Genomic DNA, 72,089 nt, shown 5'->3' with positions numbered 1-72,089 from the left:
CACCCCGAGTACTGAGCACCGAGCACCCCGAGCACTGAGCACCCAGCACCCTGAGTACTGAGCACCCAGCACCCTGAGTACTGAGCACTGAGCACCCCGAGTACTGAGCACCCAGAACCCCGAGAACTGAGCACCCAGCACCCTGAGTACTGAGAACCGAGCACCCTGAGTACTGAGCACCCAGCACCCTGAGTACTGAGCCCCTAGCACCCTGAGAATGAGCACCCAGCACCATGAGTACTGAGCACCCAGCACCCTGAGTACTGAGCACTAAGCACCCAGAGCACTGAGCACCCAGCACCCTGAGCACGGAGCACCCAGGACCCCGAGCACTGAGAACTGAGCACCCAGCACCCTGAGTAATGAGCACCGAGCTCCCTGAGCACTGAGCACCCTGAGTACTAAGCACCCAGCACCCCAATCACTGAGCAACCAGCACCCTGAGCAGTGTGACACCAGCACCCTGAGCACTGAGCACCCAGCACCCTGAGTATTGAGCACCCAGCACGCTGAGTACTGAGCACCCAGCACCCCGAGCACTGAGCACCCAGCACACTGAGTACTGAGCACTGAGCACCCAGCACCCCGAGCACTGAGCACCCAGCACCCTGTGTACTGATCACTGAGCACCCTGAGTACTAAGCACCCAGCACCATGAGTACTGAGCACCCAGGACCCTGAGCACTGAGCACCGAGCACCCCGAGCACTGAGCACCCAGCACCCTGAGCACTCAGCACCCAGCACCCCGAGCACTGAGCACCCAGCACCCTGAGTACTGAGCACCCAACACCCAGAGTACTGAGCACCCAGCATCCTGAGCACTGAGCACCCAGCACCCTGAGTACTGAGCACCCAGCACACTGAGTACTGAGCACCCAGCACCCTGAGCACTGAGCACCCGGGGGACTGAGCACCCAGCACCCTGAGCACTGAGCACCCAGCACCCTGAGTACTGAGCACCCAGCACACTGAGTACTGAGCACCCAGCACCCTGAGCACTGAGCACCCGGGGGACTGAGCACCCAACACCCAGAGTACTGAGCACCCAGCACCCAGAGTACTGAGCACCCAGCATCCTGAGTACTGAGCACCCAGCACCCCGAGCACTGAGCACTCAGCACCCTGAGTACTGAGCACCCTGAGTACTGAGCACTGAGCACCGAGCACCCTGGGTACTGAGCACCCTGAGGACTGAGCACCCAGCACCCTGAGCACTGAGCACCCAGCACCCTGAGTACTGAGCACTGATCACCCTGAGCACTGAGCACCCAGCACCCCAAGCACTGAGCACCCAGCACCCTGAGTACTGAGCACCCAGCACCCTGAGCACTGAGCACCGAGCACCCTGAGTACTGAACACCCAGCACCCTGAGCACTGAGCACTGAGCACAGAGCACCCTGAGCACTGAGCAATGAGCACCCAGCACCCCGAGCACTGAGCACCCAGCACCCTGAGCACCCAGCACCCTGAGCACTGAGCACCCTGAGCACTGAGCACTCTGAGCACTGAGCACTGAGCAACCAGCACCCTGAGTACTGAGCACCCAACACTCTGAGCACTGAGAACCCAGCACGCTGAGTACTGAGCACTGTGCACACAGCACCCTGTGTACTGAGCACCTAGCACCCCGAGCACTGAGCACCCAGCACCCCGAGCACTGCGCACTGAGCACACTGAGCACTGAGCACCCAGCACCCCGAGTACTGAGCACTGAGCACCCTGAGTACTGAGCAACCAGCACCCCTAGTACTGAGCACTGAGCACCCTGAGTACTGAGCACCCAGCACCCTGAGCACTGAGAACCCTGAGTACTGAGCACCGAGCACCCTGAGTACTGAGCACCCAGCACCCTGAGCACTGAGCACGGAGCACCCCGAGGACTGAGCACCCAGCACCCTGAGCACTGAGCACCCAGCACCTTGAGTACTGAGCACCGAGCACCCCGAGCACTGAGCACCCAGCACCCTGAATACTGAGCACCCAGCACCCTGAGCACTGAGCACCCAGCACCCCGAGCACTGAGCACACAGCACCCCGAGCACTGAGCACCCAGCACCCTGAGTACTGAGCACCCAACACCGAGAGTACTGAGCACACAGCACCCTGAGCACTGAGCACCCAGCACCCTGAGTACTGAGCAACCAGCACCCTGAGTACTGACCACCCAGCACCCTGAACACTGAGCACTGAGCACCCAACACCCTGAGCACTGAGCACTGAGCACCCAGCACCCCGAGCACTGAGCACCGAGCACCCCGAGCACTGAGCACCCAGCACCCTGAGCACTGAGCACCCTGAGGACTGAGCACCCAGCACCCTGAGCAGTGAGCACCCAGCACGCTGAGTACTGAGCACCGATCACCCTGAGCACTGAGCACCCAGGACCCCGAGAACTGAGCACCCAGCACCCTGAGTACAGAGCACACAGCACCCCGAGTACTGAGCACCCAGCACCCTGAGCACTGAGCACCCAGCACCCTGAGTACTGAGCACCCTGAGTACTGAGCACCCATCACCCTGAGCACTGAGCACCCAGCACCCTGAGTACTGAGCACCCAGCACCCTGAGCACTGAGGACCCAGCACCCTGAGCACTGAGCACCCAGCACCCTGAGTACTGAGCACCCAGCACCCTGAATACTGAGTACCCAGCACCCTGAGCTCTGAGCACCCAGCACCCTGAGTACTGAGCACCGAGCACCCTGAGTACTGAGCACCCAGCACCCTTAGTACTGAGCACCCAGCACCCTGAGCACTGAGCACCCAGCACCCTGAGTACTGAGCACCCAGCACCACCCTCAGCACTGAGCACCCAGCACCCCGAGCACTGAGCACCCAGCACCCCGAGTACTGAGCACCGAGCACCCCGAGCACTGAGCACCCACCAACCAGAGTACTGAGCACCCAGCACCCTGAGTACTGAGCACTGAGCACCCCGAGTACTGAGCACCCAGAACCCCGAGCACTGAGCACCCAGCAACCTGAGTACTGAGAACAGATCACCCTGAGTACTGAGCACCCAGAACCCTGAGTACTGAGCCCCCATCACCCTGAGTACTGAGCACCCAGCACCCCGATCACTGAGCACCCAGCACCCCGAGAATGAGCACCCAGCACCCTGAGTACTGAGAACCGAGCACCCTGAATACTGAGCACCCAGCACCCTGAGTACTGAGCCCCCAGCACCCTGAGTACTGAGCACCCAGCAATTCGAGCACTGAGCACCCAGCACCCTGAGAATGAGCACCCAGCACCATGAGTACTGAGCACCCAGCACCCTGAGTACTGAGCACTAAGCACCCAGAGCACTGAGCACCCTGCACCCAGAGCACTGAGCACCCAGCGCCCCTAGCACTGAGCACCCAGCACCCCGAGCACTGAGAACTGAGCACCCCGAGCACTGAGCACCCAGCACCCCGAGTACTGAGCACTGAGCACCCTGAGTACTGAGCAACAAGCACCCCGAGTACTGAGCACTGAGCACCCTGAGTACTGAGCACCCAGCACCCTGAGAACTGAGCACCCAGCACCCTGAGTACTGAGCACTGAGAACCCTGAGTTCTGAGCACCGAGCACCCTGAGTACTGAGCACCCAGCACCCTGATCACTGAGCACGGAGCACCCCGAGGACTGAGCACCCAGCACCCTGAGCACTGAGCACCCAGCACCTTGAGTACTGAGCACCGAGCACCCCGAGCACTGAGCACCCAGCACCCTGAGTACTGAGCACCCAGCACCCCAAGCACTGAGCACCCAGCACCCTGAGTACTGAGCACAGAGCACCCTGAGCACTGAGCACCCAGCACACTGAGCACTGAGCACCCAGCACCCTGAGCACTGAGCACTGAGCACCCAGCACCACAGCCCTGAGCACCCAGCACCCTGAGCACTGAGCACCCAGCACCCTGAGCACTGAGCAACCAGCACCCTGAGCACCCAGCACCCTGAGTACTGAGCACCCAGCACCCTGAGTACTGAGCACCCAGCACCCTGAGTACTGAGCACTCAGCACCCTGAGTACTGAGCTCCGAGCACCCCGAGCACTGAGCACCCAGCACCCTGAGCACTGAGCACCCGGAGGACTGAGCACCCAGCACCCTGATAACTGAGCACCGATCACCCTGAGCACTGAGCACCCAGCACACCGAGCACTGAGCACCCAGCACCCTGAGTACTGAGCACCCAGCACCCTGAGTACTGAGCACCCAGCACCCTGAGTACTGAGCACTCAGCACCCTGAGTACTGAGCACCGAGCGCCCCGAGCACTGAGCACCCAGCACCCTGAGCACTGAGCACCCGGAGGACTGAGCACCCAGCACCCTGATAACTGAGCACTGATCACCCTGAGCACTGAGCACCCAGCACACCGAGCACTGATCACGCAGCACCCTGAGTACTGAGCACCCAGCACCCCGAGCACTGAGCAACCAGCACCCTGAGTACTGAGCACCCTGAGTACTGAGCACTGAGCACCGAGCACCCTGAGTACTGAGCACCCTGAGGACTGAGCACCCAGCACCCTGAGCACTGAGCACCCAGCACCCTGAGTACTGAGCACTGATCACCCTGAGCACTGAGCACCCAGCACCCCGAGCAGTGAGCACCCAGCACCCTGAGTACTGAGAACCTAGCACCCTGAGCACTGAGCACCGAGCACCCTGAGTACTGAACACCCAGCACCCTGAGCACTGAGCACTGAGCACCCAGCACCCTGAGTACTGAGCACTGAGCACCCAGCACCCCGAGCGCTGAGCACCCAGCACCCTGAGCACCCAGCACCCTGAGCACTGAGCACCCTGAGCACTGAGCACCCTGAGCACTGAGCACTGAGAAACCAGCACCCTGAGTACTGAGCACCCAACACTCTGAGCACTGAGCACCCAGCACGCTGAGTACTGAGCACTGAGCACACAGCACCCTGAGTACTGAGCACCCAGCTCACCGAGCACTGAGCACCCAGTGCCCCGAGCACTGAGCACCCAGCACCCTGAGCACTGAGCACTGAGCACACTGAGCACTGAGCACCCAGCACCCCGAGTACTGAGCACTGAGCACCCTGAGTACTGAGCACCCAACACCCAGAGTACTGAGCACCCAGCACCCTGAGAACTGAGCACCCAGCACCCTGAGTACTGAGCACCCAGCACCCTGAGTACTGAGCACTGAGCACCCCGAGTACTGAGCACCCAGCACCCCGAGCACTGAGCACCCAGCAACCTGAGTACTGAGAACAGATCACCCTGAGTACTGAGCACCCAGAACCCTGAGTACTGAGCCCCCAGCACCCTGAGTACTGAGCACCCAGCACCCCGAGCACTGAGCACCCAGCACCCCGAGAATGAGCACCCAGCACCCTGAGTACTGAGAACCGAGCACCCTGAGTACTGAGCACCCAGAACCCTGAGTACTGAGCCCCCAGCACCCTGAGTACTGAGCACCCAGCACCCTGAGTACTGAGCCCCCAGCACCCTGAGTACTGAGCACCCAGCAACCCGAGCACTGAGCACCCAGCACCCTGAGAATGAGCACCCAGCACCATGAGTACTGAGCACCCAGCACCCTGAGTACTGAGCACTAAGCACCCAGAGCACTGAGCACCCAGCACCCCGAGCACTGAGCACCCAGCGCCCCGAGCACTGAGCACCCAGCACCCTGAGCACTGAGAACTGAGCACCCTGAGTACTGAGCAACAAGCACCCCGAGTACTGAGCACTGAGAACCCTGAGTACTGAGCACCGAGCACCCTGAGTACTGAGCACCCAGCACCCTGATCACTGAGCACGGAGCACCCCGAGGACTGAGCACCCAGCACCCTGAGCACTGAGCACCCAGCACCTTGAGTACTGAGCACCGAGCACCCCGAGCACTGAGCACCCAGCACCCTGAGTACTGAGCACCCAGCACCCTGAGCACTGAGCACCCAGCACCCTGAGCACTGAGCACGCAGCACCCCGAGCACTGAGCACCCAGCACCCTGAGTACTGAGCACAGAGCACCCTGAGCACTGAGCACCCAGCACACTGAGTACTGAGCACCCAGCACCCTGAGTACTGAGCAACCAGCACCCTGAGCACTGAGCACTGAGCACCCAGCACCCTCAGCACTGAGCACTGAGCACCCAGCACCACAGCCCTGAGCACCCAGCACCCCGAGCACTGAGCACCCAGCACCCTGAGCACTGAGCACCCAGCACCCTGAGCACCCAGCACCCTGAGTACTGAGCACCCAGCACCCCGAGTACTGAGCACCCAGCACCCTGAGTACTGAGCACTAAGCACCCTGAGTACTGAGCACCCAGCACCCCGAGCACTGAGCACCCAGCACCCCGAGAATGAGCACCCAGCACCCTGAGTACAGAGCACACAGCACCCCGAGTACTGAGCACCCAGCACCCTGAGCACTGAGCACCCAGCACCCTGAGTACTGAGCACCCTGAGTACTGAGCACCCATCACCCTGAGCACTGAGCACCCAGCACCCTGAGTACTGAGCACCCAGCACCCTGAGCACTGAGGACCCAGCACCCTGAGCACTGAGCACCCAGCACCCTGAGTACTGAGCACCCAGCACCCTGAATACTGAGTACCCAGCACCCTGAGCTCTGAGCACCCAGCACCCTGAGTACTGAGCACCGAGCACCCTGAGTACTGAGCACCCAGCACCCTTAGTACTGAGCACCCAGCACCCTGAGCACTGAGCACCCAGCACCCTGAGTACTGAGCACCCAGCACCACCCTCAGCACTGAGCACCCAGCACCCCGAGCACTGAGCACCCAGCACCCCGAGTACTGAGCACCGAGCACCCCGAGCACTGAGCACCCACCAACCAGAGTACTGAGCACCCAGCACCCTGAGTACTGAGCACTGAGCACCCCGAGTACTGAGCACCCAGAACCCCGAGCACTGAGCACCCAGCAACCTGAGTACTGAGAACAGATCACCCTGAGTACTGAGCACCCAGAACCCTGAGTACTGAGCCCCCATCACCCTGAGTACTGAGCACCCAGCACCCCGATCACTGAGCACCCAGCACCCCGAGAATGAGCACCCAGCACCCTGAGTACTGAGAACCGAGCACCCTGAATACTGAGCACCCAGCACCCTGAGTACTGAGCCCCCAGCACCCTGAGTACTGAGCACCCAGCAATTCGAGCACTGAGCACCCAGCACCCTGAGAATGAGCACCCAGCACCATGAGTACTGAGCACCCAGCACCCTGAGTACTGAGCACTAAGCACCCAGAGCACTGAGCACCCTGCACCCAGAGCACTGAGCACCCAGCGCCCCTAGCACTGAGCACCCAGCACCCCGAGCACTGAGAACTGAGCACCCCGAGCACTGAGCACCCAGCACCCCGAGTACTGAGCACTGAGCACCCTGAGTACTGAGCAACAAGCACCCCGAGTACTGAGCACTGAGCACCCTGAGTACTGAGCACCCAGCACCCTGAGAACTGAGCACCCAGCACCCTGAGTACTGAGCACTGAGAACCCTGAGTTCTGAGCACCGAGCACCCTGAGTACTGAGCACCCAGCACCCTGATCACTGAGCACGGAGCACCCCGAGGACTGAGCACCCAGCACCCTGAGCACTGAGCACCCAGCACCTTGAGTACTGAGCACCGAGCACCCCGAGCACTGAGCACCCAGCACCCTGAGTACTGAGCACCCAGCACCCCAAGCACTGAGCACCCAGCACCCTGAGTACTGAGCACAGAGCACCCTGAGCACTGAGCACCCAGCACACTGAGCACTGAGCACCCAGCACCCTGAGCACTGAGCACTGAGCACCCAGCACCACAGCCCTGAGCACCCAGCACCCTGAGCACTGAGCACCCAGCACCCTGAGCACTGAGCAACCAGCACCCTGAGCACCCAGCACCCTGAGTACTGAGCACCCAGCACCCTGAGTACTGAGCACCCAGCACCCTGAGTACTGAGCACTCAGCACCCTGAGTACTGAGCTCCGAGCACCCCGAGCACTGAGCACCCAGCACCCTGAGCACTGAGCACCCGGAGGACTGAGCACCCAGCACCCTGATAACTGAGCACCGATCACCCTGAGCACTGAGCACCCAGCACACCGAGCACTGAGCACCCAGCACCCTGAGTACTGAGCACCCAGCACCCTGAGTACTGAGCACCCAGCACCCTGAGTACTGAGCACTCAGCACCCTGAGTACTGAGCACCGAGCGCCCCGAGCACTGAGCACCCAGCACCCTGAGCACTGAGCACCCGGAGGACTGAGCACCCAGCACCCTGATAACTGAGCACTGATCACCCTGAGCACTGAGCACCCAGCACACCGAGCACTGATCACGCAGCACCCTGAGTACTGAGCACCCAGCACCCCGAGCACTGAGCAACCAGCACCCTGAGTACTGAGCACCCTGAGTACTGAGCACTGAGCACCGAGCACCCTGAGTACTGAGCACCCTGAGGACTGAGCACCCAGCACCCTGAGCACTGAGCACCCAGCACCCTGAGTACTGAGCACTGATCACCCTGAGCACTGAGCACCCAGCACCCCGAGCAGTGAGCACCCAGCACCCTGAGTACTGAGAACCTAGCACCCTGAGCACTGAGCACCGAGCACCCTGAGTACTGAACACCCAGCACCCTGAGCACTGAGCACTGAGCACCCAGCACCCTGAGTACTGAGCACTGAGCACCCAGCACCCCGAGCGCTGAGCACCCAGCACCCTGAGCACCCAGCACCCTGAGCACTGAGCACCCTGAGCACTGAGCACCCTGAGCACTGAGCACTGAGAAACCAGCACCCTGAGTACTGAGCACCCAACACTCTGAGCACTGAGCACCCAGCACGCTGAGTACTGAGCACTGAGCACACAGCACCCTGAGTACTGAGCACCCAGCTCACCGAGCACTGAGCACCCAGTGCCCCGAGCACTGAGCACCCAGCACCCTGAGCACTGAGCACTGAGCACACTGAGCACTGAGCACCCAGCACCCCGAGTACTGAGCACTGAGCACCCTGAGTACTGAGCACCCAACACCCAGAGTACTGAGCACCCAGCACCCTGAGAACTGAGCACCCAGCACCCTGAGTACTGAGCACCCAGCACCCTGAGTACTGAGCACTGAGCACCCCGAGTACTGAGCACCCAGCACCCCGAGCACTGAGCACCCAGCAACCTGAGTACTGAGAACAGATCACCCTGAGTACTGAGCACCCAGAACCCTGAGTACTGAGCCCCCAGCACCCTGAGTACTGAGCACCCAGCACCCCGAGCACTGAGCACCCAGCACCCCGAGAATGAGCACCCAGCACCCTGAGTACTGAGAACCGAGCACCCTGAGTACTGAGCACCCAGAACCCTGAGTACTGAGCCCCCAGCACCCTGAGTACTGAGCACCCAGCACCCTGAGTACTGAGCCCCCAGCACCCTGAGTACTGAGCACCCAGCAACCCGAGCACTGAGCACCCAGCACCCTGAGAATGAGCACCCAGCACCATGAGTACTGAGCACCCAGCACCCTGAGTACTGAGCACTAAGCACCCAGAGCACTGAGCACCCAGCACCCCGAGCACTGAGCACCCAGCGCCCCGAGCACTGAGCACCCAGCACCCTGAGCACTGAGAACTGAGCACCCTGAGTACTGAGCAACAAGCACCCCGAGTACTGAGCACTGAGAACCCTGAGTACTGAGCACCGAGCACCCTGAGTACTGAGCACCCAGCACCCTGATCACTGAGCACGGAGCACCCCGAGGACTGAGCACCCAGCACCCTGAGCACTGAGCACCCAGCACCTTGAGTACTGAGCACCGAGCACCCCGAGCACTGAGCACCCAGCACCCTGAGTACTGAGCACCCAGCACCCTGAGCACTGAGCACCCAGCACCCTGAGCACTGAGCACGCAGCACCCCGAGCACTGAGCACCCAGCACCCTGAGTACTGAGCACAGAGCACCCTGAGCACTGAGCACCCAGCACACTGAGTACTGAGCACCCAGCACCCTGAGTACTGAGCAACCAGCACCCTGAGCACTGAGCACTGAGCACCCAGCACCCTCAGCACTGAGCACTGAGCACCCAGCACCACAGCCCTGAGCACCCAGCACCCCGAGCACTGAGCACCCAGCACCCTGAGCACTGAGCACCCAGCACCCTGAGCACCCAGCACCCTGAGTACTGAGCACCCAGCACCCCGAGTACTGAGCACCCAGCACCCTGAGTACTGAGCACTAAGCACCCTGAGTACTGAGCACCGAGCACCCCGAGCACTGAGCACCCAGCACCCTGAGCACTGAGCACCCGGGGGACTGAGCACCCAGCACCCTGAGCACTGAGCACCGATCACCCTGAGCACTGAGCACCCACCACACCGAGCACTGAGCACCCAGCACCCTGAGTACTGAGCACCCAGCACCCCGAGTACTGAGCACCCAGCACCCTGCGTACTGAGCACCCAGCACCCCGAGCACTGAGCAACCAGCACCCTGAGTACTGAGCACCCTGAGGACTGAGCACCCAGCACCCTGAGCACTGAGCACCCAGCACCCTGAGTACTGAGCACTGATCACCCTGAGCACTGAGCACCCAGCACCCCGAGCACTGAACACCCAGCACCCTGAGTACTGAGCACCTAGCACACTGAGCACTGAGCACCGAGCACCCTGAGTACTGAACACCCAGCACCCTGAGCCCTGAGCACTGAGCACCCAGCACCCTGAGCACTGAGCACTGAGCACCCAGCACCCCGAGCACTGAGCACCCAGCACCCTGAGCACCCAGCACCCTGAGCACTGAGCACCCTGAGCACTGAGCACCCTGAGCACTGAACACTGAGCACCCAGCACCCTGAGTACTGAGCACCCAACACTCTCAGCACTGAGCACCCAGCACGCTGAGTACTGAGCACTGAGCACTGAGCACCCTGAGTACTGAGCACCCAGCACCCCGAGCACTGAGCACCCAGCACCCTGAGAACTGAGCACCCAGCACCCTGAGTACTGAGCACCCAGCACCCTGAGTACTGAGCACCCAGCACCCTGAGTACTGAGCACCCAGCACCCCGAGCACTGAGCACTGAGCACACCGAGCACTGAGCACCCAGCACCCCGAGTACTGAGCACTGAGCACCCTGAGTACTGAGCACCCAACACCCAGAGTACTGAGCACCCAGCACCCTGAGAACTGAGCACCCAGCACCCTGAGTACTGAGCACCCAGCACCCTGAGTACTGAGCACCCAGCACCCTGAGCACTGAGCACTGAGCACCCAGCACCTTGAGCACTGAGCACTGACCACCCAGCACCCCGAGCACTGAGCACCCAGCACCCCGAGCACTGAGCACCCAGCGCCCTGAGCACTGAGCACCCAGCCCCCTGAGTACTGAGCACCCAGCACCATGAGTACTGAGCACCCAGCACCCTAAGTACTGAGCACTCAGCACCCTGAGTACAGAACACCGAGCAACCCGAGCACAGAGCACCCAGCACCCTGAGCACTGAGCACCCTGAGGACTGAGCACCCAGGACCCTGAGCACTGAGCACCCAGCACCCTGAGTACTGAGCACCGATCACCCTGAGCACTGAGCACCCAGCACCCCGAGCACTGAGCACCCAGCACCCTGAGTACTGAGCACCCAGCACCCTGAGCACTGAGCACACAGCACCCTGAGTACTGAGCACCCTGAGAACTGAGCACCGATCACCCTGAGCACTGAGCACCCAGCACCCTGAGTACTGAGCACCCAGCACCGTGAGCACTGAGCACCCAGCACCCTGAGCACTAAGCACCCAGCACCCTGAGTACTGAGCACCCAGCACACTAATTACTGAGTACCCAGCACCCTGAGCACTGAGCACCCAGCACCCTGAGTACTGAGCACCGAGCACCCTGAGTACTGAGCACCCCGCACCCTGAGTACTGAGCACCCAGCACCCTGAGCACTGAGCACCCAGCACCCTGAGTACTGAGCACCCAGCACCCTGAGTACTGAGCACCCAGCACCCAGAGCACTGAGCACCCAGCACCCCGAGCACGGAGCACCCAGGACCAAGAGCACTGAGTACTGAGCACCCAGCAACCTGAGTACTGAGCACCGAGCTCCCTGAGCACTGAGCACCCTGAGTACTGAGCACCCAGCACCCCGATCACTGAGCACCCAGCACCCTGAGCACTGAGCACCCAGCACCCTGAGCACTGAGCACCCAGCACCCTGAGTACTGAGCACCCAGCACGCTGAGTACTGAGCACCCAGCACCCCGAGCACTGAGCACCCAGCACCCTGTGTACTGAGCACTGAGCACCCTGAGTACTAAGCACCCAGCACCCTGAGTACTGAACACCCAGCACCCTGAGCCCTGAGCACTGAGCACCCAGCACCCTGAGCACTGAGCACTGAGCACCCAGCACCCCGAGCACTGAGCACCCAGCACCCTGAGCACCCAGCACCCTGAGCACTGAGCACCCTGAGCACTGAGCACCCTGAGCACTGAACACTGAGCACCCAGCACCCTGAGTACTGAGCACCCAACACTCTGAGCACTGAGCACCCAGCACGCTGAGTACTGAGCACTGAGCACTGAGCACCCTGAGTACTGAGCACCCAGCACCCCGAGCACTGAGCACCCAGCACCCTGAGAACTGAGCACACAGCACCCTGAGTACTGAGCACCCAGCACCCTGAGTACTGAGCACCCAGCACCCTGAGTACTGAGCACCCAGCACCCCGAGCACTGAGCACTGAGCACACCGAGCACTGAGCACCCAGCACCCCGAGTACTGAGCACTGAGCACCCTGAGTACTGAGCACCCAACACCCAGAGTACTGAGCACCCAGCACCCTGAGAACTGAGCACCCAGCACCATGAGTACTGAGCACCCAGCACCCTGAGTACTGAGCACCCAGCACCCTGAGCACTGAGCACTGAGCACCCAGCACCTTGAGCACTGAGCACTGACCACCCAGCACCCCGAGCACTGAGCACCCAGCACCCCGAGCACTGAGCACCCAGCGCCCTGAGCACTGAGCACCCAGCCCCCTGAGTACTGAGCACCCAGCACCATGAGTACTGAGCACCCAGCACCCTAAGTACTGAGCACTCAGCACCCTGAGTACAGAACACCGAGCAACCCGAGCACAGAGCACCCAGCACCCTGAGCACTGAGCACCCTGAGGACTGAGCACCCAGGACCCTGAGCACTGAGCACCCAGCACCCTGAGTACTGAGCACCGATCACCCTGAGCACTGAGCACCCAGCACCCCGAGCACTGAGCACCCAGCACCCTGAGTACTGAGCACCCAGCACCCTGAGCACTGAGCACACAGCACCCTGAGTACTGAGCACCCTGAGAACTGAGCACCGATCACCCTGAGCACTGAGCACCCAGCACCCTGAGTACTGAGCACCCAGCACCGTGAGCACTGAGCACCCAGCACCCTGAGCACTAAGCACCCAGCACCCTGAGTACTGAGCACCCAGCACACTAATTACTGAGTACCCAGCACCCTGAGCACTGAGCACCCAGCACCCTGAGTACTGAGCACCGAGCACCCTGAGTACTGAGCACCCCGCACCCTGAGTACTGAGCACCCAGCACCCTGAGCACTGAGCACCCAGCACCCTGAGTACTGAGCACCCAGCACCCTGAGTACTGAGCACCCAGCACCCAGAGCACTGAGCACCCAGCACCCCGAGCACGGAGCACCCAGGACCAAGAGCACTGAGTACTGAGCACCCAGCAACCTGAGTACTGAGCACCGAGCTCCCTGAGCACTGAGCACCCTGAGTACTGAGCACCCAGCACCCCGATCACTGAGCACCCAGCACCCTGAGCACTGAGCACCCAGCACCCTGAGCACTGAGCACCCAGCACCCTGAGTACTGAGCACCCAGCACGCTGAGTACTGAGCACCCAGCACCCCGAGCACTGAGCACCCAGCACCCTGTGTACTGAGCACTGAGCACCCTGAGTACTAAGCACCCAGCACCCTGAGTACTGAGCACCCAGGACACTGAGCACTGAGCACCGAGCACCCCGAGCACTGAGCACCCAGCACCCTGAGCACTCAGCACCCAGCACCCCGAGCACTGAGCACCCAGCACCCGGAGCACTGAGCACCCAGCACCATGAGCACGGAGCACCCCGAGGACTGAGCACCCAGCACCCTGAGCACTGAGCACCCAGCACCTTGAGTACTGAGCACCGAGCACCTCGAGCACTAACCACCCAGCACCCTGAGTACTGAGCACCCAGCAACCTGAGCACTGAGCACCCAGAACCCTGAGCACTGAGCACCCAGCACCCTGAGCACGGAGCACCCAGCTCCCTGAGTACTGAACACCAAACACCCAGAGTACTGAGCACCCAGCACCCTGAGCACTTAGCACCCAGCACCCTGAGTACTGAGCACCCAGCACCCTGAGTACTGAACACCCAGCACCCTGAGCACTGAGCACTGAGCACCCTGAGCACTGAGTACTGAGCACTGAGCACCCTGAGCACTGAGCACCCAGCACCCCGAGTACTGAGCACCCTGCACCCCGAGCACTGAGCACCCCGTGCCCCGAGCACTGAGCACCCAGCACCCTGAGAACTGAGCACCCAGCACCCTGAGTACTGAGCACCCAGCACCCTGAGTACTGAGCACCCAGCACCCTGAGCACTGAGCACTGAGCACCCAGCACCTTGAGCACTGAGCACTGACCACCAAGCACCCTGAGCACTGAGCACCCAGCACCCCGAGCACTGAGCACCCAGCGCCCTGATTACTGAGCACCCAGCACACTGAGCACTGAGCAGCCAGCCCCCTGAGTACTGAGCAGCCAGCACCATGAGTACTGAGCACCCAGCACCCTGAGTACTGAGCACTCAGCACCCTGAGTACTGAGCACCGAGCACGACGAGCACAGAGCACCCAGCACCCTGAGCACTGGGCACCCTGAGGACTGAGCACCCAGCACCCTGAGCACTGAGCACTGAGCACCCTGAGTACTGAGCACCGATCACCCTGAACACTGAGCACCCAGCACCCCGAGCACTGAGCACCCAGCACCCTGAGTACTGAGCACCCAGCACCCTGAGCACTGAGCACCCAGCACCCTGAGTACTGAGCACCCTGAGTACTGAGCACCGATCACCCTGAGCACTGAGCACCCAGCACCCTGAGTACTGAGCACCCAGCACCCTGAGCACTGAGCACCCAGCACCCTGAGCACTGAGCACCCAGCACCCTGAGTACTGAGCACCCAGCACCCTGAGTACTGAGTACCCAACACCCTGATCACTGAGCACCCAGCACCCTGAGTACTGAGCACCGAGCACCCTGAGTACTGAGCACAATGCACCCTGAGTACTGAGCACCCAGCACCCTGAGCACTGAGCACCCAGCACCCTGAGTACTGAGCACCCAGCACCCTGAGTACTGAGCACCCAGCACCCAGAGCACTGAGCACCCAGCACCCCGAGCACGGAGCACCCAGGACCCCGAGCACTGAGTACTGAGCACCCAGCACCCTGAGTACTGATCACCGAGCTCCCCGAGCACTGAGCACCCTGAGTACTGAGCACCCAGCACCCCGATCACTGAGCACCCAGCACCTTGAGCACTGAGCACCCAGCACCCTGAGCACTGAGCACCCAGCACACTGAGTACTGAGCACCCAGCACGCTGAGTACTGAGCACCCAGCACCCGAGCACTGAGCACCCAGCACCCTGAGCACTGAGCACTGAGCACCCAGCACCCCGCGCGCTGAGCACCCAGCACCCTGAGCACCCAGCACCCTGAGCACTGAGCACCATGAGCACTGAGCACCCTGAGCACTGAGCACTGAGCACCCAGCACCCTGAGTACTGAGCACCCAGCACCCCGAGCACTGAGCACCCAGTGCCCCGAGCACTGAGCACCCAGCACCCTGAGCACTGAGCACTGAGCACACTGAGCACTGAGCACCCAGCACCCCGAGTACTGAGCACTGAGCACCCTGAGTACTGAGCACCCAACACCCAGAGTACTGACCACCCAGCACCCTGAGAACTGAGCACCCAGCACCCTGAGTACTGAGCACCCAGCACCCTGAGTACTGAGCACTGAGCACCCCGAGTACTGAGCACCCAGCACCCCGAGCACTGAGCACCCAGCACCCTGAGCACTGAGCACCCAGCACCCAGAGCACCCAGCACCCTGAGTACTGAGCACCCAGCACCCTGAGTACTGAGCACCCAGCACCCTGAGTACTGAGCACTCAGCACCCTGAGTACTGAGCACCGAGCACCCCGAGCACTGAGCACCCAGCACCCTGAGTACTGAGCTCCCAGCTACCCGAGCACTGAGCACCCAGCACCCTGAGAATGAGCACCCAGCACCATGAGTACTGAGCACCCAGCACCCTGAGTACTGAGCACTAAGCACCCAGAGCACTGAGCACCCAGCACCCCGAGCACTGAGCACCCAGCGCCCCGAGCACTGAGCACCCAGCACCCCGAGCACTGAGAACTGAGCACCCTGAGCACTGAGCACCCAGCAACCCGAGTACTGAGCACTGAGCACCCTGAGTACTGAGCACCCAGCACACTGAGAACTGAGCACCCAGCACCCTGAGTACTGAGCACTGAGAACCCTGAGTACTGAGCACCGAGCACCCTGAGTACTGAGCACCCAGCACCCTGATCACTGAGCACGAAGCACCCCGAGGACTGAGCACCCAGCACCCTGAGCACTGAGCACCCAGCACCTTGAGTACTGAGCACCGAGCACCCCGAGCACTGAGCACCCAGCACCCTGAGTACTGAGCACCCAGCACCCTGAGTACTGAGCAACCAGCACCCTGAGCACTGAGCACTGAGCACCCAGCACCCTCAGCACTGAGCACTGAGCAGCCAGCACCACAGCCCTGAGCACCCAGCACCCCGAGCACTGAGCACCCAGCACCCTGAGCACTGAGCACCCAGCACCCAGAGCACCCAGCACCCTGAGTACTGAGCACCCAGCACCCTGAGTACTGAGCACCCAGCACCCTGAGTACTGAGCACTCAGCACCCTGAGTACTGAGCACCGAGCACCCCGAGCACTGAGCACCCAGCACCCTGAGCACTGAGCACCCGGGAGACTGAGCACCCAGCACCCTGAGCACTGAGCACCGATCACCCTGAGCACTGAGCACCCACCACACCGAGCACTGAGCACCCAGCACCCTGAGTACTGAGCACCCAGCACCCCGAGCACTGAGCAACCAGCACCCTGAGTACTGAGCACCCTGAGTATTGAGCACTGAGTACCGAGCACCCTGAGTACTGAGCACCCTGAGGACTGAGCACCCAGCACCCTGAGCACTGAGCACCCAGCACGCTGAGTACCGAGCACTGATCACCCTGAGCACTGAGCACCCAGCACCCCGAGCACTGAGCACCCAGCACCCTGAGTACTGAGCACCTAGCACCCTGAGCACTGAGCACCGAGCACCCTGACTACTGAACACCCAGCACCCTGAGCCCTGAGCACTGAGCACCCAGCACCCTGAGCACTGAGCACTGAGCACCCAGCACCCCGAGCACTGAGCACCCAGCACCCTGAGCACCCAGCACCCTGAGCACTGAGCACCCTGAGCACTGAGCACCCTGAGCACTGAACACTGAGCACCCAGCACCCTGAGTACTGAGCACCCAACACTCTGAGCACTGAGCACCCAGCACGCTGAGTACTGAGCACTGAGCACACAGCACCCTGAGTACTGAGCACCCAGCACCCTGAGCACTGAGCACCCAGCGCCCCGAGCACTGAGCACCCAGCACCCAGCGCCCCGAGCACTGAGCACCCAGCACCCTGAGCACTGACCACCCAGCACCCCGAGCACTGAGCACCCAGCACCCCGAGCACTGAGCACCCAGCGCCCTGAGCACTGAGCACCCAGCACACTGAGCACTGAGCACCCAGCCCCCTGAGTACTGAGCACCCAGCACCATGAGTACTGAGCACCCAGCACCCTAAGTACTGAGCACTCAGCACCCTGAGTACAGAGCACGGAGCACCCCGAGCACAGAGCACCCAGCACCCTGAGCACTGAGCACCCAGCACCCTGAGTACTGAGCACCCAGCACCCTGAGCACTGAGCACACAGCACCCTGAGTACTGAGCACCCTGAGTACTGAGCACCGATCACCAAGAGCACTGAGCACCCAGCACCCTGAGTACTGAGCACCCAGCACCGTGAGCACTGAGCACCCAGCACCCTGAGCACTGAGCACCCAGCACCCTGAGTACTGAGCACCCAGCACCCTGAGTACTGAGTACCCAGCACCCTGAGCACTGAGCACCCAGCACCCTGAGTACTGAGCACCGAGCACCCTGAGTACTGAGCACCCAGCACCCTGAGTACTGAGCACCCAGCACCCTGAGCACTGAGCACCCAGCACCATGAGTACTGAGCACCCAGCACCCTGAGTACTGAGCACCCAGCACCCAGAGCACTGAGCACCCAGCACCCCGAGCACGGAGCACCCAGGACCCCGAGCACTGAGTACTGAGCACCCAGCACCCTGAGTACTGAGCACCGAGCTCCCCGAGCACTGAGCACCCTGAGTACTGAGCACCCAGCACCCCGATCACTGAGCACCCAGCACCCTGAGCTCTGAGCACCCAGCACCCGGAGCACTGAGCACCCAGCACTATGAGCACGGAGAACCCCGAGGACTGAGCACCCAGCACCCTGAGCACTGAGCACCCAGCACCTTGAGTACTGAGCACCGAGCACCTCGAGCACTAACCACCCAGCACCCTGAGTACTGAGCACCCAGCAACCTGAGCACTGAGCATCCAGAACCCTGAGCACTGAGCACCCAGCACCCTGAGCACGGAGCACCCAGCACCCTGAGTACTGAGCACCAAACACCCAGAGTACTGAGCACCCAGCACCCTGAGCACTGAGCACCCATCACCCTGAGTACTGAGCACCCAGCACCCTGAGTACTGAACACCCAGCACCCTGAGCACTGAGCACTGAGCACCCTGAGCACTGAGTACTGAGCACTGAGCACCCTGAGCACTGAGCACCCAGCACCCCGAGCACTGAGCACCCAGTGCCCTGAGCACTGAGCACCCAGCACCCTGAGAACTGAGCACCCAGCACCCTGAGTACTGAGCACCCAGCACCCTGAGTACTGAGCACCCAGCACCCTGAGCACTGAGCACTGAGCACCCAGCACCTTGAGCACTGAGCACTGACCACCAAGCACCCCGAGCACTGAGCACCCAGCACCCCGAGCACTGAGCACCCAGTGCCCTGAGCACTGAGCACCCAGAACACAGAGCACTGAGCACCCAGCCCCCTGAGTACTGAGCACCCAGCACCATGAGTACTGAGCACCCAGCACCCTGAGTACTGAGCACCCAGCACCCAGAGCACTGAGCACCCAGCACCCCGAGCACGGAGCACCCAGGACCAAGAGCACTGAGTACTGAGCACCCAGCAACCTGAGTACTGAGCACCGAGCTCCCTGAGCACTGAGCACCCTGAGTACTGAGCACCCAGCACCCCGATCACTGAGCACCCAGCACCCTGAGCACTGAGCACAAAGCACCCTGAGCACTGAGCACCCAGCACCCTGAGTACTGAGCACCCAGCACGCTGAGTACTGAGCACCCAGCACCCCGAGCACTGAGCACCCAGCACCCTGTGTACTGAGCACTGAGCACCCTGAGTACTAAGCACCCAGCACCCTGAGTACTGAGCACCCAGGACACTGAGCACTGAGCACCGAGCACCCCGAGCACTGAGCACCCAGCACCCTGAGCACTCAGCACCCAGCACCCCGAGCACTGAGCACCCAGCACCCGGAGCACTGAGCACCCAGCACCATGAGCACGGAGCACCCCGAGGACTGAGCACCCAGCACCCTGAGCACTGAGCACCCAGCACCTTGAGTACTGAGCACCGAGCACCTCGAGCACTAACCACCCAGCACCCTGAGTACTGAGCACCCAGCAACCTGAGCACTGAGCACCCAGAACCCTGAGCACTGAGCACCCAGCACCCTGAGCACGGAGCACCCAGCTCCCTGAGTACTGAACACCAAACACCCAGAGTACTGAGCACCCAGCACCCTGAGCACTTAGCACCCAGCACCCTGAGTACTGAGCACCCAGCACCCTGAGTACTGAACACCCAGCACCCTGAGCACTGAGCACTGAGCACCCTGAGCACTGAGTACTGAGCACTGAGCACCCTGAGCACTGAGCACCCAGCACCCCGAGTACTGAGCACCCTGCACCCCGAGCACTGAGCACCCCGTGCCCCGAGCACTGAGCACCCAGCACCCTGAGAACTGAGCACCCAGCACCCTGAGTACTGAGCACCCAGCACCCTGAGTACTGAGCACCCAGCACAGTGAGCACTGAGCACTGAGCACCCAGCACCTTGAGCACTGAGCACTGACCACCAAGCACCCTGAGCACTGAGCACCCAGCACCCCGAGCACTGAGCACCCAGCGCCCTGATTACTGAGCACCCAGCACACTGAGCACTGAGCAGCCAGCCCCCTGAGTACTGAGCAGCCAGCACCATGAGTACTGAGCACCCAGCACCCTGAGTACTGAGCACTCAGCACCCTGAGTACTGAGCACCGAGCACGACGAGCACAGAGCACCCAGCACCCTGAGCACTGGGCACCCTGAGGACTGAGCACCCAGCACCCTGAGCACTGAGCACTGAGCACCCTGAGTACTGAGCACCGATCACCCTGAACACTGAGCACCCAGCACCCCGAGCACTGAGCACCCAGCACCCTGAGTACTGAGCACCCAGCACCCTGAGCACTGAGCACCCAGCACCCTGAGTACTGAGCACCCTGAGTACTGAGCACCGATCACCCTGAGCACTGAGCACCCAGCACCCTGAGTACTGAGCACCCAGCACCCTGAGCACTGAGCACCCAGCACCCTGAGCACTGAGCACCCAGCACCCTGAGTACTGAGCACCCAGCACCCTGAGTACTGAGCACAATGCACCCTGAGTACTGAGCACCCAGCACCCTGAGCACTGAGCACCCAGCACCCTGAGTACTGAGCACCCAGCACCCTGAGTACTGAGCACCCAGCACCCAGCGCACTGAGCACCCAGCACCCCGAGCACGGAGCACCCAGGACCCCGAGCACTGAGTACTGAGCACCCAGCACCCTGAGTACTGATCACCGAGCTCCCCGAGCACTGAGCACCCTGAGTACTGAGCACCCAGCACCCCGATCACTGAGCACCCAGCACCTTGAGCACTGAGCACCCAGCACCCTGAGCACTGAGCACCCAGCACACTGAGTACTGAGCACCCAGCACGCTGAGTACTGAGCACCCAGCACCCCGAGCACTGAGCACCCAGCACCCTGAGCACTGAGCACTGAGCACCCAGCACCCCGCGCGCTGAGCACCCAGCACCCTGAGCACCCAGCACCCTGAGCACTGAGCACCATGAGCACTGAGCACCCTGAGCACTGAGCACTGAGCACCCAGCACCCTGAGTACTGAGCACCCAGCACCCCGAGCACTGAGCACCCAGTGCCCCGAGCACTGAGCACCCAGCACCCTGAGCACTGAGCACTGAGCACACTGAGCACTGAGCACCCAGCACCCCGAGTACTGAGCACTGAGCACCCTGAGTACTGAGCACCCAACACCCAGAGTACTGACCACCCAGCACCCTGAGAACTGAGCACCCAGCACCCTGAGTACTGAGCACCCAGCACCCTGAGTACTGAGCACTGAGCACCCCGAGTACTGAGCACCCAGCACCCCGAGCACTGAGCACCCAGCACCCTGAGCACTGAGCACCCAGCACCCAGAGCACCCAGCACCCTGAGTACTGAGCACCCAGCACCCTGAGTACTGAGCACCCAGCACCCTGAGTACTGAGCACTCAGCACCCTGACTACTGAGCACCGAGCACCCCGAGCACTGAGCACCCAGCACCCTGAGTACTGAGCACCCAGCTACCCGAGCACTGAGCACCCAGCACCCTGAGAATGAGCACCCAGCACCATGAGTACTGAGCACCCAGCACCCTGAGTACTGAGCACTAAGCACCCAGAGCACTGAGCACCCAGCACCCCGAGCACTGAGCACCCAGCGCCCCGAGCACTGAGCACCCAGCACCCCGAGCACTGAGAACTGAGCACCCTGAGCACTGAGCACCCAGCAACCCGAGTACTGAGCACTGAGCACCCTGAGTACTGAGCACCCAGCACACTGAGAACTGAGCACCCAGCACCCTGAGTACTGAGCACTGAGAACCCTGAGTACTGATCACCGAGCACCCTGAGTACTGAGCACCCAGCACCCTGATCACTGAGCACGAAGCACCCCGAGGACTGAGCACCCAGCACCCTGAGCACTGAGCACCCAGCACCTTGAGTACTGAGCACCGAGCACCCCGAGCACTGAGCACCCAGCACCCTGAGTACTGAGCACCCAGCACCCTGAGTACTGAGCAACCAGCACCCTGAGCACTGAGCACTGAGCACCCAGCACCCTCAGCACTGAGCACTGAGCACCCAGCACCACAGCCCTGAGCACCCAGCACCCCGAGCACTGAGCACCCAGCACCCTGAGCACTGAGCACCCAGCACCCAGAGCACCCAGCACCCTGAGTACTGAGCACCCAGCACCCTGAGTACTGAGCACCCAGCACCCTGAGTACTGAGCACTCAGCACCCTGAGTACTGAGCACCGAGCACCCCGAGCACTGAGCACCCAGCACCCTGAGCACTGAGCACCCGGGAGACTGAGCACCCAGCACCCTGAGCACTGAGCACCGATCACCCTGAGCACTGAGCACCCACCACACCGAGCACTGAGCACCCAGCACCCTGAGTACTGAGCACCCAGCACCCCGAGCACTGAGCAACCAGCACCCTGAGTACTGAGCACCCTGAGTATTGAGCACTGAGTACCGAGCACCCTGAGTACTGAGCACCCTGAGGACTGAGCACCCAGCACCCTGAGCACTGAGCACCCAGCACGCTGAGTACCGAGCACTGATCACCCTGAGCACTGAGCACCCAGCACCCCGAGCACTGAGCACCCAGCACCCTGAGTACTGAGCACCTAGCACCCTGAGCACTGAGCACCGAGCACCCTGACTACTGAACACCCAGCACCCTGAGCCCTGAGCACTGAGCACCCAGCACCCTGAGCACTGAGCACTGAGCACCCAGCACCCCGAGCACTGAGCACCCAGCACCCTGAGCACCCAGCACCCTGAGCACTGAGCACCCTGAGCACTGAGCACCCTGAGCACTGAACACTGAGCACCCAGCACCCTGAGTACTGAGCACCCAACACTCTGAGCACTGAGCACCCAGCACGCTGAGTACTGAGCACTGAGCACACAGCACCCTGAGTACTGAGCACCCAGCACCCTGAGCACTGAGCACCCAGCGCCCCGAGCACTGAGCACCCAGCACCCAGCGCCCCGAGCACTGAGCACCCAGCACCCTGAGCACTGACCACCCAGCACCCCGAGCACTGAGCACCCAGCACCCCGAGCACTGAGCACCCAGCGCCCTGAGCACTGAGCACCCAGCACACTGAGCACTGAGCACCCAGCCCCCTGAGTACTGAGCACCCAGCACCATGAGTACTGAGCACCCAGCACCCTAAGTACTGAGCACTCAGCACCCTGAGTACAGAGCACGGAGCACCCCGAGCACAGAGCACCCAGCACCCTGAGCACTGAGCACCCAGCACCCTGAGTACTGAGCACCCAGCACCCTGAGCACTGAGCACACAGCACCCTGAGTACTGAGCACCCTGAGTACTGAGCACCGATCACCAAGAGCACTGAGCACCCAGCACCCTGAGTACTGAGCACCCAGCACCGTGAGCACTGAGCACCCAGCACCCTGAGCACTGAGCACCCAGCACCCTGAGTACTGAGCACCCAGCACCCTGAGTACTGAGTACCCAGCACCCTGAGCACTGAGCACCCAGCACCCTGAGTACTGAGCACCGAGCACCCTGAGTACTGAGCACCCAGCACCCTGAGTACTGAGCACCCAGCACCCTGAGCACTGAGCACCCAGCACCATGAGTACTGAGCACCCAGCACCCTGAGTACTGAGCACCCAGCACCCAGAGCACTGAGCACCCAGCACCCCGAGCACGGAGCACCCAGGACCCCGAGCACTGAGTACTGAGCACCCAGCACCCTGAGTACTGAGCACCGAGCTCCCCGAGCACTGAGCACCCTGAGTACTGAGCACCCAGCACCCCGATCACTGAGCACCCAGCACCCTGAGCTCTGAGCACCCAGCACCCGGAGCACTGAGCACCCAGCACTATGAGCACGGAGAACCCCGAGGACTGAGCACCCAGCACCCTGAGCACTGAGCACCCAGCACCTTGAGTACTGAGCACCGAGCACCTCGAGCACTAACCACCCAGCACCCTGAGTACTGAGCACCCAGCAACCTGAGCACTGAGCATCCAGAACCCTGAGCACTGAGCACCCAGCACCCTGAGCACGGAGCACCCAGCACCCTGAGTACTGAGCACCAAACACCCAGAGTACTGAGCACCCAGCACCCTGAGCACTGAGCACCCATCACCCTGAGTACTGAGCACCCAGCACCCTGAGTACTGAACACCCAGCACCCTGAGCACTGAGCACTGAGCACCCTGAGCACTGAGTACTGAGCACTGAGCACCCTGAGCACTGAGCACCCAGCACCCCGAGCACTGAGCACCCAGTGCCCTGAGCACTGAGCACCCAGCACCCTGAGAACTGAGCACCCAGCACCCTGAGTACTGAGCACCCAGCACCCTGAGTACTGAGCACCCAGCACCCTGAGCACTGAGCACTGAGCACCCAGCACCTTGAGCACTGAGCACTGACCACCAAGCACCCCGAGCACTGAGCACCCAGCACCCCGAGCACTGAGCACCCAGTGCCCTGAGCACTGAGCACCCAGAACACAGAGCACTGAGCACCCAGCCCCCTGAGTACTGAGCACCCAGCACCATGAGTACTGAGCACCCAGCACCCTGAGTACTGAGCACTCAGCACCCTGAGTACTGAGCACCGAGCACCCCGAGCACAGAGCACCCAGCACCCTGAGCACTGAGCACCCTGAGGAATGAGCACCCATCACCCTGAGCACTGAGCACCCAGCACCCTGAATACTGAGCACCGATCACCCTGAGCACTGAGCACCCAGCACCCCGAGCACTGAGCACCCAGCACCCTGAGTACTGAGCACCCAGCACCCTGAGCACTGAGCACCCAGCACCCTGAGTACTGAGCACCCTGAGTACTGAGCACCGATCACCCTGAGCACTGAGCACCCAGCACCCTGAGTACTGAGCACCCAGCACCCTGAGCACTGAGCACCCAGCACCCTGAGCACTGAGCACCCAGCACCCTGAGTACTGAGCACCCAGCACCCTGAGTGCTGAGTACCCCACACCCTGAGCACTGAGCACCCAGCACCCTGAGTACTGAGCACCGAGCACCCTGAGTACTGAGCACCCAGCACCCTGAGTACTGAGCACCCAGCACCCTGAGCACTGAGCACCCAGCACCCTGAGTACTGAGCACCCAGCACCCTGAGTACTGAGCACCCAGCACCCAGAGCACTGAGCATCCAGCACCCCGAGCACGGAGCACCCAGGACCCCGAGCACTGAGTACTGAGCACCCAGCACCCTGAGTACTGATCACCGAGCTCCCCGAGCACTGAGCACCCTGAGTACTGAGCACCCAGCACCCCGATCACTGAGCACCCAGCACCCTGAGCACTGAGCACCCAGCACCCTGAGCACTGAGCACCCAGCACACTGAGTACTGAGCACCCAGCACGCTGAGTACTGAACACCCAGCACCCCGAGCACTGAGCACCCAGCACCCTGAGTACTGAGCACTGAGCACCTAGCACCCCGAGCACTGAGCACCCAGCACCCTGTGTACTGAGCACTGAGCACCCTGAGTACTAAGCACCCAGCACCCTTAGTACTGAGCACCCAGGACCCTGAGCACTGAGCACCGAGCACCCGAGCACTGAGCACCCAGCACCCTGAGCACTGAGCACCCAGCACCATGAGCACGGAGCACCCCGAGGACTGAGCACCCAGCACCCTGAGCACTGAGCACCCAGCACCTTCAGTACTGAGCACCGAGCACAACGAGCACTGAGCACCCAGCACCCTGAGTACTGAGCACCCAGCACCCTGAGCACTGAGCACCCAGCTCCCTGAGCACTGAGCACCAAGCACCCTGAGCACTGAGCCCCCAGCACCCTGAGTACTGAGCACCCAGCAACCCGAGCACTGAGCACCCAGCACCCTGAGAATGAGCACCCAGCACCATGAGTACTGAACACCCAGCACCCTGAGTACTGAGCACTAAGCACCCAGAGCACTGAGCACCCAGCACCCCGAGCACGGAGCACCCAGGACCCCGAGCACTGAGAACTGAGCACCCAGCACCCTGAGTACTGAGCAACGAGATCCCCGAGCACTGAGCACACTGAGTACTGAGCACCCAGCACCCGGAGCACTGAGCACCCAGCACCCTGAGCACTGAGTACCCAGCACCATGAGCACGGAGCACCCCGAGGACTGAGCACCCAGCACCCTGAGCACTGAACACCCAGCACCTTGAGTACTGAGCACCGAGCACCTCGAGCACTAAGCACCCAGCACCCTGAGTACTGAGCACCCAGCACCCTGAGCACTGAGCACCCAGAACCCTGAGCACTGAGCACCCAGCACCCTGAGCACGGAGCACCCAGCACCCTGAGTACTGAGCACCCAACACCCAGAGTACTGAGCAGCCAGCACCCTGAGCACTGAGCACCCAGCACCCTGAGTACTGAGCACCCAGCACCCTGAGTACTGAACACCCAGCACCCTGAGCACTGAGCACTGAGCACCCTGAGCACTGAGTACTGAGCACTGAGCACCCTGAGCACTGAGCACCCAGCACCCCGAGTACTGAGCACCCAGCACCCCGAGCACTGAGCACCCAGCACCCCGAGCACTGAGCACTGAGCACCCTGAGCACTGAGCACCCAGCATCCCGAGTACTGAGCACTGAGCACCCTGAGTACTGAGCACCAAGCACCCTGAGTACTGAGCACCCAGCACCCTGAGTACTGAGCACCCAGCACCCCGAGCACTGAGCACCCAGCACCCTGAGTACAGAGCACCCTGATTACTGAGCACTGAGCACCGAGCATCCTGAGTACTGAGCACCCAGCTCGCCGAGCACTGAGCACCCAGCACCCTGAGCACTGAGAACCCAGCACCCTGAGCACTGAGCACCCAGCACCCTGAGTACTGAGCACCCAGCTTCCTGAGCACTGAGCACCCAGCACCCTGAGTACTGAGCACCCAGCACCACCCTCAGCACTGAGCACCCAGCACCCCGAGCACTGAGCACCCAGCAACCTGAGCACTGAGCACCCAGCACCCCGAGTACTGAGCACCCTGCACCCCGAGTACAGAGCACCGAGCACCCCGAGCACTGAGCACCCAGCACCCTGAGTACTGAGCACCCAGCACCCTGAGTACTGAGCACTGAGCACCCCGAGTACTGAGCACCCAGCACCCCGAGCACTGAGCAGCCACCAACCTGAGTACTGAGAACAGATCACCCTGAGTACTGAGCACCCAGCACCCTGAGTACTGAGCACCCAGCACCCTGAGTACTGAGCACCCAGCACCCCGAGCACTGAGCACCAAGCACCCCGAGAATGAGCAGCCAGCACCCTGAGTACTGAGAACCGAGCACCCTGATACTGAGCACCCAGCACCCTGAGTACTGAGCCCCCAGCACCCTGAGTACTGAGCACCCAGCAACCCGAGCACTGAGCACCCAGCACCCTGAGAATGAGCACCCAGCACCATGAGTACTGAGCACCCAGCACCCTGAGTACTGAGCACTAAGCACCCAGAGCACTGAGCACCCAGCACCCCGAGCACGGAGCACCCAGGACCCCGAGCACTGAGAACTGAGCACCCAGCACCCTGAGTACTGAGCAACGAGATCCCCGAGCACTGAGCACACTGAGTACTGAGCACCCAGCACCCGGAGCACTGAGCACCCAGCACCCTGAGCACTGAGCACCCAGCACCATGAGCACGGAGCACCCCGAGGACTGAGCACCCAGCACCCTGAGCACTGAGCACCCAGAACCCTGAGCACTGAGCACCCAGCACCCTGAGCACGGAGCACCCAGCACCCTGAGTACTGAGCACCCAACACCCAGAGTACTGAGCACCCAGCACCCTGAGCACTGAGCACCCAGCACCCTGAGTACTGAGCACCCAGCACCCTGAGTACTGAACACCCAGCACCCTGAGCACTGAGCACTGAGCACCCTGAGCACTGAGTACTGAGCACTGAGCACCCTGAGCACTGAGCACCCAGCACCCCGAGTACTGAGCACCCAGCACCAAGAGCACTGAGCACCCAGCACCCCGAGCACTGAGCACTGAGCACCATGAGCACTGAGCACCCAGCACCCCGAGTACTGAGCACTGAGCACCCTGAGTACTGAGCACCAAGCACCCTGAGTACTGAGCACCCAGCACCCTGAGTACTGAGCACCCAGCACCCTGAGCACTGAGCACCCAGCACCCTGAGTACTGAGCACAGAGCACTCTGAGCACTGAGCACCCAGCACCCTGAGCACTGAGCACCCTGAGCACTGAGCACCCTGAGCACTGAGCACTGAGCACCCAGCACCCTGAGTACTGAGCACCCAACACTCTGAGCACTGAGCACCCAGCACGCTGAGTACTGAGCACTGAGCACACAGCACCCTGAGTACTGAGCACCCAGCACCCCGAGCACTGAGCACCCAGCGCCCCGAGCACTGAGCACCGAGCACCCTGAGCACTGAGCACTGAGCACACTGAGAACTGAGCACCCAGCACCCCGAGTACTGAGCACTGAGCACCCTGAGTACTGAGCACCCAACACCCAGAGTACTGAGCACCCAGCACCCTGAGAACTGAGCACCCAGCACCCTGAGTACTGAGCACCCAGCACCCTGAGTACTGAGCACCCAGGACCCTGAACACTGAGAACTGAGCACCCAGCACCTTGAGCACTGAGCACTGACCACCCAGCACCCCGAGCACTGAGGACCCAGCACCCCGAGCACTGAGCACCCAGCGCCCTGAGCACTGAGCACCCAGCACACTGAGCACTGAGCACCAAGCCCCCTGAGTACTGAGCACCCAGCACCATGAGTACTGAGCACCCAGCACCCTGAGTACTGAGCACTCAGCACCCTGAGTACTGAGCACCGAGCACCCTGAGTACTGAGCACCGATCACCCTGAGCACTGAGCACCCAGCACCCCGAGCACTGAGCACCCAGCACCCTGAGTACTGAGCACCCAGCACCCTGAGCATTGAGTACCCAGCACCCTTAGTACTGAGCACCCTGAGTACTGAGCACCGATCACCCTGAGCACTGAGCACCCAGCAGCCTGAGTACTGAGCACCCAGCACCCTGAGCACTGAGCACCCAGCACCCTGAGCACTGAGCACACAGCACCCTGAGTACTGAGCACCCAGCACCCTGAGTACTGAGTACCCAGCACCCTGAGCACTGAGCACCCAGCACCCTGAGTACTGAGCACCGAGCACCCTGAGTACTGAGCACCCTGCACCCTGAGTACTGAGCACCCAGCACCCTGAGCACTGAGCACCCAGCACCCTGAGTACTGAGCACCCAGCACTCTGAGTACTGAGCACCCAGCACCCAGAGCACTGAGCACCCAGCACCCTGAGCACGGAGCACCCAGGACCCCGAGCACTGAGTACTGAGCACCCAGCACCCTGAGTACTGATCACCGAGCTCCCCGAGCACTGAGCACCCTGAGTACTGAGCACCCAGCACCCCGATCACTGAGCACCCAGCACCCTGAGCACTGAGCACCCAGCACCCTGAGCACTGAGCACCCTGCACACTGAGTACTGAGCACCCAGCACGCTGAGTACTGAGCACCCAGCACCCCGAGCACTGAGCACCCAGCACCCTGAGTACTGAGCACTGAGCACCCAGCACCCCGAGCACTGAGCACCCAGCACCCTGTGTACTGAGCACTGAGCACCCTGAGTACTAAGCACCCAGCACCCTGAGTACTGAGCACCCAGGACCCTGAGCACTGAGCACCGAGCACCCCGAGCACTGAGCACCCAGCACCCTGAGCACTCAGCACCCAGCACCCCGAGCACTGAGCACCCAGCACCCTGAGCACTGAGCACCCAGCACCATGAGCACGGAGCACCCCGAGGACTGAGCACCAAGCACCCTGAGCACTGAGCACCCAGCACCTTCAGTACTGGGCACCGAGCACCTCGAGCACTAAGCACCCAGCACGCTGAGTACTGAGCACCCAGCACCCTGAGCACTGAGCACCCAGAAACCTGAGCACTGAGCACCCAGCAACCTGAGCACGGAGCACCCAGCACCCTGAGTACTGAGCACCCAACACCCAGAGTACTGAGCACCCAGCACCCTGAGCACTGAGTACTGAGCACTGAGCACCCTGAGCACTGAGCACCCAGCACCCTGAGTACTGAGCACCCAGCACCCCGAGCACTGAGCACCCAGCGCCCCGAGCACTGAGCACCCAGCACCGCGAGCACTGAGCACCCAGCACCCCGAGCACTGAGCACCCAGCGCCCTGAGCACTGAGCACCCAGCACCACGAGTACTGAGCACCGAGCACCCTTAGTACTGAGCACCAAGCACCCCGAGTACTGAGCACCGAGCACCCTGAGTACTGAGCACCCAGCACCCTGATCACTGAGCACGGAGCACCCCGAGGACTGAGCACCCAGCACCCCGAGCACTGAGCACCCAGCACCTTGAGTACTGAGCACCGAGCACAATGAGCACTGAGCACACAGCACCCTGAGTACTGAGCACCCAGCACCCTGAGCACTGAGCACCCAGCTCCCTGAGCACTGAGCACGCAGCACCCCGAGCACTGAGCACCCAGCACCCTGAGTACTGAGCACAGAGCAACCTGAGCACTGAGCACTGAGCACCCAGCACCCTGAGCACTGAGCACTGAGCACCCAGCACCACAGCCCTGAGCACCCAGCACCCCGAGCACTGAGCACCCAGCACCCTGAGCACTGAGCACCCAGCACCCTGCGTACTGAGCAACCAGCAACCTGAGTACTGAGCACCCAGCACCCTGAGTACTGAGCACTCAGCACCCTGAGTACTGAGCACCGAGCACACCGAGCAATGAGCACCCAGCACCCTGAGCACTGAGCACCCGGAGGACTGTGCACCCAGCACCCTGAGCACTGAGCACCGATCACCCTGAGCAGTGAGCACCCAGCACCCCGAGCACTGAGCACCCAGCACCCTGAGTACTGAGCACCCAGCACCCCGAGTACTGAGCACCCAGCACCCTGTGTACTGAGCACTGAGCACCCTGAGTACTAAGCACCCAGCACCCTTAGTACTGAGCACCCAGGACCCTGAGCACTGAGCACCGAGCACCCGAGCACTGAGCACCCAGCACCCTGAGCACTGAGCACCCAGCACCATGAGCACGGAGCACCCCGAGGACTGAGCACCCAGCACCCTGAGCACTGAGCACCCAGCACCTTCAGTACTGAGCACCGAGCACAACGAGCACTGAGCACCCAGCACCCTGAGTACTGAGCACCCAGCACCCTGAGCACTGAGCACCCAGCTCCCTGAGCACTGAGCACCAAGCACCCTGAGCACTGAGCCCCCAGCACCCTGAGTACTGAGCACCCAGCAACCCGAGCACTGAGCACCCAGCACCCTGAGAATGAGCACCCAGCACCATGAGTACTGAACACCCAGCACCCTGAGTACTGAGCACTAAGCACCCAGAGCACTGAGCACCCAGCACCCCGAGCACGGAGCACCCAGGACCCCGAGCACTGAGAACTGAGCACCCAGCACCCTGAGTACTGAGCAACGAGATCCCCGAGCACTGAGCACACTGAGTACTGAGCACCCAGCACCCGGAGCACTGAGCACCCAGCACCCTGAGCACTGAGTACCCAGCACCATGAGCACGGAGCACCCCGAGGACTGAGCACCCAGCACCCTGAGCACTGAGCACCCAGCACCTTGAGTACTGAGCACCGAGCACCTCGAGCACTAAGCACCCAGCACCCTGAGTACTGAGCACCCAGCACCCTGAGCACTGAGCACCCAGAACCCTGAGCACTGAGCACCCAGCACCCTGAGCACGGAGCACCCAGCACCCTGAGTACTGAGCACCCAACACCCAGAGTACTGAGCAGCCAGCACCCTGAGCACTGAGCACCCAGCACCCTGAGTACTGAGCACCCAGCACCCTGAGTACTGAACACCCAGCACCCTGAGCACTGAGCACTGAGCACCCTGAGCACTGAGTACTGAGCACTGAGCACCCTGAACACTGAGCACCCAGCACCCCGAGTACTGAGCACCCAGCACCCCGAGCACTGAGCACTGAGCACCCTGAGCACTGAGCACCCAGCACCCCGAGTACTGAGCACTGAGCACCCTGAGTACTGAGCACCAAGCACCCTGAGTACTGAGCACCCAGCACCCTGAGTACTGAGCACCCAGCACCCCGAGCACTGAGCACCCAGCACCCTGAGTACAGAGCACCCTGATTACTGAGCACTGAGCACCGAGCATCCTGAGTACTGAGCACCCAGCTCGCCGAGCACTGAGCACCCAGCACCCTGAGCACTGAGAACCCAGCACCCTGAGCACTGAGCACCCAGCACCCTGAGTACTGAGCACCCAGCTTCCTGATCACTGAGCACCCAGCACCCTGAGTACTGAGCACCCAGCACCACCCTCAGCACTGAGCACCCAGCACCCCGAGCACTGAGCACCCAGCAACCTGAGCACTGAGCACCCAGCACCCCGAGTACTGAGCACCCTGCACCCCGAGTACAGAGCACCGAGCACCCCGAGCACTGAGCACCCAGCACCCTGAGTACTGAGCACCCAGCACCCTGAGTACTGAGCACCCAGCACCCTGAGTACTGAGCACCCAGCACCCCGAGCACTGAGCACCAAGCACCCCGAGAATGAGCAGCCAGCACCCTGAGTACTGAGAACCGAGCACCCTGATACTGAGCACCCAGCACCCTGAGTACTGAGCCCCCAGCACCCTGAGTACTGAGCACCCAGCAACCCGAGCACTGAGCACCCAGCACCCTGAGAATGAGCACCCAGCACCATGAGTACTGAGCACCCAGCACCCTGAGTACTGAGCACTAAGCACCCAGAGCACTGAGCACCCAGCACCCCGAGCACGGAGCACCCAGGACCCCGAGCACTGAGAACTGAGCACCCAGCACCCTGAGTACTGAGCAACGAGATCCCCGAGCACTGAGCACACTGAGTACTGAGCACCCAGCACCCGGAGCACTGAGCACCCAGCACCCTGAGCACTGAGCACCCAGCACCATGAGCACGGAGCACCCCGAGGACTGAGCACCCAGCACCCTGAGCACTGAGCACCCAGAACCCTGAGCACTGAGCACCCAGCACCCTGAGCACGGAGCACCCAGCACCCTGAGTACTGAGCACCCAACACCCAGAGTACTGAGCACCCAGCACCCTGAGCACTGAGCACCCAGCACCCTGAGTACTGAGCACCCAGCACCCTGAGTACTGAACACCCAGCACCCTGAGCACTGAGCACTGAGCACCCTGAGCACTGAGTACTGAGCACTGAGCACCCTGAGCACTGAGCACCCAGCACCCCGAGTACTGAGCACCCAGCACCAAGAGCACTGAGCACCCAGCACCCCGAGCACTGAGCACTGAGCACCCTGAGCACTGAGCACCCAGCACCCCGAGTACTGAGCACTGAGCACCCTGAGTACTGAGCACCAAGCACCCTGAGTACTGAGCACCCAGCACCCTGAGTACTGAGCACCCAGCACCCTGAGCACTGAGCACCCAGCACCCTGAGTACTGAGCACAGAGCACTCTGAGCACTGAGCACCCAGCACCCTGAGCACTGAGCACCCTGAGCACTGAGCATCCTGAGCACTGAGCACTGAGCACCCAGCACCCTGAGTACTGAGCACCCAACACTCTGAGCACTGAGCACCCAGCACGCTGAGTACTGAGCACTGAGCACACAGCACCCTGAGTACTGAGCACCCAGCACCCCGAGCACTGAGCACCCAGCGCCCCGAGCACTGAGCACCGAGCACCCTGAGCACTGAGCACTGAGCACACTGAGCACTGAGCACCCAGCACCCCGAGTACTGAGCACTGAGCACCCTGAGTACTGAGCACCCAACACCCAGAGTACTGAGCACCCAGCACCCTGAGAACTGAGCACCCAGCACCCTGAGTACTGAGCACCCAGCACCCTGAGTACTGAGCACCCAGGACCCTGAACACTGAGCACTGAGCACCCAGCACCTTGAGCACTGAGCACTGACCACCCAGCACCCCGAGCACTGAGGACCCAGCACCCCGAGCACTGAGCACCCAGCGCCCTGAGCACTGAGCACCCAGCACACTGAGCACTGAGCACCAAGCCCCCTGAGTACTGAGCACCCAGCACCATGAGTACTGAGCACCCAGCACCCTGAGTACTGAGCACTCAGCACACTGAGTACTGAGCACCGAGCACCCTGAGTACTGAGCACCGATCACCCTGAGCACTGAGCACCCAGCACCCCGAGCACTGAGCATCCAGCACCCTGAGTACTGAGCACCCAGCACCCTGAGCATTGAGTACCCAGCACCCTTAGTACTGAGCACCCTGAGTACTGAGCACCGATCACCCTGAGCACTGAGCACCCAGCAGCCTGAGTACTGAGCACCCAGCACCCTGAGCACTGAGCACCCAGCACCCTGAGCACTGAGCTCCCAGCACCCTGAGTACTGAGCACCCAGCACCCTGAGTACTGAGTACCCAGCACCCTGAGCACTGAGCACCCAGCACCCTGAGTACTGAGCACCGAGCACCCTGAGTACTGAGCACCCTGCACCCTGAGTACTGAGCACCCAGCACCCTGAGCACTGAGCACCCAGCACCCTGAGTACTGAGCACCCAGCACTCTGAGTACTGAGCACCCAGCACCCAGAGCACTGAGCACCCAGCACCCTGAGCACGGAGCACCCAGGACCCCGAGCACTGAGTACTGAGCACCCAGCACCCTGAGTACTGATCACCGAGCTCCCCGAGCACTGAGCACCCTGAGTACTGAGCACCCAGCACCCCGATCACTGAGCACCCAGCACCCTGAGCACTGAGCACCCAGCACCCTGAGCACTGAGCACCCTGCACACTGAGTACTGAGCACCCAGCACGCTGAGTACTGAGCACCCAGCACCCCGAGCACTGAGCACCCAGCACCCTGAGTACTGAGCACTGAGCACCCAGCACCCCGAGCACTGAGCACCCAGCACCCTGTGTACTGAGCACTGAGCACCCTGAGTACTAAGCACCCAGCACCCTGAGTACTGAGCACCCAGGACCCTGAGCACTGAGCACCGAGCACCCCGAGCACTGAGCACCCAGCACCCTGAGCACTCAGCACCCAGCACCCCGAGCACTGAGCACCCAGCACCCTGAGCACTGAGCACCCAGCACCATGAGCACGGAGCACCCCGAGGACTGAGCACCAAGCACCCTGAGCACTGAGCACCCAGCACCTTCAGTACTGGGCACCGAGCACCTCGAGCACTAAGCACCCAGCACGCTGAGTACTGAGCACCCAGCACCCTGAGCACTGAGCACCCAGAAACCTGAGCACTGAGCACCCAGCACCCTGAGCACGGAGCACCCAGCACCCTGAGTACTGAGCACCCAACACCCAGAGTACTGAGCACCCAGCCCCCTGAGCACTGAGTACTGAGCACTGAGCACCCTGAGCACTGAGCACCCAGCACCCCGAGTACTGAGCACCCAGCACCCCGAGCACTGAGCACCCAGCGCCCCGAGCACTGAGCACCCAGCACCGCGAGCACTGAGCACCCAGCACCCCGAGCACTGAGCACCCAGCGCCCTAAGCACTGAGCACCCAGCACCACGAGTACTGAGCACCGAGCACCCTTAGTACTGAGCACCAAGCACCCCGAGTACTGAGCACCGAGCACCCTGAGTACTGAGCACCCAGCACCCTGATCACTGAGCACGGAGCACCCCGAGGACTGAGCACCCAGCACCCCGAGCACTGAGCACCCAGCACCTTGAGTACTGAGCACCGAGCACAATGAGCACTGAGCACCCAGCACCCTGAGTACTGAGCACCCAGCACCCTGAGCACTGAGCACCCAGCTCCCTGAGCACTGAGCACGCAGCACCCCGAGCACTGAGCACCCAGCACCCTGAGTACTGAGCACAGAGCACCCTGAGCACTGAGCACTGAGCACCCAGCACCCTGAGCACTGAGCACTGAGCACCCAGCACCACAGCCCTGAGCACCCAGCACCCCGAGCACTGAGCACCCAGCACCCTGAGCACTGAGCACCCAGCACCCTGAGTACTGAGCAACCAGCAACCTGAGTACTGAGCACCCAGCACCCTGAGTACTGAGCACTCAGCACCCTGAGTACTGAGCACCGAGCACACCGAGCAATGAGCACCCAGCACCCTGAGCACTGAGCACCCGGAGGACTGTGCACCCAGCACCCTGAGCACTGAGCACCGATCACCCTGAGCAGTGAGCACCCAGCACCCCGAGCACTGAGCACCCAGCACCCTGAGTACTGAGCACCCAGCACCCCGAGTACTGAGCACCCAGCACCCTGAGTACTGAGCACCCAGCACCCCGAGCACTGAGCACCCAGCACCCTGAGTACTGAGCACCCTGATTACTGAGCACTGAGCACCGAGCATCCTGAGTACTGAGCACCCAGCACGCTGAGCACTGAGCACCCAGCACCCTGAGCACTGAGCACCCAGCACCCTGAGCACTGAGCACCCAGCACCCTGAGTACTGAGCACCCAGCACCCTGAGTACTGAGTACCCAGCACCCTGAGCTCTGAGCACCCAGCACCCTGAGTACTGAGCACCGAGCACCCTGAGTACTGAGCACCCAGCACCCTTAGTACTGAGCACCCAGCACCCTGAGCACTGAGCACCCAGCACCCTGAGTACTGAGCACCCAGCACCACCCTCAGCACTGAGCACCCAGCACCCCGAGCACTGAGCACCCAGCACCCTGAGCACTGAGCACCCAGCACCCCGAGTACTGAGCACCCTGCACCCCGAGTACTGAGCACCGAGCACCCCGAGCACTGAGCACCCAGCACCCTGAGTACTGAGCACCCAGCACCCTGAGTACTGAGCACTGAGCACCCCGAGTACTGAGCACCCAGCACCCTGAGTACTGAGCACCCAGCACACCGAGCACTGAGCAGCCAGCAACCTGAGTACTGAGAACAGATCACCCTGAGTACTGAGCACCCTGCACCCTGAGTACTGAGCCCCCAGCACCCTGAGTACTGAGCACCCAGCACCCCGGGCACTGAGCACCCAGCACCCCGAGAATGAGCACCCAGCACCCTGAGTACTGAGAACCGAGCACCCTGATACTGAGCACCCAGCACCCTGAGTACTGAGCCCCCAGCACCCTGAGTACTGAGCATCCAGCAACCCGAGCACTGAGCACCCAGCACCCTGAGAATGAGCACCCAGCACCATGAGTACTGAGCACCCAGCACCCTGAGTACTGAGCACTAAGCACCCAGAGCACTGAGCACCCAGCACCCGAGCACGGAGCACCCAGGACCCCGAGCACTGAGAACTGAGCACCCAGCACCCTGAGTACTGAGCACCGAGATCCCCGAGCCCTGAGCACACTGAGTACTGAGCACCCAGCACCCCGAGCACTGAGCACCCAGCACCCTGAGCACTGAGCACCCAGCACCATGAGCACGGAGCACCCCGAGGACTGAGCACCCAGCACCCTGAGCACTGAGCACCCAGCACCTTGAGTACTGAGCACCGAGCACCTCGAGCACTAAGCACCCAGCACCGTGAGTACTGAGCACCAAGCACCCTGAGCACTGAGCACCCAGAACCCTGAGCACTGAGCACCCAGCACCCTGAGTACTGAGCACCCAACACCCAGAGTACTGAGCACCCAGCACCCTGAGCACTGAGCACCCAGCACCCTGAGTACTGAGCACCCAGCACCCTGAGTACTGAACACCCAGCACCCTGAGCACTGAGCACTGAGCACCCTGAGCACTGAGTACTGAGCACTGAGCACCTTGAGCACTGAGCACACAGCACCCCGAGTACTGAGCACCCAGCACCCCGAGCACTGAGCACCCAGCACCCCGAGCACTGAGCACTGAGCACCCTGAGCACTGAGCACCCAGCACCCCGAGTACTGAGCACTGAGCACCCTGAGTACTGAGCACCAAGCACCCTGAGTACTGAGCACCCAGCACCCTGAGTACTGAGCACCCAGCACCCTGAGCACTGAGCACCCAGCACCCCGAGCACTGAGCACCCAGCACCCTGAGTACTGAGCACAGAGCACTCTGAGCACTGAGCACCCAGCACCCTGAGTACTGAGCACCCAGCACCCTGAGTCCTGAGCAACCAGCAGTCTGAGAACTGAGCACCCAGCACCCTGAGCACTGAGCACTGAGCACCCAGCACCACAGCTCTGAGCACCCAGCACCCCGAGCACTGAGCACCCAGCACCCTGATCACTGAGCACCCAGCACCCTGAGTACTGAGCAACCAGCAACCTGAGTACTGAGCACCCAGCAACCTGAGTACTGAGCACTCAGCACCCTGAGTACTGAGCACCGAGCACACCGAGCAATGAGCACCCAGCACCCTGAGCACTGAGCACCTGGAGGACTGAGCACCCAGCACCCTGAGCACTGAGCACCGATCACCCTGAGCAGTGAGCACCCAGCACCCCGAGCACTGAGCACTCAGCACCCTGAGTACTGAGCACCCAGCACCCCGAGTACTGAGCACCCAGCACCCTGAGTACTGAGCACCCAGCACCCCGAGCACTGAGCACCCAGCACCCTGAGTACTGAGCACCCTGATTACTGAGCACTGAGCACCGAGCATCCTGAGTACTGAGCACCCAGCACCCCGAGCACTGAGCACAAAGCACCCTGAGCACTGAGCACCCAGCACCCTGAGCACTGAGCACCCAGCACCCTGAGTACTGAGTACCCAGCACCCTGAGCTCTGAGCACCCAGCACCCTGAGTACTGAGCACCGAGCACCCTGAGTACTGAGCACCCAGCACCCTTAGTACTGAGCACCCAGCACCCTGAGTACTGAGCACCCAGCACCCTGAGTACTGAGCACCCAGCACCCTGAGTACTGAACACCCAGCACCCTGAGCACTGAGCACTGAGCACCCTGAGCACTGAGTACTGAGCACTGAGCACCCTGAGCACTGAGCACCCAGCACCCCGAGCACTGAGCACCCAGTGCCCTGAGCACTGAGCACCCAGCACCCTGAGAACTGAGCACCCAGCACCCTGAGTACTGAGCACCCAGCACCCTGAGTACTGAGCACCCAGCACCCTGAGCACTGAGCACTGAGCACCCAGCACCTTGAGCACTGAGCACTGACCACCAAGCACCCCGAGCACTGAGCACCCAGCACCCCGAGCACTGAGCACCCAGTGCCCTGAGCACTGAGCACCCAGAACACAGAGCACTGAGCACCCAGCCCCCTGAGTACTGAGCACCCAGCACCATGAGTACTGAGCACCCAGCACCCTGAGTACTGAGCACTCAGCACCCTGAGTACTGAGCACCGAGCACCCCGAGCACAGAGCACCCAGCACCCTGAGCACTGAGCACCCTGAGGAATGAGCACCCATCACCCTGAGCACTGAGCACCCAGCACCCTGAATACTGAGCACCGATCACCCTGAGCACTGAGCACCCAGCACCCCGAGCACTGAGCACCCAGCACCCTGAGTACTGAGCACCCAGCACCCTGAGCACTGAGCACCCAGCACCCTGAGTACTGAGCACCCTGAGTACTGAGCACCGATCACCCTGAGCACTGAGCACCCAGCACCCTGAGTACTGAGCACCCAGCACCCTGAGCACTGAGCACCCAGCACCCTGAGCACTGAGCACCCAGCACCCTGAGTACTGAGCACCCAGCACCCTGAGTGCTGAGTACCCCACACCCTGAGCACTGAGCACCCAGCACCCTGAGTACTGAGCACCGAGCACCCTGAGTACTGAGCACCCAGCACCCTGAGTACTGAGCACCCAGCACCCTGAGCACTGAGCACCCAGCACCCTGAGTACTGAGCACCCAGCACCCTGAGTACTGAGCACCCAGCACCCAGAGCACTGAGCACCCAGCACCCCGAGCACGGAGCACCCAGGACCCCGAGCACTGAGTACTGAGCACCCAGCACCCTGAGTACTGATCACCGAGCTCCCCGAGCACTGAGCACCCTGAGTACTGAGCACCCAGCACCCCGATCACTGAGCACCCAGCACCCTGAGCACTGAGCACCCAGCACCCTGAGCACTGAGCACCCAGCACACTGAGTACTGAGCACCCAGCACGCTGAGTACTGAGCACCCAGCACCCCGAGCACTGAGCACCCAGCACCGTGAGTACTGAGCACTGAGCACCTAGCACCCCGAGCACTGAGCACCCAGCACCCTGTGTACTGAGCACTGAGCACCCTGAGTACTAAGCACCCAGCACCCTTAGTACTGAGCACCCAGGACCCTGAGCACTGAGCACCGAGCACCCGAGCACTGAGCACCCAGCACCCTGAGCACTGAGCACCCAGCACCATGAGCACGGAGCACCCCGAGGACTGAGCACCCAGCACCCTGAGCACTGAGCACCCAGCACCTTCAGTACTGAGCACCGAGCACAACGAGCACTGAGCACCCAGCACCCTGAGTACTGAGCACCCAGCACCCTGAGCACTGAGCACCCAGCTCCCTGAGCACTGAGCACCAAGCACCCTGAGCACTGAGCCCCCAGCACCCTGAGTACTGAGCACCCAGCAACCCGAGCACTGAGCACCCAGCACCCTGAGAATGAGCACCCAGCACCATGAGTACTGAACACCCAGCACCCTGAATACTGAGCACTAAGCACCCAGAGCACTGAGCACCCAGCACCCCGAGCACGGAGCACCCAGGACCTCGAGCACTGAGAACTGAGCACCCAGCACCCTGAGTACTGAGCAACGAGATCCCCGAGCACTGAGCACACTGAGTACTGAGCACCCAGCACCCGGAGCACTGAGCACCCAGCACCCTGAGCACTGAGTACCCAGCACCATGAGCACGGAGCACCCCGAGGACTGAGCACCCAGCACCCTGAGCACTGAGCACCCAGCACCTTGAGTACTGAGCACCGAGCACCTCGAGCACTAAGCACCCAGCACCCTGAGTACTGAGCACCCAGCACCCTGAGCACTGAGCACCCAGAACCCTGAGCACTGAGCACCCAGCACCCTGAGCACGGAGCACCCAGCACCCTGAGTACTGAGCACCCAACACCCAGAGTACTGAGCAGCCAGCACCCTGAGCACTGAGCACCCAGCACCCTGAGTACTGAGCACCCAGCACCCTGAGTACTGAACACCCAGCACCCTGAGCACTGAGCACTGAGCACCCTGAGCACTGAGTACTGAGCACTGAGCACCCTGAGCACTGAGCACCCAGCACCCCGAGTACTGAGCACCCAGCACCCCGAGCACTGAGCACCCAGCACCCCGAGCACTGAGCACTGAGCACCCTGAGCACTGAGCACCCAGCACCCCGAGTACTGAGCACTGAGCACCCTGAGTACTGAGCACCAAGCACCCTGAGTACTGAGCACCCAGCACCCTGAGTACTGACCACCCAGCACCCCGAGCACTGAGCACCCAGCACCCTGAGTACAGAGCACCCTGATTACTGAGCACTGAGCACCGAGCATCCTGAGTACTGAGCACCCAGCTCGCCGAGCACTGAGCACCCAGCACCCTGAGCACTGAGAACCCAGCACCCTGAGCACTGAGCACCCAGCACCCTGAGTACTGAGCACCCAGCTTCCTGAGCACTGAGCACCCAGCACCCTGAGTACTGAGCACCCAGCACCACCCTCAGCACTGAGCACCCAGCACCCCGAGCACTGAGCACCCAGCAACCTGAGCACTGAGCACCCAGCACCCCGAGTACTGAGCACCCTGCACCCCGAGTACAGAGCACCGAGCACCCCGAGCACTGAGCACCCAGCACCCTGAGTACTGAGCACCCAGCACCCTGAGTACTGAGCACTGAGCACCCCGAGTACTGAGCACCCAGCACCCCGAGCACTGAGCAGCCACCAACCTGAGTACTGAGAACAGATCACCCTGAGTACTGAGCACCCAGCACCCTGAGTACTGAGCACCGAGCACCCTGAGTACTGAGCACCCAGCACCCCGAGCACTGAGCACCAAGCACCCCGAGAATGAGCAGCCAGCACCCTGAGTACTGAGAAACGAGCACCCTGATACTGAGCACCCAGCACCCTGAGTACTGAGCCCCCAGCACCCTGAGTACTGAGCACCCAGCAACCCGAGCACTGAGCACCCAGCACCCTGAGAATGAGCACCCAGCACCATGAGTACTGAGCACCCAGCACCCTGAGTACTGAGCACTAAGCACCCAGAGCACTGAGCACCCAGCACCCCGAGCACGGAGCACCCAGGACCCCGAGCACTGAGAACTGAGCACCCAGCACCCTGAGTACTGAGCAACGAGATCCCCGAGCACTGAGCACACTGAGTACTGAGCACCGGGCACCCGGAGCACTGAGCACCCAGCACCCTGAGCACTGAGCACCCAGCACCATGAGCACGGAGCACCCCGAGGACTGAGCACCCAGCACCCTGAGCACTGAGCACCCAGAACCCTGAGCACTGAGCACCCAGCACCCTGAGCACGGAGCACCCAGCACCCTGAGTACTGAGCACCCAACACCCAGAGTACTGAGCACCCAGCACCCTGAGCACTGAGCACCCAGCACCCTGAGTACTGAGCACCCAGCACCCTGAGTACTGAACACCCAGCACCCTGAGCACTGAGCACTGAGCACCCTGAGCACTGAGTACTGAGCACTGAGCACCCTGAGCACTGAGCACCCAGCACCCCGAGTACTGAGCACCCAGCACCAAGAGCACTGAGCACCCAGCACCCCGAGCACTGAGCACTGAGCACCATGAGCACTGAGCACCCAGCACCCCGAGTACTGAGCACTGAGCACCCTGAGTACTGAGCACCAAGCACCCTGAGTACTGAGCACCCAGCACCCTGAGTACTGAGCACCCAGCACCCTGAGCACTGAGCACCCAGCACCCTGAGTACTGAGCACAGAGCACTCTGAGCACTGAGCACCCAGCACCCTGAGCACTGAGCACCCTGAGCACTGAGCACCCTGAGCACTGAGCACTGAGCACCCAGCACCCTGAGTACTGAGCACCCAACACTCTGAGCACTGAGCACCCAGCACGCTGAGTACTGAGCACTGAGCACACAGCACCCTGAGTACTGAGCACCCAGCACCCCGAGCACTGAGCACCCAGCGCCCCGAGCACTGAGCACCGAGCACCCTGAGCACTGAGCACTGAGCACACTGAGAACTGAGCACCCAGCACCCCGAGTACTGAGCACTGAGCACCCTGAGTACTGAGCACCCAACACCCAGAGTACTGAGCACCCAGCACCCTGAGAACTGAGCACCCAGCACCCTGAGTACTGAGCACCCAGCACCCTGAGTACTGAGCACCCAGGACCCTGAACACTGAGCACTGAGCACCCAGCACCTTGAGCACTGAGCACTGACGACCCAGCACCCCGAGCACTGAGGACCCAGCACCCCGAGCACTGAGCACCCAGCGCCCTGAGCACTGAGCACCCAGCACACTGAGCACTGAGCACCAAGCCCCCTGAGTACTGAGCACCCAGCACCATGAGTACTGAGCACCCAGCACCCTGAGTACTGAGCACTCAGCACCCTGAGTACTGAGCACCGAGCACCCTGAGTACTGAGCACCGATCACCCTGAGCACTGAGCACCCAGCACCCCGAGCACTGAGCACCCAGCACCCTGAGTACTGAGCACCCAGCACCCTGAGTACTGAGCACCCAGGACCCTGAGCACTGAGCACCGAGCACCCCGAGCACTGAGCACCCAGCACCCTGAGCACTCAGCACCCAGCACCCCGAGCACTGAGCACCCAGCACCCTGAGCACTGAGCACCCAGCACCATGAGCACGGAGCACCCCGAGGACTGAGCACCAAGCACCCTGAGCACTGAGCACCCAGCACCTTCAGTACTGGGCACCGAGCACCTCGAGCACTAAGCACCCAGCACGCTGAGTACTGAGCACCCAGCACCCTGAGCACTGAGCACCCAGAAACCTGAGCACTGAGCACCCAGCACCCTGAGCACGGAGCACCCAGCACCCTGAGTACTGAGCACCCAACCCCCCATAGTACTGAGCACCCAGCACCCTGAGCACTGAGTACTGAGCACTGAGCACCCTGAGCACTGAGCACCCAGCACCCCGAGTACTGAGCACCCAGCACCCCGAGCACTGAGCACCCAGCGCCCCGAGCACTGAGCACCCAGCACCGCGAGCACTGAGCACCCAGCACCCCGAGCACTGAGCACCCAGCGCCCTGAGCACTGAGCACCCAGCACCACGAGTATTGAGCACCGAGCACCCTTAGTACTGAGCACCAAGCACCCCGAGTACTGAGCACCGAGCACCCTGAGTACTGAGCACCCAGCACCCTGATCACTGAGCACGGAGCACCCCGAGGACTGAGCACCCAGCACCCCGAGCACTGAGCACCCAGCACCTTGAGTACTGAGCACCGAGCACAATGAGCACTGAGCACCCAGCACCCTGAGTACTGAGCACCCAGCACCCTGAGCACTGAGCACCCAGCTCCCTGAGCACTGAGCACGCAGCACCCCGAGCACTGAGCACCCAGCACCCTGAGTACTGAGCACAGAGCACCCTGAGCACTGAGCACTGAGCACCCAGCACCCTGAGCACTGAGCACTGAGCACCCAGCACCACAGCCCTGAGCACCCAGCACCCCGTGCACTGAGCACCCAGCACCCTGAGCACTGAGCACCCAGCACCCTGAGTACTGAGCAACCAGCAACCTGAGTACTGAGCACCCAGCACCCTGAGTACTGAGCACTCAGCACCCTGAGTACTGAGCACCGAGCACACCGAGCAATGAGCACCCAGCACCCTGAGCACTGAGCACCCGGAGGACTGTGCACCCAGCACCCTGAGCACTGAGCACCGATCACCCTGAGCAGTGAGCACCCAGCACCCCGAGCACTGAGCACCCAGCACCCTGAGTACTGAGCACCCAGCACCCCGAGTACTGAGCACCCAGCACCCTGTGTACTGAGCACTGAGCACCCTGAGTACTAAGCACCCAGCACCCTTAGTACTGAGCACCCAGGACCCTGAGCACTGAGCACCGAGCACCCGAGCACTGAGCACCCAGCACCCTGAGCACTGAGCACCCAGCACCATGAGCACGGAGCACCCCGAGGACTGAGAACCCAGCACCCTGAGCACTGAGCACCCAGCACCTTCAGTACTGAGCACCGAGCACAACGAGCACTGAGCACCCAGCACCCTGAGTACTGAGCACCCAGCACCCTGAGCACTGAGCACCCAGCTCCCTGAGCACTGAGCACCAAGCACCCTGAGCACTGAGCCCCCAGCACCCTGAGTACTGAGCACCCAGCAACCCGAGCACTGAGCACCCAGCACCCTGAGAATGAGCACCCAGCACCATGAGTACTGAACACCCAGCACCCTGAGTACTGAGCACTAAGCACCCAGAGCACTGAGCACCCAGCACCCCGAGCACGGAGCACCCAGGACCCCGAGCACTGAGAACTGAGCACCCAGCACCCTGAGTACTGAGCAACGAGATCCCCGAGCACTGAGCACACTGAGTACTGAGCACCCAGCACCCGGAGCACTGAGCACCCAGCACCCTGAGCACTGAGTACCCAGCACCATGAGCACGGAGCACCCCGAGGACTGAGCACCCAGCACCCTGAGCACTGAGCACCCAGCACCTTGAGTACTGAGCACCGAGCACCTCGAGCACTAAGCACCCAGCACCCTGAGTACTGAGCACCCAGCACCCTGAGCACTGAGCACCCAGAACCCTGAGCACTGAGCACCCAGCACCCTGAGCACGGAGCACCCAGCACCCTGAGTACTGAGCACCCAACACCCAGAGTACTGAGCAGCCAGCACCCTGAGCACTGAGCACCCAGCACCCTGAGTACTGAGCACCCAGCACCCTGAGTACTGAACACCCAGCACCCTGAGCACTGAGCACTGAGCACCCTGAGCACTGAGTACTGAGCACTGAGCACCCTGAACACTGAGCACCCAGCACCCCGAGTACTGAGCACCCAGCACCCCGAGCACTGAGCACCCAGCACCCCGAGCACTGAGCACTGAGCACCCTGAGCACTGAGCACCCAGCACCCCGAGTACTGAGCACTGAGCACCCTGAGTACTGAGCACCAAGCACCCTGAGTACTGAGCACCCAGCACCCTGAGTACTGAGCACCCAGCACCCCGAGCACTGAGCACCCAGCACCCTGAGTACAGAGCACCCTGATTACTGAGCACTGAGCACCGAGCATCCTGAGTACTGAGCACCCAGCTCGCCGAGCACTGAGCACCCAGCACCCTGAGCACTGAGAACCCAGCACCCTGAGCACTGAGCACCCAGCACCCTGAGTACTGAGCACCCAGCTTCCTGAGCACTGAGCACCCAACACCCTGAGTACTGAGCACCCAGCACCACCCTCAGCACTGAGCACCCAGCACCCCGAGCACTGAGCACCCAGCAACCTGAGCACTGAGCACCCAGCACCCCGAGTACTGAGCACCCTGCACCCCGAGTACAGAGCACCGAGCACCCCGAGCACTGAGCACCCAGCACCCTGAGTACTGAGCACCCAGCACCCTGAGTACTGAGCACTGAGCACCCCGAGTACTGAGCACCCAGCACCCCGAGCACTGAGCAGCCACCAACCTGAGTACTGAGAACAGATCACCCTGAGTACTGAGCACCCAGCACCCTGAGTACTGAGCACCCAGCACCCTGAGTACTGAGCACCCAGCACCCCGAGCACTGAGCACCAAGCACCCCGAGAATGAGCAGCCAGCACCCTGAGTACTGAGAACCGAGCACCCTGATACTGAGCACCCAGCACCCTGAGTACTGAGCCCCCAGCACCCTGAGTACTGAGCACCCAGCAACCCGAGCACTGAGCACCCAGCACCCTGAGAATGAGCACCCAGCACCATGAGTACTGAGCACCCAGCACCCTGAGTACTGAGCACTAAGCACCCAGAGCACTGAGCACCCAGCACCCCGAGCACGGAGCACCCAGGACCCCGAGCACTGAGAACTGAGCACCCAGCACCCTGAGTACTGAGCAACGAGATCCCCGAGCACTGAGCACACTGAGTACTGAGCACCCAGCACCCGGAGCACTGAGCACCCAGCACCCTGAGCACTGAGCACCCAGCACCATGAGCACGGAGCACCCCGAGGACTGAGCACCCAGCACCCTGAGCACTGAGCACCCAGAACCCTGAGCACTGAGCACCCAGCACCCTGAGCACGGAGCACCCAGCACCCTGAGTACTGAGCACCCAACACCCAGAGTACTGAGCACCCAGCACCCTGAGCACTGAGCACCCAGCACCCTGAGTACTGAGCACCCAGCACCCTGAGTACTGAACACCCAGCACCCTGAGCACTGAGCACTGAGCACCCTGAGCACTGAGTACTGAGCACTGAGCACCCTGAGCACTGAGCACCCAGCACCCCGAGTACTGAGCACCCAGCACCAAGAGCACTGAGCACCCAGCACCCCGAGCACTGAGCACTGAGCACCCTGAGCACTGAGCACCCAGCACCCCGAGTACTGAGCACTGAGCACCCTGAGTACTGAGCACCAAGCACCCTGAGTACTGAGCACCCAGCACCCTGAGTACTGAGCACCCAGCACCCTGAGCACTGAGCACCCAGCACCCTGAGTACTGAGCACAGAGCACTCTGAGCACTGAGCACCCAGCACCCTGAGCACTGAGCACCCTGAGCACTGAGCACCCTGAGCACTGAGCACTGAGCACCCAGCACCCTGAGTACTGAGCACCCAACACTCTGAGCACTGAGCACCCAGCACGCTGAGTACTGAGCACTGAGCACACAGCACCCTGAGTACTGAGCACCCAGCACCCCGAGCACTGAGCACCCAGCGCCCCGAGCACTGAGCACCGAGCACCCTGAGCACTGAGCACTGAGCACACTGAGCACTGAGCACCCAGCACCCCGAGTACTGAGCACTGAGCACCCTGAGTACTGAGCACCCAACACCCAGAGTACTGAGCACCCAGCACCCTGAGAACTGAGCACCCAGCACCCTGAGTACTGAGCACCCAGCACCCTGAGTACTGAGCACCCAGGACCCTGAACACTGAGCACTGAGCACCCAGCACCTTGAGCACTGAGCACTGACCACCCAGCACCCCGAGCACTGAGCACCCAGCGCCCTGAGCACTGAGCACCCAGCACACTGAGCACTGAGCACCAAGCCCCCTGAGTACTGAGCACCCAGCACCATGAGTACTGAGCACCCAGCACCCCGAGCACTGAGCACCCAGCACCCTGAGCACTGAGCACCCAGCACCATGAGCACGGAGCACCCCGAGGACTGAGCACCAAGCACCCTGAGCACTGAGCACCCAGCACCTTCAGTACTGGGCACCGAGCACCTCGAGCACTAAGCACCCAGCACGCTGAGTACTGAGCACCCAGCACCCTGAGCACTGAGCACCCAGAAACCTGAGCACTGAGCACCCAGCACCCTGAGCACGGAGCACCCAGCACCCTGAGTACTGAGCACCCAACACCCAGAGTACTGAGCACCCAGCACCCTGAGCACTGAGTACTGAGCACTGAGCACCCTGAGCACTGAGCCCAGCACCCCGAGTACTGAGCACCCAGCACCCCGAGCACTGAGCACCCAGCGCCCCGAGCACTGAGCACCCAGCACCGCGAGCACTGAGCACCCAGCACCCCGAGCACTGAGCACCCAGCGCCCTAAGCACTGAGCACCCAGCACCACGAGTACTGAGCACCGAGCACCCTTAGTACTGAGCACCAAGCACCCCGAGTACTGAGCACCGAGCACCCTGAGTACTGAGCACCCAGCACCCTGATCACTGAGCACGGAGCACCCCGAGGACTGAGCACCCAGCACCCCGAGCACTGAGCACCCAGCACCTTGAGTACTGAGCACCGAGCACAATGAGCACTGAGCACCCAGCACCCTGAGTACTGAGCACCCAGCACCCTGAGCACTGAGCACCCAGCTCCCTGAGCACTGAGCACGCAGCACCCCGAGCACTGAGCACCCAGCACCCTGAGTACTGAGCACAGAGCACCCTGAGCACTGAGCACTGAGCACCCAGCACCCTGAGCACTGAGCACTGAGCACCCAGCACCACAGCCCTGAGCACCCAGCACCCCGAGCACTGAGCACCCAGCACCCTGAGCACTGAGCACCCAGCACCCTGAGTACTGAGCAACCAGCAACCTGAGTACTGAGCACCCAGCACCCTGAGTACTGAGCACTCAGCACCCTGAGTACTGAGCACCGAGCACACCGAGCAATGAGCACCCAGCACCCTGAGCACTGAGCACCCGGAGGACTGTGCACCCAGCACCCTGAGCACTGAGCACCGATCACCCTGAGCAGTGAGCACCCAGCACCCCGAGCACTGAGCACCCAGCACCCTGAGTACTGAGCACCCAGCACCCCGAGTACTGAGCACCCAGCACCCTGAGTACTGAGCACCCAGCACCCCGAGCACTGAGCACCCAGCACCCTGAGTACTGAGCACCCTGATTACTGAGCACTGAGCACCGAGCATCCTGAGTACTGAGCACCCAGCACGCTGAGCACTGAGCACCCAGCACCCTGAGCACTGAGCACCCAGCACCCTGAGCACTGAGCACCCAGCACCCTGAGTACTGAGCACCCAGCACCCTGAGTACTGAGTACCCAGCACCCTGAGCTCTGAGCACCCAGCACCCTGAGTACTGAGCACCGAGCACCCTGAGTACTGAGCACCCAGCACCCTTAGTACTGAGCACCCAGCACCCTGAGCACTGAGCACCCAGCACCCTGAGTACTGAGCACCCAGCACCACCCTCAGCACTGAGCACCCAGCACCCCGAGCACTGAGCACCCAGCACCCTGAGCACTGAGCACCCAGCACCCCGAGTACTGAGCACCCTGCACCCCGAGTACTGAGCACCGAGCACCCCGAGCACTGAGCACCCAGCACCCTGAGTACTGAGCACCCAGCACCCTGAGTACTGAGCACTGAGCACCCCGAGTACTGAGCACCCAGCACCCTGAGTACTGAGCACCCAGCACACCGAGCACTGAGCAGCCAGCAACCTGAGTACTGAGAACAGATCACCCTGAGTACTGAGCACCCTGCACCCTGAGTACTGAGCCCCCAGCACCCTGAGTACTGAGCACCCAGCACCCCGGGCACTGAGCACCCAGCACCCCGAGAATGAGCACCCAGCACCCTGAGTACTGAGAACCGAGCACCCTGATACTGAGCACCCAGCACCCTGAGTACTGAGCCCCCAGCACCCTGAGTACTGAGCATCCAGCAACCCGAGCACTGAGCACCCAGCACCCTGAGAATGAGCACCCAGCACCATGAGTACTGAGCACCCAGCACCCTGAGTACTGAGCACTAAGCACCCAGAGCACTGAGCACCCAGCACCCCGAGCACGGAGCACCCAGGACCCCGAGCACTGAGAACTGAGCACCCAGCACCCTGAGTACTGAGCACCGAGATCCCCGAGCCCTGAGCACACTGAGTACTGAGCACCCAGCACCCCGAGCACTGAGCACCCAGCACCCTGAGCACTGAGCAGCCAGCACCATGAGCACGGAGCACCCCGAGGACTGAGCACCCAGCACCCTGAGCACTGAGCACCCAGCACCTTGAGTACTGAGCACCGAGCACCTCGAGCACTAAGCACCCAGCACCGTGAGTACTGAGCACCAAGCACCCTGAGCACTGAGCACCCAGAACCCTGAGCACTGAGCACCCAGCACCCTGAGTACTGAGCACCCAACACCCAGAGTACTGAGCACCCAGCACCCTGAGCACTGAGCACCCAGCACCCTGAGTACTGAGCACCCAGCACCCTGAGTACTGAACACCCAGCACCCTGAGCACTGAGCACTGAGCACCCTGAGCACTGAGTACTGAGCACTGAGCACCTTGAGCACTGAGCACACAGCACCCCGAGTACTGAGCACCCAGCACCCCGAGCACTGAGCACCCAGCACCCCGAGCACTGAGCACTGAGCACCCTGAGCACTGAGCACCCAGCACCCCGAGTACTGAGCACTGAGCACCCTGAGTACTGAGCACCAAGCACCCTGAGTACTGAGCACCCAGCACCCTGAGTACTGAGCACCCAGCACCCCGAGCAATGAGCACCCAGCACCCTGAGTACTGAGCACAGAGCACTCTGAGCACTGAGCACCCAGCACCCTGAGTACTGAGCACCCAGCACCCTGAGTCCTGAGCAACCAGCAGTCTGAGAACTGAGCACCCAGCACCCTGAGCACTGAGCACTGAGCACCCAGCACCACAGCCCTGAGCACCCAGCACCCCGAGCACTGAGCACCCAGCACCCTGATCACTGAGCACCCAGCACCCTGAGTACTGAGCAACCAGCAACCTGAGTACTGAGCACCCAGCAACCTGAGTACTGAGCACTCAGCACCCTGAGTACTGAGCACCGAGCACACCGAGCAATGAGCACCCAGCACCCTGAGCACTGAGCACCTGGAGGACTGAGCACCCAGCACCCTGAGCACTGAGCACCGATCACCCTGAGCAGTGAGCACCCAGCACCCCGAGCACTGAGCACTCAGCACCCTGAGTACTGAGCACCCAGCACCCCGAGTACTGAGCACCCAGCACCCTGAGTACTGAGCACCCAGCACCCCGAGCACTGAGCACCCAGCACCCTGAGTACTGAGCACCCTGATTACTGAGCACTGAGCACCGAGCATCCTGAGTACTGAGCACCCAGCACCCCGAGCACTGAGCACAAAGCACCCTGAGCACTGAGCACCCAGCACCCTGAGCACTGAGCACCCAGCACCCTGAGTACTGAGTACCCAGCACCCTGAGCTCTGAGCACACAGCACCCTGAGTACTGAGCACCGAGCACCCTGAGTACTGAGCACCCAGCACCCTTAGTACTGAGCACCCAGCACCCTGAGTACTGAGCACCCAGCACCCTGAGTACTGAGCACCCAGCACCACCCTCAGCACTGAGCACCCAGCACCCCGAGCACTGAGAACCCAGCTCCCTGAACACTGAGCACCCAGCACCCCGAGCACTTAGCACCCAGCACCCTGAGTACTGAGCACCCAGCACCCTGAGTACTGAGCACTGAGCACCCCGAGTACTGAGCACCCAGCACCCTGAGCACTGAGCACCCAGCAACCTGAGAACTGAGAACAGATCACCCTGAGTACTGAGCACCCAGCACCCTGAGTACTGAGCCCCCAGCACCCTGAGTACTGAGCACCCAGCACCCCGAGCACTGAGCACCGAGCACCCCGAGAATGAGCACCCAGCACCCTGAGTACTGAGAACCGAGCACCCTGAGTACTGAGCACCCAGCACCCTGAGTACTGAGCCCCCAGCACCCTGAGTACTGAGCACCCAGCAACCCGAGCACTGAGCACCCAGCACCATGAGAATGAGCACCCAGCACCATGAGTACTGAGCACCCAGCACCCTGAGTACTGAGCACTAAGCACCCAGAGCACTGAGCACACAGCACCCCGAGCACGGAGCACTGAGCACCCTGAGCACTGAGCACCCAGCACCACGAGTACTGAGCACCGAGCACCCTGAGTACTGAGCACCAAGCACCCCGAGTACTGAGCACTGAGCACCCTGAGTACTGAGCACCCAGCACCCTGAGCACTGAGCACCCAGCACCCTGAGTACTGAGCACTGAGACCCCTGAGTACTGAGCACCGAGCACCCTGAGTACTGAGCACCCAGCACCCTGATCACTGAGCACGGAGCACCCCGAGGACTGAGCACCCAGCACCCTGAGCACTGAGCACCCAGCACCTTGAGTACTGAGCACCGAGCACAACGAGCACTGAGCACCCAGCACACTGAGTACTGAGCACCCAGCACCCTGAGCACTGAGCACCCAGCTCCCTGAGCACTGAGCACGCAGCACCCCGAGCACTGAGCACCCAGCACCCTGAGTACTGAGCACAGAGCACCCTGAGCACTGAGCACTGAGCACCCAGCACCCTGAGCACTGAGCACCCAGCACCACAGCCCTGAGCACCCAGCACCCCGAGCACTGAGCACCCAGCACCCTGAGCACTGAGCACCCAGCACCCTGAGTACTGAGCAACCAGCAACCTGAGTACTGAGCACCCAGCACCCTAAGTACTGAGCACTCAGCACCCTGAGTACTGAGCACCGAGCACACCGAGCAATGAGCACCCAGCACCCTGAGTACTGAGCACCCGGAGGACTGAGCACCCAGCACCCTGAGCACTGAGCACCGATCACCCTGAGCAGTGAGCACCCAGCACCCCGAGCACTGAGCACCCAGCACCCTGAGTACTGAGCACCCAGCACCCCGAGTACTGAGCACCCAGCACCCTGAGTACTGAGCACCCAGCACCCCGAGCACTGAGCTCCCAGCACCCTGAGTACTGAGCACCCTGATTACTGAGCACTGAGCACCTATCATCCTGAGTACTGAGCACCCAGCACGCCGAGCACTGAGCACCCAGCACCCTGAGCACTGAGCACCCAGCACCCTGAGCACTGAGCACCCAGCACCCTGAGTACTGAGCACCTAGCACCCTGAGTACTGAGTACCCAGCACCCTGAGCTCTGAGCACCCAGCACCCTGAGTACTGAGCACCGAGCACCCTGAGTACTGAGCACCCAGCACCCTTAGTACTGAGCACCCAGCACCCTGAGCACTGAGCACCCAGCACCCTGAGTACTGAGCACCCAGCACCACCCTCAGCACTGAGCACCCAGCACCCCGAGCACTGAGCACCCAGCACCCTGAGCACTGAGCACCCTGATTACTGAGCACTGAGCACCGAGCATCCTGAGTACTGAGCACCCAGCACCCCGAGCACTGAGCACCCAGCACCCTGAGCACTGAGCACCCAGCACCCTGAGCACTGAGCACCCAGCACCCTGAGTACTGAGCACTCAGCACCCTGAGTACTGAGTACCCAGCACCCTGAGCTCTGAGCACCCAGCACCCTGAGTACTGAGCACCGAGCACCCTGAGTACTGAGCACCCAGCACCCTTAGTACTGAGCACCCAGCACCCTGAGCACTGAGCACCCAGCACCCTGAGTACTGAGCACCCAGCACCACCCTCAGCACTGAGCACCCAGCACCCCGAGCACTGAGCACCCAGCATCCTGAACACTGAGCACCCAGCACCCCGAGTACTGAGCACACTGCACCCCGAGTACTGAGCACCGAGCACCCCGAGCACTGAGCACTCAGCACCCTGAGTACTGAGCACCCAGCACCCTGAGTACTGAGCACTGAGCACCCCGAGTACTGAGCACCCAGCACCCCGAGCACTGAGCACCCAGCAACCTGAGTACTGAGAACAGATCACCCTGAGTACTGAGCACCCAGCACCCTGAGTACTGAGCCCCCAGCACCCTGAGTACTAAGCACCCAGCACCCCGAGCACTGAGCACCCAGCACCCCGAGAATGAGCACCCAGCACCCTGAGTACTGAGAACCGAGCACCCTGAGTACTGAGCACCGAGCACCCTGAGTACTGAGCACCCAGCACCCTTAGTACTGAGCACCCAGCACCCCGAGCACTGAGCACCCAGCACCCTGAGTACTGAGCACCCAGCACCACCCTCAGCACTGAGCACCCAGCACCCCGAGCACTGAGCACCCAGCACCCCGAGCACTGAGCAAACAGCACCCCGAGTACTGAGCACCCTGCACCCCGAGTACTGAGCACCGAGCACCCCGAGCACTGAGCACCCAGCACCCTGAGTACTGAGCACCCAGCACCCTGAGTACTGAGCACTGAGCACCCCGAGTACTGAGCACCCAGCACCCCGAGCACTGAGCACCCAGCACCCCGAGAATGAGCACCCAGCACCCTGAGTACTGAGAACCGAGCACCCTGATACTGAGCACCCAGCACCCTGAGTACTGAGCCCCCAGCACCCTGAGTACTGAGCACCCAGCAACCCGAGCACTGAGCACCCAGCACCCTGAGAATGAGCACCCAGCACCATGAGTACTGAGCACCCAGCACACTGAGTACTGAGCACTAAGCACCCAGAGCACTGAGCACCCAGCACCCCGAGCACGGAGCACCCAGGACCCCGAGCACTGAGAACTGAGCACCCAGCACCCTGAGTACTGAGCACCGAGATCCCCGAGCACTGAGCACACTGAGTACTGAGCACCCAGCACCCCGAGCACTGAGCACCCAGCACCCTGAGCACTGAGCACTCAGCACCATGAGCACGGAGCACCCCGAGGACTGAGCACCCAGCACCCTGAGCACTGAGCACACAGCACCTTGAGTACTGAGCACCGAGCACCTCGAGCACTAAGCACCCAGCACCCTGAGTACTGAGCACCCAGCACCCTGAGCACTGAGCACCCAGAACCCTGAGCACTGAGCACCCAGCACCCTGAGCACGGAGCACCCAGCACCCTGAGTACTGAGCACCCAACACCCAGAGTACTGAGCACCCAGCACCCTGAGCACTGAGCACCCAGCACCCTGAGTACTGAGCACCCAGCACCCTGAGTACTGAACACCCAGCACCCTGAGCACTGAGCACTGAGCACCCTGAGCACTGAGTACTGAGCACTGAGCACCCTGAGCACTGAGCACCCAGCACCCCGAGTACTGAGCACCCAGCACCCCGAGCACTGAGCACCCAGCACCCCGAGCACTGAGCACTGAGCACCCTGAGCACTGAGCACCCAGCACCCCGAGTACTGAGCACTGAGCACCCTGAGTACTGAGCACCAAGCAGCCTGAGTACTGAGCACCCAGCACCCTGAGTACTGAGCACCCAGCACCCTGAGCACTGAGCACCCAGCACCCCGAGCACTGAGCACCCACCACCCTGAGTACTGAGCACAGAGCACTCTGAGCACTGAGCACCCAGCACCCTGAGTACTGAGCACCCAGCACCCTGAGTACTGAGCAACCAGCACCCTGAGCACTGAGCACTGAGCACCCAGCACCCCGAGCACTGAGCACCCAGCACCCTGAGCACTGAGCACCCAGCACCCTGAGTACTGAGCAACCAGCAACCTGAGTACTGAGCAACCTGCACCCTGAGTACTGAGCACTCAGCACCCTGAGTACTGAGCACCGAGCACACCGAGCAATAAGCACCCAGCACCCTGAGCACTGAGCACCCGGAGGACTGAGCACCTAGCACCCTGAGCACTGAGCACCGATCACCCTGAGCAGTGAGCACCCAGCACCCCGAGCACTGAGCACTCAGCACCCTGAGTACTGAGCACCAAGCACCCTGAGTACTGAGCTCTCAGCACCCTGACTACTGAGCACCCAGCACCCTGAGCACTGAGCACCCAGCACCCTGAGTACTGAGCACCCTGATTACTGAGCACTGAGCACCGAGTATCCTGAGTACTGAGCACCCAGCACCCCGAGCACTGAGCACCCAGCACCCTGAGCACTGAGCACCCAGCACCCTGAGTACTGAGCACTCAGCACCCTGAGTACTGAGTACCCAGCACCCTGAGCTCTGAGCACCCAGCACCCTGAGTACTGAGCACCCAACACCCAGAGTACTGAGCACCCAGCACCCTGAGAACTGAGTACCCAGCACCCTGAGCTCTGAGCACCCAGCAACCTGAGTACTGAGCACCGAGCACCCTCAGTACTGAGCACCCAGCACCCTTAGTACTGAGCACCCAGCACCCTGAGCACTGAGCACCCAGCACCCTGAGTACTGAGCACCCAGCACCACCCTCAGCACTGAGCACACAGCACCCCGAGCACTGAGCACCCAGCTCCCTGAGCACTGAGCACCCAGCACCCCGAGTACTGAGCAGCCTGCACCACGAGTACTGAGCACCGAGCACCCCGAGCACTGAGCACCCAGCACCCTGAGTACTGAGCACCCAGCACCCTGAGTACTGAGCACCCAGCACCCTGAGTACTGAACACCCAGCACCCTGAGCACTGAGCACTGAGCACCCTGAGCACTGAGTACTGAGCACTGAGCACCCTGAGCACTGAGCACCCAGCACCCCGAGTACTGAGCACCCAGCACCCCGAGCACTGAGCACCCAGCACCCCGAGCACTGAGCACCCTGAGCACTGAGCACCCAGCACCCCGAGTACTGAGCACTGAGCACCCTGAGTACTGAGCACCAAGCACCCTGAGTACTGAGCACCCAGCACCCTGAGTACTGCGCACCCAGCACCCTGAGCACTGAGCACCCAGCCCCCTGAGCACTGAGCACCCAGCACCCTGAGTACTGAGCACAGAGCACTCTGAGCACTGAGCACCCAGCACCCTGAGTACTGAGCGCCCAGCACCCTGAGTACTGAGCAACCAGCACCCTGAGCACTGAGCACTGAGCACCCAGCACCCTGAGCACTGAGCACTGAGCACCCAGCACCACAGCCCTGAGCACCCAGCACCCCGAGCACTGAGCACCCAACCCCCTGAGCACTGAGCAACCAGCAACCTGAGTACTGAGCAACCAGCAACCTGAGTACTGAGCACCCAGCACCCTGAGTACTGAGCACTCAGCAATCTGAGTACTGAGCACCGAGCACACCGAGCAATGAGCACCCAGCACCCTGAGCACTGAGCACCCGGAGGACTGAGAACCCAGCACCCTGAGCACTGAGCACCGATCACCCTGAGCAGTGAGCACCCAGCACCCCGAGCACTGAGCACTCAGCACCCTGAGTACTGAGCACCCAGCACCCCGAGTACTGAGCACCCAGCACCCTGAGTACTGAGCACCCAGCACCCCGAGCACTGAGCACCCAGCACCCTCAGTACTGAGCACCCTGATTACTGAGCACTGAGCACCGAGCATCCTGAGTACTGAGCACCCAGCACCCCGAGCACTGAGCCCCCAGCACCCTGAGCATTGAGCACCCAGCACCCTGAGCACTGACCACCCAGCACGCTGAGTACTGAGCACTCAGCACCCTGAGTACTGAGTACCCAGCACCCTGAGCTCTGAGCACCCAGCACCCTGAGTACTGAGCACCGAGCACCCTGAGTACTGAGCACCCAGCACCCTTAGTACTGAGCACCCAGCACCCTGAGCACTGAGCACCCAGCTCCCTGAACACTGAGCACCCAGTACCCCGAGTACTGAGCACCCTGCACCCCGAGTACTGAGCACCGAGCACCCCGAGCACTGAGCACCCAGCACCCTGAGTACTGAGCACCCAGCACCCTGAGTACTGAGCACTGAGCACCCCGAGTACTGAGCACCCAGCACCCCGAGCACTGAGCACCCAGCAACCTGAGTACTGAGAACAGATCACCCTGTGTACTGAGCACCCAGCACCCTGAGTACTGAGCCCCCAGCACCCTGAGTACTGATCACCCAGCACCCCGAGCACTGAGCACCCAGCACCCCGAGAATGAGCACCCAGCACCCTGAGTACTGAGAACCGAGCACCATGAGTACTGAGCACCCAGCACCCTGAGTACTGAGCCCCCAGCACCCTGAGTACTGAGCACCCAGCAACCCGAGCACTGAGCACCCAGCACCCTGAGAATGAGCACCCAGCACCATGAGTACTGAGCACCCAGCACCCTGAGTACTGAGCACTAAGCACCCAGAGTACTGAGCACCCAGCACCCCGAGCACGGAGCAACCAGGACCCCGAGCACTGAGAACTGAGCACGCAGCACCCTGAGTACTGAGCACCGAGCTCCCCGAGCACTGAGCACACTGATTACTGAGCACCCAGCACCCCGAGCACTGAGCACCCAGCACCCTGAGCACTGAGCACCCAGCACCATGAGCACGGAGCACCCCGAGGACTGAGCACCCAGCACCCTGAGCACTGAGCACCCAGCACCTTGAGTACTGTGCACCGAGCACCTCGAGCACTAAGCACCCAGCACCCTGAGTACTGAGCACCCAGCACCCTGAGCACTGAGCACCCAGAACCCTGAGCACTGAGCACCCAGCACCCTGAGCACGGAGCACCCAGCACCCTGAGTACTGAGCACCCAACACCCAGAGTACTGAGCACCCAGCACCCTGAGTACTGAGTACCCAGAACCCTGAGCTCTGAGCACCCAGCACCCTGAGTACTGAGCAACGAGCACCCTGAGTACTGAGCACCCAGCACCCTTAGTACTGAGCACCCAGCACCCTGAGCACTGAGCACCCAGCACCGTGAGTACTGAGCACCCAGCACCACCCTCAGCACTGAGCACCCAGCACCCCGAGCACTGAGCACCCAGCTCCCGGAGCACTGAGCACCCAGCACCCCGAGTACTGAGCACCCTGCACCCCGAGTACTGAGCACCGAGCACCCCGAGCACTGAGCACCCAGCACCCTGAGTACTGAGCACCCAGCACCCTGAGTACTGAGCACTGAGCACCCCGAGTACTGAGCACCCAGCACCCCCAGCACTGAGCACCCAGCAACCTGAGTACTGAGAACAGATCACCCTGAGTACTGAGCACCCAGCACCCTGAGTACTGAGCACCCAGCACCCTGAGTACTGAGCACCCAGCACCCCGAGCACTGAGCTCCCCGCACCCTGACAATGAGCACCCAGCACCCTGAGTACTGAGCAACCAGCAACCTGAGTACTGAGCACCCAGCACCCTGAGTACTGAGCACTCAGCACCCTGAGTACTGAGCACCGAGCACACCGAGCAATGAGCACCCAGCACCCTGAGCACTGAGCACCCGGAGGACTGTGCACCCAGCACCCTGAGCACTGAGCACCGATCACCCTGAGCAGTGAGCACCCAGCACCCCGAGCACTGAGCACCCAGCACCCTGAGTACTGAGCACCCAGCACCCCGAGTACTGAGCACCCAGCACCCTGAGTACTGAGCACCCAGCACCCCGAGCACTGAGCACCCAGCACCCTGAGTACTGAGCACCCTGATTACTGAGCACTGAGCACCGAGCATCCTGAGTACTGAGCACCCAGCACGCTGAGCACTGAGCACCCAGCACCCTGAGCACTGAGCACCCAGCACCCTGAGCACTGAGCACCCAGCACCCTGAGTACTGAGCACCCAGCACCCTGAGTACTGAGTACCCAGCACCCTGAGCTCTGAGCACCCAGCACCCTGAGTACTGAGCACCGAGCACCCTGAGTACTGAGCACCCAGCACCCTTAGTACTGAGCACCCAGCACCCTGAGCACTGAGCACCCAGCACCCTGAGTACTGAGCACCCAGCACCACCCTCAGCACTGAGCACCCAGCACCCCGAGCACTGAGCACCCAGCACCCTGAGCACTGAGCACCCAGCACCCCGAGTACTGAGCACCCTGCACCCCGAGTACTGAGCACCGAGCACCCCGAGCACTGAGCACCCAGCACCCTGAGTACTGAGCACCCAGCACCCTGAGTACTGAGCACTGAGCACCCCGAGTACTGAGCACCCAGCACCCTGAGTACTGAGCACCCAGCACACCGAGCACTGAGCAGCCAGCAACCTGAGTACTGAGAACAGATCACCCTGAGTACTGAGCACCCTGCACCCTGAGTACTGAGCCCCCAGCACCCTGAGTACTGAGCACCCAGCACCCCGGGCACTGAGCACCCAGCACCCCGAGAATGAGCACCCAGCACCCTGAGTACTGAGAACCGAGCACCCTGATACTGAGCACCCAGCACCCTGAGTACTGAGCCCCCAGCACCCTGAGTACTGAGCATCCAGCAACCCGAGCACTGAGCACCCAGCACCCTGAGAATGAGCACCCAGCACCATGAGTACTGAGCACCCAGCACCCTGAGTACTGAGCACTAAGCACCCAGAGCACTGAGCACCCAGCACCCCGAGCACGGAGCACCCAGGACCCCGAGCACTGAGAACTGAGCACCCAGCACCCTGAGTACTGAGCACCGAGATCCCCGAGCCCTGAGCACACTGAGTACTGAGCACCCAGCACCCCGAGCACTGAGCACCCAGCACCCTGAGCACTGAGCACCCAGCACCATGAGCACGGAGCACCCCGAGGACTGAGCACCCAGCACCCTGAGCACTGAGCACCCAGCACCTTGAGTACTGAGCACCGAGCACCTCGAGCACTAAGCACCCAGCACCGTGAGTACTGAGCACCAAGCACCCTGAGCACTGAGCACCCAGAACCCTGAGCACTGAGCACCCAGCACCCTGAGTACTGAGCACCCAACACCCAGAGTACTGAGCACCCAGCACCCTGAGCACTGAGCACCCAGCACCCTGAGTACTGAGCACCCAGCACCCTGAGTACTGAACACCCAGCACCCTGAGCACTGAGCACTGAGCACCCTGAGCACTGAGTACTGAGCACTGAGCACCTTGAGCACTGAGCACACAGCACCCCGAGTACTGAGCACCCAGCACCCCGAGCACTGAGCACCCAGCACCCCGAGCACTGAGCACTGAGCACCCTGAGCACTGAGCACCCAGCACCCCGAGTACTGAGCACTGAGCACCCTGAGTACTGAGCACCAAGCACCCTGAGTACTGAGCACCCAGCACCCTGAGTACTGAGCACCCAGCACCCCGAGCAATGAGCACCCAGCACCCTGAGTACTGAGCACAGAGCACTCTGAGCACTGAGCACCCAGCACCCTGAGTACTGAGCACCCAGCACCCTGAGTCCTGAGCAACCAGCAGTCTGAGAACTGAGCACCCAGCACCCTGAGCACTGAGCACTGAGCACCCAGCACCACAGCCCTGAGCACCCAGCACCCCGAGCACTGAGCACCCAGCACCCTGATCACTGAGCACCCAGCACCCTGAGTACTGAGCAACCAGCAACCTGAGTACTGAGCACCCAGCAACCTGAGTACTGAGCACTCAGCACCCTGAGTACTGAGCACCGAGCACACCGAGCAATGAGCACCCAGCACCCTGAGCACTGAGCACCTGGAGGACTGAGCACCCAGCACCCTGAGCACTGAGCACCGATCACCCTGAGCAGTGAGCACCCAGCACCCCGAGCACTGAGCACTCAGCACCCTGAGTACTGAGCACCCAGCACCCCGAGTACTGAGCACCCAGCACCCTGAGTACTGAGCACCCAGCACCCCGAGCACTGAGCACCCAGCACCCTGAGTACTGAGCACCCTGATTACTGAGCACTGAGCACCGAGCATCCTGAGTACTGAGCACCCAGCACCCCGAGCACTGAGCACAAAGCACCCTGAGCACTGAGCACCCAGCACCCTGAGCACTGAGCACCCAGCACCCTGAGTACTGAGTACCCAGCACCCTGAGCTCTGAGCACACAGCACCCTGAGTACTGAGCACCGAGCACCCTGAGTACTGAGCACCCAGCACCCTTAGTACTGAGCACCCAGCACCCTGAGTACTGAGCACCCAGCACCCTGAGTACTGAGCACCCAGCACCACCCTCAGCACTGAGCACCCAGCACCCCGAGCACTGAGAACCCAGCTCCCTGAACACTGAGCACCCAGCACCCCGAGCACTTAGCACCCAGCACCCTGAGTACTGAGCACCCAGCACCCTGAGTACTGAGCACTGAGCACCCCGAGTACTGAGCACCCAGCACCCTGAGCACTGAGCACCCAGCAACCTGAGAACTGAGAACAGATCACCCTGAGTACTGAGCACCCAGCACCCTGAGTACTGAGCCCCCAGCACCCTGAGTACTGAGCACCCAGCACCCCGAGCACTGAGCACCGAGCACCCCGAGAATGAGCACCCAGCACCCTGAGTACTGAGAACCGAGCACCCTGAGTACTGAGCACCCAGCACCCTGAGTACTGAGCCCCCAGCACCCTGAGTACTGAGCACCCAGCAACCCGAGCACTGAGCACCCAGCACCATGAGAATGAGCACCCAGCACCATGAGTACTGAGCACCCAGCACCCTGAGTACTGAGCACTAAGCACCCAGAGCACTGAGCACACAGCACCCCGAGCACGGAGCACTGAGCACCCTGAGCACTGAGCACCCAGCACCACGAGTACTGAGCACCGAGCACCCTGAGTACTGAGCACCAAGCACCCCGAGTACTGAGCACTGAGCACCCTGAGTACTGAGCACCCAGCACCCTGAGCACTGAGCACCCAGCACCCTGAGTACTGAGCACTGAGACCCCTGAGTACTGAGCACCGAGCACCCTGAGTACTGAGCACCCAGCACCCTGATCACTGAGCACGGAGCACCCCGAGGACTGAGCACCCAGCACCCTGAGCACTGAGCACCCAGCACCTTGAGTACTGAGCACCGAGCACAACGAGCACTGAGCACCCAGCACACTGAGTACTGAGCACCCAGCACCCTGAGCACTGAGCACCCAGCTCCCTGAGCACTGAGCACGCAGCACCCCGAGCACTGAGCACCCAGCACCCTGAGTACTGAGCACAGAGCACCCTGAGCACTGAGCACTGAGCACCCAGCACCCTGAGCACTGAGCACCCAGCACCACAGCCCTGAGCACCCAGCACCCCGAGCACTGAGCACCCAGCACCCTGAGCACTGAGCACCCAGCACCCTGAGTACTGAGCAACCAGCAACCTGAGTACTGAGCACCCAGCACCCTAAGTACTGAGCACTCAGCACCCTGAGTACTGAGCACCGAGCACACCGAGCAATGAGCACCCAGCACCCTGAGTACTGAGCACCCGGAGGACTGAGCACCCAGCACCCTGAGCACTGAGCACCGATCACCCTGAGCAGTGAGCACCCAGCACCCCGAGCACTGAGCACCCAGCACCCTGAGTACTGAGCACCCAGCACCCCGAGTACTGAGCACCCAGCACCCTGAGTACTGAGCACCCAGCACCCCGAGCACTGAGCTCCCAGCACCCTGAGTACTGAGCACCCTGATTACTGAGCACTGAGCACCTATCATCCTGAGTACTGAGCACCCAGCACGCCGAGCACTGAGCACCCAGCACCCTGAGCACTGAGCACCCAGCACCCTGAGCACTGAGCACCCAGCACCCTGAGTACTGAGCACCTAGCACCCTGAGTACTGAGTACCCAGCACCCTGAGCTCTGAGCACCCAGCACCCTGAGTACTGAGCACCGAGCACCCTGAGTACTGAGCACCCAGCACCCTTAGTACTGAGCACCCAGCACCCTGAGCACTGAGCACCCAGCACCCTGAGTACTGAGCACCCAGCACCACCCTCAGCACTGAGCACCCAGCACCCCGAGCACTGAGCACCCAGCACCCTGAGCACTGAGCACCCTGATTACTGAGCACTGAGCACCGAGCATCCTGAGTACTGAGCACCCAGCACCCCGAGCACTGAGCACCCAGCACCCTGAGCACTGAGCACCCAGCACCCTGAGCACTGAGCACCCAGCACCCTGAGTACTGAGCACTCAGCACCCTGAGTACTGAGTACCCAGCACCCTGAGCTCTGAGCACCCAGCACCCTGAGTACTGAGCACCGAGCACCCTGAGTACTGAGCACCCAGCACCCTTAGTACTGAGCACCCAGCACCCTGAGCACTGAGCACCCAGCACCCTGAGTACTGAGCACCCAGCACCACCCTCAGCACTGAGCACCCAGCACCCCGAGCACTGAGCACCCAGCATCCTGAACACTGAGCACCCAGCACCCCGAGTACTGAGCACACTGCACCCCGAGTACTGAGCACCGAGCACCCCGAGCACTGAGCACTCAGCACCCTGAGTACTGAGCACCCAGCACCCTGAGTACTGAGCACTGAGCACCCCGAGTACTGAGCACCCAGCACCCCGAGCACTGAGCACCCAGCAACCTGAGTACTGAGAACAGATCACCCTGAGTACTGAGCACCCAGCACCCTGAGTACTGAGCCCCCAGCACCCTGAGTACTAAGCACCCAGCACCCCGAGCACTGAGCACCCAGCACCCCGAGAATGAGCACCCAGCACCCTGAGTACTGAGAACCGAGCACCCTGAGTACTGAGCACCGAGCACCCTGAGTACTGAGCACCCAGCACCCTTAGTACTGAGCACCCAGCACCCCGAGCACTGAGCACCCAGCACCCTGAGTACTGAGCACCCAGCACCACCCTCAGCACTGAGCACCCAGCACCCCGAGCACTGAGCACCCAGCACCCCGAGCACTGAGCAAACAGCACCCCGAGTACTGAGCACCCTGCACCCCGAGTACTGAGCACCGAGCACCCCGAGCACTGAGCACCCAGCACCCTGAGTACTGAGCACCCAGCACCCTGAGTACTGAGCACTGAGCACCCCGAGTACTGAGCACCCAGCACCCCGAGCACTGAGCACCCAGCACCCCGAGAATGAGCACCCAGCACCCTGAGTACTGAGAACCGAGCACCCTGATACTGAGCACCCAGCACCCTGAGTACTGAGCCCCCAGCACCCTGAGTACTGAGCACCCAGCAACCCGAGCACTGAGCACCCAGCACCCTGAGAATGAGCACCCAGCACCATGAGTACTGAGCACCCAGCACACTGAGTACTGAGCACTAAGCACCCAGAGCACTGAGCACCCAGCACCCCGAGCACGGAGCACCCAGGACCCCGAGCACTGAGAACTGAGCACCCAGCACCCTGAGTACTGAGCACCGAGATCCCCGAGCACTGAGCACACTGAGTACTGAGCACCCAGCACCCCGAGCACTGAGCACCCAGCACCCTGAGCACTGAGCACTCAGCACCATGAGCACGGAGCACCCCGAGGACTGAGCACCCAGCACCCTGAGCACTGAGCACACAGCACCTTGAGTACTGAGCACCGAGCACCTCGAGCACTAAGCACCCAGCACCCTGAGTACTGAGCACCCAGCACCCTGAGCACTGAGCACCCAGAACCCTGAGCACTGAGCACCCAGCACCCTGAGCACGGAGCACCCAGCACCCTGAGTACTGAGCACCCAACACCCAGAGTACTGAGCACCCAGCACCCTGAGCACTGAGCACCCAGCACCCTGAGTACTGAGCACCCAGCACCCTGAGTACTGAACACCCAGCACCCTGAGCACTGAGCACTGAGCACCCTGAGCACTGAGTACTGAGCACTGAGCACCCTGAGCACTGAGCACCCAGCACCCCGAGTACTGAGCACCCAGCACCCCGAGCACTGAGCACCCAGCACCCCGAGCACTGAGCACTGAGCACCCTGAGCACTGAGCACCCAGCACCCCGAGTACTGAGCACTGAGCACCCTGAGTACTGAGCACCAAGCAGCCTGAGTACTGAGCACCCAGCACCCTGAGTACTGAGCACCCAGCACCCTGAGCACTGAGCACCCAGCACCCCGAGCACTGAGCACCCACCACCCTGAGTACTGAGCACAGAGCACTCTGAGCACTGAGCACCCAGCACCCTGAGTACTGAGCACCCAGCACCCTGAGTACTGAGCAACCAGCACCCTGAGCACTGAGCACTGAGCACCCAGCACCCCGAGCACTGAGCACCCAGCACCCTGAGCACTGAGCACCCAGCACCCTGAGTACTGAGCAACCAGCAACCTGAGTACTGAGCAACCTGCACCCTGAGTACTGAGCACTCAGCACCCTGAGTACTGAGCACCGAGCACACCGAGCAATAAGCACCCAGCACCCTGAGCACTGAGCACCCGGAGGACTGAGCACCTAGCACCCTGAGCACTGAGCACCGATCACCCTGAGCAGTGAGCACCCAGCACCCCGAGCACTGAGCACTCAGCACCCTGAGTACTGAGCACCAAGCACCCTGAGTACTGAGCTCTCAGCACCCTGACTACTGAGCACCCAGCACCCTGAGCACTGAGCACCCAGCACCCTGAGTACTGAGCACCCTGATTACTGAGCACTGAGCACCGAGTATCCTGAGTACTGAGCACCCAGCACCCCGAGCACTGAGCACCCAGCACCCTGAGCACTGAGCACCCAGCACCCTGAGTACTGAGCACTCAGCACCCTGAGTACTGAGTACCCAGCACCCTGAGCTCTGAGCACCCAGCACCCTGAGTACTGAGCACCCAACACCCAGAGTACTGAGCACCCAGCACCCTGAGAACTGAGTACCCAGCACCCTGAGCTCTGAGCACCCAGCAACCTGAGTACTGAGCACCGAGCACCCTCAGTACTGAGCACCCAGCACCCTTAGTACTGAGCACCCAGCACCCTGAGCACTGAGCACCCAGCACCCTGAGTACTGAGCACCCAGCACCACCCTCAGCACTGAGCACACAGCACCCCGAGCACTGAGCACCCAGCTCCCTGAGCACTGAGCACCCAGCACCCCGAGTACTGAGCAGCCTGCACCACGAGTACTGAGCACCGAGCACCCCGAGCACTGAGCACCCAGCACCCTGAGTACTGAGCACCCAGCACCCTGAGTACTGAGCACCCAGCACCCTGAGTACTGAACACCCAGCACCCTGAGCACTGAGCACTGAGCACCCTGAGCACTGAGTACTGAGCACTGAGCACCCTGAGCACTGAGCACCCAGCACCCCGAGTACTGAGCACCCAGCACCCCGAGCACTGAGCACCCAGCACCCCGAGCACTGAGCACCCTGAGCACTGAGCACCCAGCACCCCGAGTACTGAGCACTGAGCACCCTGAGTACTGAGCACCAAGCACCCTGAGTACTGAGCACCCAGCACCCTGAGTACTGCGCACCCAGCACCCTGAGCACTGAGCACCCAGCCCCCTGAGCACTGAGCACCCAGCACCCTGAGTACTGAGCACAGAGCACTCTGAGCACTGAGCACCCAGCACCCTGAGTACTGAGCGCCCAGCACCCTGAGTACTGAGCAACCAGCACCCTGAGCACTGAGCACTGAGCACCCAGCACCCTGAGCACTGAGCACTGAGCACCCAGCACCACAGCCCTGAGCACCCAGCACCCCGAGCACTGAGCACCCAACCCCCTGAGCACTGAGCAACCAGCAACCTGAGTACTGAGCAACCAGCAACCTGAGTACTGAGCACCCAGCACCCTGAGTACTGAGCACTCAGCAATCTGAGTACTGAGCACCGAGCACACCGAGCAATGAGCACCCAGCACCCTGAGCACTGAGCACCCGGAGGACTGAGAACCCAGCACCCTGAGCACTGAGCACCGATCACCCTGAGCAGTGAGCACCCAGCACCCCGAGCACTGAGCACTCAGCACCCTGAGTACTGAGCACCCAGCACCCCGAGTACTGAGCACCCAGCACCCTGAGTACTGAGCACCCAGCACCCCGAGCACTGAGCACCCAGCACCCTCAGTACTGAGCACCCTGATTACTGAGCACTGAGCACCGAGCATCCTGAGTACTGAGCACCCAGCACCCCGAGCACTGAGCCCCCAGCACCCTGAGCATTGAGCACCCAGCACCCTGAGCACTGACCACCCAGCACGCTGAGTACTGAGCACTCAGCACCCTGAGTACTGAGTACCCAGCACCCTGAGCTCTGAGCACCCAGCACCCTGAGTACTGAGCACCGAGCACCCTGAGTACTGAGCACCCAGCACCCTTAGTACTGAGCACCCAGCACCCTGAGCACTGAGCACCCAGCTCCCTGAACACTGAGCACCCAGTACCCCGAGTACTGAGCACCCTGCACCCCGAGTACTGAGCACCGAGCACCCCGAGCACTGAGCACCCAGCACCCTGAGTACTGAGCACCCAGCACCCTGAGTACTGAGCACTGAGCACCCCGAGTACTGAGCACCCAGCACCCCGAGCACTGAGCACCCAGCAACCTGAGTACTGAGAACAGATCACCCTGTGTACTGAGCACCCAGCACCCTGAGTACTGAGCCCCCAGCACCCTGAGTACTGATCACCCAGCACCCCGAGCACTGAGCACCCAGCACCCCGAGAATGAGCACCCAGCACCCTGAGTACTGAGAACCGAGCACCATGAGTACTGAGCACCCAGCACCCTGAGTACTGAGCCCCCAGCACCCTGAGTACTGAGCACCCAGCAACCCGAGCACTGAGCACCCAGCACCCTGAGAATGAGCACCCAGCACCATGAGTACTGAGCACCCAGCACCCTGAGTACTGAGCACTAAGCACCCAGAGTACTGAGCACCCAGCACCCCGAGCACGGAGCAACCAGGACCCCGAGCACTGAGAACTGAGCACGCAGCACCCTGAGTACTGAGCACCGAGCTCCCCGAGCACTGAGCACACTGATTACTGAGCACCCAGCACCCCGAGCACTGAGCACCCAGCACCCTGAGCACTGAGCACCCAGCACCATGAGCACGGAGCACCCCGAGGACTGAGCACCCAGCACCCTGAGCACTGAGCACCCAGCACCTTGAGTACTGTGCACCGAGCACCTCGAGCACTAAGCACCCAGCACCCTGAGTACTGAGCACCCAGCACCCTGAGCACTGAGCACCCAGAACCCTGAGCACTGAGCACCCAGCACCCTGAGCACGGAGCACCCAGCACCCTGAGTACTGAGCACCCAACACCCAGAGTACTGAGCACCCAGCACCCTGAGTACTGAGTACCCAGAACCCTGAGCTCTGAGCACCCAGCACCCTGAGTACTGAGCAACGAGCACCCTGAGTACTGAGCACCCAGCACCCTTAGTACTGAGCACCCAGCACCCTGAGCACTGAGCACCCAGCACCGTGAGTACTGAGCACCCAGCACCACCCTCAGCACTGAGCACCCAGCACCCCGAGCACTGAGCACCCAGCTCCCGGAGCACTGAGCACCCAGCACCCCGAGTACTGAGCACCCTGCACCCCGAGTACTGAGCACCGAGCACCCCGAGCACTGAGCACCCAGCACCCTGAGTACTGAGCACCCAGCACCCTGAGTACTGAGCACTGAGCACCCCGAGTACTGAGCACCCAGCACCCCCAGCACTGAGCACCCAGCAACCTGAGTACTGAGAACAGATCACCCTGAGTACTGAGCACCCAGCACCCTGAGTACTGAGCACCCAGCACCCTGAGTACTGAGCACCCAGCACCCCGAGCACTGAGCTCCCCGCACCCTGACAATGAGCACCCAGCACCCTGAGTACTGAGAACCGAGCACCCTGAGTACTGAGCACCCAGCACCCTGAGCACTGAGCACACAGCACCTTGAGTACTGAGCACCGAGCACCTCGAGCACTAAGCACCCAGCACCCTGAGTACTGAGCACCCAGCACCCTGAGCACTGAGCACCCAGAACCCTGAGCACTGAGCACCCAGCACCCTGAGCACGGAGCACCCAGCACCCTGAGTACTGAGCACGCAACACCCAGAGTACTGAGCACCCAGCACCCTGAGCACTGAGCACCCAGCACCCTGAGTACTGAGCACCCAGCACCCTGAGTACTGAACACCCAGCACCCTGAGCACTGAGCACTGAGCACCCTGAGCACTGAGTACTGAGCACTGAGCACCCTGAGCACTGAGCACCCAGCACCCCGAGTACTGAGCACCCAGCACCCCGAGCACTGAGCACCCAGCACCCCGAGCACTGAGCACTGAGCACCCTGAGCACTGAGCACCCAGCACCCCGAGTACTGAGCACTGAGCACCCTGAGTACTGAGCACCAAGCAGCCTGAGTACTGAGCACCCAGCACCCTGAGTACTGAGCACCCAGCACCCTGAGCACTGAGCACCCAGCACCCCGAGCACTGAGCACCCACCACCCTGAGTACTGAGCACAGAGCACTCTGAGCACTGAGCACCCAGCACCCTGAGTACTGAGCACCCAGCACCCTGAGTACTGAGCAACCAGCACCCTGAGCACTGAGCACTGAGCACCCAGCACCCCGAGCACTGAGCACCCAGCACCCTGAGCACTGAGCACCCAGCACCCTGAGTACTGAGCAACCAGCAACCTGAGTACTGAGCAACCTGCACCCTGAGTACTGAGCACTCAGCACCCTGAGTACTGAGCACCGAGCACACCGAGCAATAAGCACCCAGCACCCTGAGCACTGAGCACCCGGAGGACTGAGCACCTAGCACCCTGAGCACTGAGCAACGATCACCCTGAGCAGTGAGCACCCAGCACCCCGAGCACTGAGCACTCAGCACCCTGAGTACTGAGCACCAAGCACCCTGAGTACTGAGCACTCAGCACCCTGAGTACTGAGCACCCAGCACCCTGAGCACTGAGCACCCAGCACCCTGAGTACTGAGCACCCTGATTACTGAGCACTGAGCACCGAGTATCCTGAGTACTGAGCACCCAGCACCCCGAGCACTGAGCACCCAGCACCCTGAGCACTGAGCACCCAGCACCCTGAGTACTGAGCACTCAGCACCCTGAGTACTGAGTACCCAGCACCCTGAGCTCTGAGCACCCAGCACCCTGAGTACTGAGCACCCAACACCCAGAGTACTGAGCACCCAGCACCCTGAGAACTGAGTACCCAGCACCCTGAGCTCTGAGCACCCAGCAACCTGAGTACTGAGCACCGAGCACCCTCAGTACTGAGCACCCAGCACCCTTAGTACTGAGCACCCAGCACCCTGAGCACTGAGCACCCAGCACCCTGAGTACTGAGCACCCAGCACCACCCTCAGCACTGAGCACACAGCACCCCAAGCACTGAGCACCCAGCTCCCTGAGCACTGAGCACCCAGCACCCCGAGTACTGAGCAGCCTGCACCACGAGTACTGAGCACCGAGCACCCCGAGCACTGAGCACCCAGCACCCTGAGTACTGAGCACCCAGCACCCTGAGTACTGAGCACCCAGCACCCTGAGTACTGAACACCCAGCACCCTGAGCACTGAGCACTGAGCACCCTGAGCACTGAGTACTGAGCACTGAGCACCCTGAGCACTGAGCACCCAGCACCCCGA

Source organism: Microtus oregoni, unplaced genomic scaffold, assembly GCF_018167655.1.
Source record: "Microtus oregoni isolate MIOR12 unplaced genomic scaffold, Mior012 000051F_ref0000332, whole genome shotgun sequence".
NCBI classification, from domain to species: Eukaryota; Metazoa; Chordata; class Mammalia; order Rodentia; family Cricetidae; genus Microtus; species Microtus oregoni.
The sequence above is the reverse complement of the archived record's forward strand: the minus strand, read 5'-3'. Positions refer to the sequence as shown.